The sequence below is a fragment of the Mesocricetus auratus genome, unplaced genomic scaffold, assembly GCF_017639785.1.
Source record: "Mesocricetus auratus isolate SY011 unplaced genomic scaffold, BCM_Maur_2.0 Super-Scaffold_6730, whole genome shotgun sequence".
Taxonomy (NCBI): Eukaryota; Metazoa; Chordata; class Mammalia; order Rodentia; family Cricetidae; genus Mesocricetus; species Mesocricetus auratus.
This window is the reverse complement of record NW_024429184.1, coordinates 74,960,875-75,032,963: the sequence shown is the minus strand read 5'-3', so window position 1 is coordinate 75,032,963 and position 72,089 is coordinate 74,960,875. Positions and strand designations below refer to the sequence as shown.

Genomic DNA, 72,089 nt, shown 5'->3' with positions numbered 1-72,089 from the left:
TATACATCCCAGGTCCTACTGTGGTAGGGTTGCTTTAGTGGAGTCATGTTGTCCTTTCTGTTACTGTGTTTTTTCCTGGTTTCTAGGCATCTAGGTTTGAGAAAAAGGTAATTCTAGGTGTTGATACCTGGTTTCACCTTTGTTAGATGGTGATCCATTTGTTGGTTTCTGTTGTCCTCTCTGGTTCTTAAGAGTATGTGGTGGCTGTGTGTTGTCCAGTAGGGAATGCTTTTGAGATTATGCCAGGTCAAGTGTGTCTTTAGGATTTTGACATTTAGGAATGTGGGTGGACCAGAAGCAGGGGAACCTACAGAGGGGAGGAAACCATGGTGTGCCATCAGGATCTGCCTAATTCCCTGGGAATGGGACAGAGAAGTGGTCTGCTACAGAGCTGGGAACAAGACTGTGGGACTGGATTTGGAGGAGAGGAGGGAGAGTGAATACAGTCTACCTGTTTCCCTGGCTGGCATGCTTGGCAGGTCTCTATGGAATGCCTGTAGGCAATGGCAGTTGAGGTAAAGGGAAGGCAGTGGAGGAGCTCTGTGATCTGCTGGAGATGTGGGCAGGGAGCCATGGGAGGCTGCAGCTGCTGGTCTGCTACAGAACTGGGGCTGAAACTGAGGGATTGGATTAGAAGAGAGGACAGAAACTGAGTATCACTTACCTGCTCCCTTGGCTGATGTCAGAGATCTAGTTTTTAAAGCAGAAATATCTGAAGAGGGCAAAAATAATAAATAATATTATATAGTAAAGCAATCATGATAAAACTAAAGCATATTGGACTAAATATTTTCTCAGATGAACTATTTGATATTAGTATTTCAATCCTTGTTTTCCAACTAAATTTTGAAATGTAAATTTAGTTCCAACTGTGTTTTTTAACACCAAGATACCAATTGCCAGGAACTTACAGCTCGTTCAGAGACCCACACATGTAAACAAGTTGCTTAGACACAGAGGTACAGTTATGACGTCAGAGAAATGAGGAGGCATCAGAAGCAAACTTACATACTGAAGCACTGTTCCCAGCAGCTTGTTCTTCTGATCCTTTATGTAGCTTCTAGCTCTCGGGAAATGCAGGAAATGCCTGGAGCTTAAGTCAGAAGGAGTAACAGCACCTTTCTAGCTTTGCCCATTCTTCGTTCCTTTCTTCCAAACTGTGGTTTAAATATCGCCTTTGCTATTTTGCATAGTTTTCTTCTCTGAAAAGCAGAATTAGCATAGTTATTTAAGTAGATCAAACAAAATATTCTGTGTATTTTTTCCTATATTTCGGCCTAGAATTGTAGAAGGATTATTTCGATTTTTACTTGGAATTACTTTAAAGCAAAAGAGACAGAAAGGAAAAAGAATGGAAGGTTGAAAAGAGTCTACTAATTTTTCTCAGTTAAGTCTTGAGTGGCTGCACTTTATGAGGCTCTTGAAACCCCTGGAGGATAATAGCCACAGAGAGGCTCTTGGCAGCATCTTCAGTCCCCCTCTTCAGAGCCCAGTCCTCTCCTACTGTGGTCTGTCTATTACTTGAGAGACTGACCTCCTCAGCGCACCCACAACCTCCTTTGGTCCTTGGCTTCCCCCTGGCTTTTCTGATGGACACCAGCAGGAGGTGAGAGGGCAGGTTGCAAGTTGGGGTGTTTTCTCATGGGTTCATTCCTGTGGATCAGATTCAATGCTCTGTCCTGTCATGAAGCTCTGACCATAAGATCTTGCTTATTTTCTTCAGACAAAGTGTACCCCCTCCTGCACTGAGGCTGGTTACATGTGGGGACACCAGACCTTGAGCAGAAACCCACTTCCCCTTCGGCCTGGGAGCAGGCATCTATGTAATGTTTACTGAAAACAATTCAGTGCTTTAAAGCTTGATAGGGCTCAGGTAAGGGCTGGCTCACTGAAATACCATGCCTTTCACACCCCCTACGGCTAGATGCCTCTTCCTGTCCCTGCCCCCTGTGGTGTCTCCCTGATTCTGGGGCCGGAGATTAAACCACCAGCCAGGAGGGTGAGAAGTGGAAAGAATGGTATGTAAATGGATGGCAAAAGTCCTTAAAAAGGGAAGCTCTTTTTTTCTTGGAGAGACTTCTCCAGAGATTTCGCCAGAGATTTCTTCTGAGAGCTCTCTCCTAAGCGGATTGGGGTCTCCTCCTAAGCTGACTTGGGAAACATAAAGTTTTCTTAAAGCAACCGACCGGTCTCTGTGTCATCTATCCCGACCACCTCGCTACATTCTTGGATGCAGGCCGCACAGCAGGTGCGACAATTGGAGGATCCCACCGAGATAGTGAAAGCGAGGTAAGTGAGCGGGTTCGTCTCTTTTTCTGGCCAGGGACAGATTGGAAAAAAAAAAAAAGAAAAGAAACCATGGGGAATAGTTCTGGGAAGCTTAAATTACAGTATCAAGTTAAAAAGTTACTTGAAGGACATGGGACTACAGTAAAGTCTAAAACCTTAGAAGGCTTTCTAAAGTCGATCGAACGAGCCAGTCTATGGTTCATTACCGGGGGGGAGCTTAAATATCCCAGATTGGGAGGAGGTTCGCTGTGATCTTCATCAACTTTTACGAAAAGAGGGACCTGAGTCCCTGCCCCCATCTACATTCTCCTTATGGAGATTAGTGAAAGGCGCACAAGTTTAGCATTCAAACCTTTGGAAAGAGTCCTGATAAAATTATCCTTCCTTATGGTAAGGAGGAGGTGGAACATCTACAGATCTTCCATGATGGGTGGACCCTGTTTATTACATCTACAGGCGCACAGTTTGATAACCAATATCCCAACAGCCCCTTGATGTCTTTTTTCAAACAACACCCTGTGATCTTTCCCAAGATTCTAAAGGAGAACCCTCTAGTTGGAGCTCGATCAGTCTTTACAGACGGCTCCTCCAAGGGTTTCGCGGTGGTGGTTTCTTCTCAGATGCAGAAGAGGGTACCCATAGGGCAGATGTCAGCACAAGCCGCCGAGTTGTTTGCATGCTTGATGGCTTTCCAAATGTTTGAGGGAGAGCCCTTTAATTTATATACTGATAGTGTTTATGTTGCCAACATTGTTAGACCTTTAGAAACTTCTCCATATGTTCTTCCAACCTCCCAGGTTCGTTCCTTATTAGTTCAGCTCCAACATCTTATTTGGCAGCGCATCCACCCTGCTTATGTGGGATTTATTCGTGCACATACTAACCTTCCAGGACCCCTTGCCCAGGGCAATGAAATTGCTGACTCCTTGACCCGCCCTAGGGTCTTATTTACTCAGGAGCAGCTGGCCCACCAGCTCCATGAGCGGTATCATCTAAATGCCCGCTCCATTAAATTTCACACTGGGTGCCCCTTATCCATAGCTACACAGATTACCTCTCGGTGCCCTGATTGTGCCCCTTATCATAATTCTCCCAATAAGGGGGTAAATCCCCGGGGCCTCAGGGCCAACCATCTCTGGCAAATGGATGTCACTCACCTGCCGCAGGCAGGGAAATTAAAATACATGCATGTCTCGGTGGATACGTATTCTAAACTGATTTTTGCCTCTCTCCACTCAGGAGAGACGATTAAAGATGTTATTTCTCATTGCCTGCAGGCCTTTGCCTACATGGGCGTTCCTGATGCCCTAAAAACGGACAATGGCCCTGCCTATGCCAGCAATCGCTTTGCTGCCTTTTGCAGGGAACATCACATTGTCCATTCTTTTGGTATTCCTCACAACCCCACGGGACAGGCTATTGTGGAGCGCACCCATGCCACTCTCAAACAGTATTTTAAGAAAATAAAAAAGGGGGAGTATGTTACCTCCCCCAATATTCAGTTATCCACCATACTTTATGTTTTAAATTTTTTGACCATAGACAGTAATAATTTGTCTGCTATGGAGAGACATTGGAACAAACCCTCCCAGTCTTTGGGATGGGTCAGATGGAAGGATTTGATTACAGGAAAATGGCAGCCACCCACTCCCCTACTAGCTAGGGTCCGAGGGGCTGTTTGTGTTTTCCCTCCAGGAAGTGAGAAGCCTATTTGGGTCCCCGAACGGTGCATCAGGCATGTTGACCCCGACTCTGCTGCCGACACTAGGAATGCTCGCCATGATAAAAATGATCCAAACATTGCCAAACCCAGGTAAGGGAAGTATGGACACTGGTGAAGAAAACACCTCCCACCGTTTTGACGCCAGTTAGTCACTGCAGCTCCCCATTCATCGCCTTTATAACACTAATAAATACATTGGGAGTGGCTGCTGCCAACAAGAGAGTCTGAGTTTCCCCCCTCCTAAAAGGGAAATCTCTGCTTTATTAAAAATATTTAATATCTCCATGATTAAACCCTTAGTTGAAAGTTGGATTGGATTAAATATCTAGGCCCTCACCTAACAAAGGTCAAGGGAACCTAAGATGAAAAGTTGCCCTCAGTTGGAGGGTGGATTGGAGGATCATCCTCAATGGGAGGATAGATTAAAGATGGGTAAAAAAAAATGGTAAAGTTAATAAATGAGGTATTAGTATTCAGTAAAGAAAAAGACAAAGGTATATAAAATAAAAATGTTTGGTTACATTTATATAGGGTAGGTTATTGAATTTTGTGAGTCATCTCTAAAAACTTTTGGCAAAAGCCTGGCCTTTCCACTTTGCATCTACAGAATTACAAGGAGTGGGTATGGCTGTAGCCCCTGAGTGTAGCTCAAAACTTCTCTAATGAAGAAATGATGAGGGACATACAGGACTTTTTCAACCTTTAGTTTTAATTAAAAGATTGACTGGAGTTGTCTGTTAAAGAAGTTTCAGTTCAACAAACTAATCATAACCTAGGCAAGGAGAGATATGTATGCATGGTCTGTGTGTATGGACGTGGCCACGTCAGTTTGTATGAAGTGTGAAATGTAAATGCGTGAATGTTGACAAAAGCAACTGTTCTAATTGCCTTGGATATGATTAAAGGGATACTTAAATCCCTTCAAACAGTTAAAAACTACCTAAATCGATTTAGATATAGCCAAAAGAAACATCCAGTCAGTCGGTTAATATTTTAACAAAAAAATTCAAGTTAAGCCCTCAGAGCCAGTCAGAGAGAGAGAGAGAGAGAAAGAGAGGTTTTTTCAAGGAACTGTCCTGCCGCTTTGGCAGGCCCCCACCCCCAAAGATGTCTGTGTAGATGCAAATTAGGCCTTGTCAGTTCAGATGCAAACGAGGCCTTGTCAGCTAGTGAGAGCTACAGGTTAGAGAGAAAAAAAAAAAAAGGACTATTTGGGACATAGTATAGTTTACAATCCTTAAATGATTCCCAAAGGTACTTAATGGTTATGTCCCTTTTAAAGGACATCTACTAATACTTTAAATAGTGATCCCAATTCACCTAGATAGTTGACTAAGGAGGGTAGACAAATCTTTCTACTGTTATGGTCCAACTTCAACAGTTCAAACAAAATTTAAAAATAAGAGGGAGTAATGTCCCCAGTCTCCACATGATTCATTAAAATATCCACTCCTCATTTAAATATTTATAAAATATAAATGCCAGTGAGGAATCTGCTTCAGACAGATTCTGACATAATGAAAGTTAAATAACTATTACTCAGGCCAAATGGAAACATCCATACACTAGACAGTAGAGAAGACCCTAATTTGGGGTCGAGGGCATGTTTGTGTTTTCTTACAGGAAAAGAATAAAGCTTCAGTAGCGGTCACAACATCTGGTGAGATGCATGGAGCAGAAAAAACTGGACCTGAGACCGTGGGAGCCTGCTCAAGCAAGTTCGAGATCTCCTAAATCAGTGTTCCTGACCCTTGATGTCATCAAATCTACAGCCCGAGAGAGAAATAAAACAGTCAGTTCGAGATTTCCAGTTTCTCATCAGGCTTGCTACATCAACCTCCTGGACCCGTGAGTTTTCATCCCAAAGCCAACAAAACTGGAAGATTAGCAGCTAGCCTTTGATACACCTTAAAACAACAGAATTCATTTTGCCAGCTTTTCCCTTTGGGGGAAAAAAGACCCATTTAAAACATTTGGACATTGGTATGGACTGTGATGAATGGCAAAAGCCTTTTTTCAGTATTTGAACAGGACATGGTCACTTGAAATATCAGACTCGGTAGTTCCTGTTTCTGGAATCACAGTGTGTTTTTCTGGAGAAATGTGGTTTGTCCTGGTGCGACAAAAAGACTTTGACTCGGGTTGCATGTTCGGCTAATACTACTGACATTAAATCGACAGACTACATCACCACAGGAACAAATTGGTACTCTGTAAATAGTGCAACAAGCCTCTTGTTCATATTTTTTATAATGCTACATGTGTAACATCAATGATTGTACCTAATGTATCTGTGCAAGTGCACTCTCTAATGCTTTCCTAAGTAGATCTTAAAATAATTGTAAACTTTATCACTGTTTTGACCTTCAAATTGTAACTATAAATCACCCTTGTAGCAAAGAAAGGCTGGTGGTAGAATGCTATGGCCCAGATCGGGGAGGGGGGGGAGGGGGATGGGTAGGTGACAGAGAGGCGCTATGTCAATGGGGGTCCTAGGAATGGTAACAGTGGCAGTAGGCGTTCTGGCTTCATGCTGAGTTCAAAGTGCCTTAGCCCATGGCAATCCCGATAGCCATAAAGCCTTATTACAAATGATTTTAAAGTTGGGGCGCTCTTATGACGGGCAACTTGTGGGGAAGACCCACTCCCACCTAACAGGGGTTCAAGGTCCCCCAAAGACGGGCCAGGGAGGGTGACCCTACTTGACCTAAGACAGGAGTGCCTCATTTAAAAATAAAAAGGGGTGAATTGTGGGGACACCAGACCTTGAGCAGAAACCCACTTCCCCTTCGGCCTGGGAGCAGGCATCTATGTAATGTTTACTGAAAGCAATTCAGTGCTTTAAAGCTTGATAGGGCTCAGATAAGGGCTGGCTCACTGAAATACCATGACTGTCACACCCCCTACGGCTAGATGCCTCTTCCTGTCCCTGCCCCCTGTGGTGTCTCCCCGATTCTGGGGCCGGAGATTAAACCACCAGCCAGGAGGGTGAGAAGTGGAAAGAATGGTATGTAAATGGATGGCAAAAGTCCTTAAAAAGGGAAGCTCCTTTTTCTTAGAGGGATTTCTCCTGAGATTTCTTCTGAGATTTCTCCTGGGATTTCTCCTGAGATTTCTCCTGAGATTTCTCCTGAGAGCTCTCCTAAGCGGACTGGGGTCTCCTCCTAAGCTGACTTGGGAAGCATAAAGTTTTCTTAAAGCAACCGACCGGTCTCTGTGTCATCTATCCCGACCACCTCGCTACATTCTCGGATGCAGGCCGCACAGCAGGTGCGACAGTTACATAGTGAGTTCCCTTCTTTTTCCGCTCCCTCCCTCCCTCCCTCCCTTCCTCCCTCCCTCTCTCTCTCCCTCCCTCTCTTCCTCTCTCCCTCTTGCCCTTCCTCCTTCCTCCTGCCCTTCTTCCCTTTCTTCCTTCTTTGTTTAAACTTGAGACAGAGTTCAACTATGTAGCTCAGGCTACTCTTGATCTCATTATGTAGACCAGATTGACCTCATAGACATCTACCTGCCTGAGTACTCAGATTAAAGGGATGGGCCACTTTTCCTGAATCACAGTGAATTCTTTTCTATCCCTTGTTATTTCTGTAGGTGTAACCTACCTTTCTAGTTCTTTTAAAGATCCTTGGAGTACCCAGTTAGGGATGCTACTGGAGTGTCATGGGAAGGGACACACTGTAAAGTGTGCTTTAGCAAAATGTCTGACAGATGATCAGTGTATAAGTTGATTAAATTGGAAATTTAAAGATCCATATATCTTCCTTAGTAAGAAAGGATAAAGAGCTTAACAATTACAAGGGGAAACTCTAGTTCCTCATAATTTTATATAATTATAAACTTATGCATTAGATTTTATATTTAAGTGAAATAAACCTTGCCTACTTAAAAAGTTTGCTAGGAAAATAATAATGTAGAAATGTAAAATGTGATCTCATTACAACTGACACATATAAGAATATTAGTGCATACTTATTAACAAATGAATATGACAAAAGCACATTATAACTAAAAATAAAGTGTATTCATAATAGGAAAAATCCTCCAAATTAAATTTCATTACAGAATTGAAAATGAGTGCAATTTTTAAAATTGGTCTGTTTTCTGCTTCAAGACTGTGTTATCCTTGGCCTGAAAATGGAAGGAAGAGGCTATTACAACATTACTCATAGTCCTCTGTAAAGACCCTTACTGACACTTATCAAAAAAAAACAGACATAAAGCAATCTGGATGCAAGAAGGTTAATAAGGTACCTACCATTTCAGCAGCACCAAGAACTGACATTTCCAACAACATTTTCCTAGTGAGCTAGAAGTGTTGTGTCTGGCAAATGGGGTGATTTTATTGAGTCTGACTTCAGTGCTTCAAACCGTAATTTTTAGTTATAAGAATTTCCTTTTGTGCAGATCTTGGGCATCATATGTCATTCCTTGTTGTTCTATGGAAATAACTCAAAGGAGAAGCCGCTCAGGGGAGTAAGCAGGGAGCAAGGGACATGGCCAGGCTCTATGATCTCTGCTAATCACTCTGTGACCTGGATCATGTGACCTACTTCAATGCCTTGCTCTCTGCACCATGGTTCTGAAGACTGGATGTGTTTGGGGTTGATAAACTACTTCAGATAACACCTGGCAGTTCACAAGCAACAATGCATGTAACTTATGTTTTCTTAACAGAGTTTTCTTGTGGACTATTTTCAAGCATACCCCATTTCCTCCTACCCATAACAAGAGGTAAAATGAAGTATTCACTGGAGTCGGTCGCCAAGGATGTAAGATTTTTGACTATTTCTTTACCATTATATGATCTTGAAATAATTCAGTTTTTAGAAAGAAGCCAAATGACACTGAGTCACTTTCCTAGGATGACTACAGAGAGGAAGGTTCTGTAGGTCTCAGATTGTAGGCTGTTTCCCTACTTAGTCCATGGAGATGGTCTTCAGCTTCCCAGAACATACTTTCCTGCAGCTAGCTTGGTTTCCTATAAGCACCCATACTTACTTAACCAGCCAGGGTTACCTGATTACAGTCACAGGGAATGTCATCTGTCAGGGATGGAGCAGAGGATTCACAGCAAGAATGAGACTGTGACAAATTTCTTGTAAGCAATCAGACATTTTTATACCCCTATCAGAAACGGAATATAATGATGGTTGCCAGGAAGAATACAGTTGTCGTTGCCAGGATACAATGATGTTTGCAAGCTATACAGGGTATAGAAGATTAATGTCTAAGATTAATTGTTCTGCCAGACTTCTGTGCTTTGCTAACTTCTAGGGAACACAGAGATACAAAGGAAGCCTGAACACTCCACTGCCCAAGGGAGTGTCTCAGTTTCTCAGGGACCAAAAGGTACACAGTGCTCCAGGACCCATAGACTCTAACCTGAGAAACCTATGACATGTGCCTGTCAAGGCAGTTAGATCAGGCCAACTCCATAGTTGCGGGCCGTGTCTGAAGACAGCCTGCTCTGGTGCCCAGCGCTCTACAGTTGGCAGTTAAGGTGTCCTCCGTCCCCTCTCCCTCTCCCTTCCTGCCTCTGTCTCTCCTTTCCTCTTTTCCTCCCACCCCAGCTTTGTGCACACTAAGCTGTGGCTCTGTCACTGAGCTGCACCTTGAGTCGGTCTGGTTTCCAGAATTGGTGCACTATTTTGAAGGTCAAAGTTTGTCTAAGGAGAACCCACTCTGTGAGCACAGCAGCAGAATTCTCAGATCGTAGCAGAAAGGGGAAATATTGCCTAGAAAAATAAACTCTCAGTAGAAAATTGCCATTCAGATGCAGTGGTCATTGTGCCATGCACACCGTCTCTTTTCTCGGTGCTGTATTCTAAGTACTAATCTCCAGGAATTAGTAATAGTACCGCTGTGCTGCCAGAACAGAGAGCAGATAAGTGACAATAGCCTTCAGTCTTTTATTGAAGTTCTGTGACCTTTAAGCTACAGAAATTTGGGCCATCCATAAATTGTTAGCCAGGTGAGCTGACTTGGCACCAGAGTTAAGCTGTAAAAATGGCTAATTTTAAGGCCAACCACAAAATTGACTCAGCTGGTTAAAAAGGCGATGGAGAAGCCACCAATAACAGTGTGCCACTAAATGCTTACACCTGTAAGTGTGCACCCCACAAGGGAGCTTATGAACTGTGATTTAGCCATGATCAAACGCAACATGGCCTGCAAATGCTTCTCCATTAGCAGCCCCAGACCTGCAAATGAACAATGTTCTTATGGTGGAAATACAATGCTGAAATACTTCAAATGACAAATGTTCCCTGAGATAGCTTGCTAGCAACCCAGTGGCATTCTTGGATGTGTTTTTTTGGGGGGGTTGCCCATTTATCGAATATGCCTTTCCATAAGAGTACAGAGATGACAACTACGCTCTTCTCTTGTACCACTCGGTCAGCTTAGAATCCAGCATCACCCGGGGCTAAGAAAGGATGTGCAGATGAGAGCAACCTTCGTGAATATGTATGAGGAGTTAAGTGTGGTTGATTGGCTTAAGTACTTGCATTCTTTTTTACAAGTTATGCAATTAAACTGATAGGTTTCAGTCAATGAGAAACGTGACTAGTTTTCACTTTGACAGATCTTACTCAGGCAGAAGGCTTGGAAAGTGACAGCAGAGAGATCAAGGCAGCTGTTGTCTAGGATAGGTATGGCAAGCATGACTGGCTTAGCAGGAAAGAAAGAGGAGGACTCAAGTGGGACTCAGAGACCAGGATGAGTAGTGCTGACTACACTACGAGTGTCACAGGGGTTTCTGATCAGTCATGTCATATATGAGCTGGTGTCATTTACAAAAACATATGGCAGTCTTGAGAGATGGGTAGAAGGCATTGACAGCTCAATGAAAGATGCTGTGTATGGAAAGAAAGGTATCAATGGCTGCCTAGGCATAAATGCATGGACTGAGAAGAGATCTGGGCTTAGCTGCAGACATGGAGGAGATATCACCTTTTGAAAGAGGCAGCTGGAGCCAGGTGTGTGCAACCCACTGTAGTTGGGACCAGACATGGGCCAGACAAACAGTAACAATATCAAACAAATAATAGTATAGTTTTTGAGGGTAAGGGGCAAGCATGTTTTCTAGTGTTCAGTGAGAGTATTTTTCAGGTGACTTTGTTGATGTCACCATAACTTTTAGAGTTCAGTGCTGTATTGTAAAGCTCAATGTTCTTTTCAGTGCTATTCTAAGTGATTCTTATTTATTTACCACATCAAAAAGGGATATCATATTCTCATCAGCCAAAAGGCACTGTACTTCACCTACCTATTACAATATCCAATAGGAATACCTCCTTCCTCTTCAAAACTCCCTATACAACTACATGATTTGTTCATTATGCCCCATCTTCATATCTGCATCCCCAGAGGTAAGTGCTCTCTTTAGTGACATGGAAAAAAGTTTTTAGGGTCTTTTTTTTTTTTTTTACAAATTTTAAATGGTACAGATTTTGATTTTCAGTTATTTGTGCATTTACCCAGTACAGTTCTCAAGCAAGATACACAATCAATTTGATTTGTCCTGAGAGTACAACTCATTTTCAATGATAAAGTTCAGATTTCAAAGTCTAATTGATTATAACAAGATGATGACTAACATTAAGGGGAGTTATATTTAAAGGTATACTCAAATGAGTAAAAATAAGCTTCTAAACCATTTTTGGACCAAAATCTTTATTTTGACATTTTAAGAGAGCATTCATTCCAAGCTAAAACCTGAGATGGTGCTCTTATTAGAGGCAGACATGAGGTCTCTTTTGACTTTACTACAGAGACGTTGAGTATTGTGCCACCCAGAATCATTGCATGAAGGTGCTCTGTGAATGCATCCTCAGTCTCTAATGGAGGTGAGACCTTGTCAGTTGCTGTTTGTTGGTCCTCCTACCCTCACCAGTTACCTTCTCAAGTAAAGACTGTGCTCATTGAGCAGGACAAGCAAAATTTTTATTGAAATATTACTGATAAATAAAGTCATGGACTAATATAAACAATACCAAATTTATCCTCTCCAAACACAGCACTCATTTTTGTAGTTGGTACTTTTAAAACACCAAGGTTAAGAAAGCTACTAGTCAGAGGCAGAAGTACTTGTTATTTACTTGTGTGCATGTTGTGTTAGTTGTTGTGTTAGTTGCTTTTCCCATTGCTTTGCATTGTAAAGGCAATATAAAATGGCAGGGGTTGTCGTGGCGTACAGTTGAAGGTAGCTGGGTGTTAAGTGGGGAAGGCATGGCAAGTGGACTGTGAGGCAGCTGCTTGCACTGTGTCTGAAGTCAGGAAGCAGAGAGGGGATGTCTGTGCCCTATTCATTTCTTCTTTTATTAGTACAGGACTCCACCCATCAAATGGTGCCACCTACAGTGAGTGTTGTTTTCCAACCTCATTATATTTAGTGTAGAAACTCCCTCAGAGGCACCTGGAGGTTCATCTCTTAGGTGAGTCCAGATACTGTTAAGCTGAAAATTAACATGAATAATGGATAAACATTGTTAACATGACTGGGTCAAAGGAGCCTAGAAGGGAGTGAAGCACACTTTCATGTATGTCTGTGAAGGTATGTCCAAGAAGACTGCTGTAGGGGCAACCGAGGGGTAGCAATCTGCCCTGAATGCAGACAGCACCATCCAGTGTATTGTGGGACCAGACAGAAAGGAGGAGAAGACAGGGAAAACAGCCAGCCCCATGCACTCACTTCTTGAGCAGGTGTGCTTTCTGGCTGTTGCCCCTGTGCTCATCAAACTGGTTCTTCAGCCCTGGGATACAGGCTTGAATGAGTGGCTCTTCTTGAGGGTACTCAGGATTTCAGTCTCATATCATTGCAACCTGCTCACTGCCCTTTCACTGCCTCCTTTAAAAATGTAATGCTTTAATTAATTCTCATATTTACATATAAATATGTACAACTTGGTGAGTCCATTTAGTTCTGCTTATTTGTATGGGGATACCCACAGCCAGGTAGCAGGTCCATAAAGTTATGCTTCTGGGTTCATAAAAATGTATGCCAGTGGCTATGTCAGAGGAGCAACAGGTAGTAACTGAAGTTCAGGTGTCAACCCACGAGGAGGCAACTCCCTGGTGGGTGAATCTCAGATGGGCAAGGCCCTGAGACCCCAGAATGTCTTTTGCTTCTGCTGTGCCTCCATCATTTTTCTCTGGTATCCGGCAAGGTGTGAATGGGTGTGGGGAGATCTCCACTGCCTGTATTGTGCTGAGATTCCTTCCTAAACTGATTGATAATAATGCTAGTTTATACGGTTTTTATAAATAAAATAAATACAAGGAAGTGTCACACAGCTAGAACTCATGAGTTTCTATTGAGGAGTCATATAGACTGTGCCTTAGTTTAAGGATTAGGAAAAACAGTAGCTTGTGTTCTCTTTCTAACTCTTCCTGCCTTCCGCTTGGTTGAGGAGAGAGCCACATGCCTGAAAAGAATGGTTAATCACGGGCCAGTTGCCAGCAAGGGACTGAAGTATTCAAATTTAGAAACTGAATCTTGCAACAACCAAATGAGTGAGCCTCAGAATTGATTCTTCCCTGGGAGATCAACTTAGAAATTACCCTTGCCCAGAGATCTTTCATCTGAAGCCCTGATTGACTCTTATGAGTTCCTATAACAGGAGGATCCAGCCAAACCAACAGTGGGTTACTGATTTACGCCACTCAATTCTTGGTGATAATGATTACCAGTTAGACAGAAGTAAGCTTCTCACGCAAAAATATCTTCTTTATGTATTTTCATTTTGGAAGATTTACACACTTCTTCTTCACCCAAGTTCTCATTCCCTCTCCCACCACTTGGTCAGCCACTACCCACAAAGGAATGCAAGTTCATCTCTCCTCGGAAACTTGATCTTTTTCCATTTAAAAAAATGTCACTTATAGGAGAAGATAAAGTCCTTGCTGTCTTTTTAGGGATCTCTTCAAATATACTGTGTTGTCTCCAATTTTGTCTTGAAAAAATTTACCAGGAATTTTTTTCATCAGCAATTTAACAAGCCCAAAATATTTATTTACTACTATGTTCTACATACTGTTACCTTCTGCTCTTGGCCTTTTAACTAAACCGTTCATTTAAAAATTTCCTGTTACTGAGAAACAGTACTATCACCCTCAGTCCCTAGAACAGAACTTCTAAGAGTAACCCTGCACAGAAAGCTGTGCTCTGCTCTCTCAAAGCAGGGCTGTGTTGTTTCTCATTTTCTCTGTGCCCCGGAGACTCATTTCAATGCCACACCCATAATGACACCTTTCATAATTTTCTCCAATTGCCGAGAACAATTCTTTCTCTGAGCTTCCAAAGCCTCTTCTGAGCATTAGTTTGCCTGTGTTACAATGAGTGATGTACTCTGTATTGCATTTTCTAAAGTGTGTTCTGAGGAATACCAGCTCCTCAGAAGCTCGATTAGTAATGGACTCAGAGTTCTGCCCATTCATTGTCTTTGGTCTTGGATTGCCCTGGTTTATGTGAACTTATGGAAGACTCCAAAAGAATCTTTAATAGGGAAACCTATGCATCCTTAACTTACCCTGTTTTACCATTTTCATGTATTATCTGCTGTTGTGTTGCAGAACTCTTTCACTCTTTATAATACCTACTGTGCCTTGTATGTATCTTGGGTATGGTGGGTTCTTAGTGATTATTGGATGTGCTAAATGTTCAGGTACACATCAGATAACATCTCATTGAGGTTATTTTTAGGAAGCTCTGCCAAACTTCATCTAGACCACCACAAATTAAAGAAAATAAACTATTGAGCTACCCCCTGAAAGGGTTGATCAAGAAACTGGAATTGCTGGAGGCCATGATCAGAGGGAGTAGTGAAGACAATGAATAAACTACATCACAGGATTTGAAGTGCAACAGTTACAAGCATTGGAAGATATTATCTCTGCCTCATGGAATGCCAAAATAAGAACAGTCAGAAATTCAACATTCAAACTAAATACGGCAGCATTAATTATCCCAAATAAATCTCCCACGAAAAGGGCCATTCAGAGACACACTCTATGTCTTATGGCAACTTCAGTGATGCAACTGTTTCTTGCTTTGGCTATTGCATTGCATGTAAGCACTATACGCTAAGAGTTTAAGTCCACAGCTGCATCAGTCGTCATGCTGGTCATCTGCTTTCTTGCACAGTAAAGAGAGCTGTTCTCCACTGGGGTCTGATTAATAGATGAGTGGCCACTTTGCTCTGTTCATTGTTTTCTGTGGCGCACCTTTTCAGGAGTTCAGTGTGCAGGAAGTGGAAGTACAGTCATCTGCTTCGTATCACAAAAGCATTTCATTCTGAAACAGTAATCACCAAGCAGCTCTAAGTGGCTTGCTTCCAAACACTCCACACAGATGAATAGTGCAACTGACTTCATTATGCGGCATGTCATACAAGAACGCCTGAGAAAACAAAGCCACATTGTCCATGCACTTTTGTTCTATGACCATAGGATGGACAGACTGTTTTCCACACGAAAGCTATGTGTGGCATTTTGATCATTCTTTCATTATATTATCTTTAAAAACTATGTGTAAACAACAAACAAAACAGCCGCCACCAGAATGACTTTTTATATCTTTTGTCCTCTAACTTAAATTCCTTAATACAAAAATGATTAATTAGTAAAAACCATAGTTGATCACCTGGGACCAATTACACAGGGGAAAAAACAACAACAAAAACAGAAAGCGATTTGTAAAAGCTCATTACCTTACACTGGAACAAACCTTTTATCCAGAAGCTATTGCTATGAGGTTTAAGCCTTCAAACCAACAAAAGAGATGGTGTGTTGTGCCCAAGGCTTAGTCATGAGTTGGACTCTTTGGGAGGGGATAGAACCTCTAAGAGCAAAGACTTAGAGGTAGGAAGTTAGGTCATTGAAGGATGACCTGGTAGGGATACAGGGACCCCCAGCCTCTTTTCTCTCTCAGTCTCTAAGGAAAAATATTCATCCTAAGTATGGCTGGTTCCTTATCAAATATTTCTTTCCCTTTAGCTCACATGAAAGGAATGGATTACATTCAAATTCAAGGTGTAAAAACTACCAAGATTTATTTCATATCTGATTCTGACTTAGCACTAAAATAGATATAGCAAAGCAGCAGTTAGAAGGACTTTTTGTTGTTGTTGTTGTTTTTCAAGACAGGGTTTCTCTGTGGCTTTGGAGCCTGTCCTGGAACTAGCTCTTGTAGACCAGGCTGGTCTTGAACTCACAGAGTTCTGCCTGCCTCTGCCTCCCAAGTGCTGGGACTAAAGGCATGCACCACCAATGCCAGGCCTGAAAATTCTTAATTCATAAACAAATGTAAAATTTCATCCATGAAATTTGTGCCTTGGCTAGCAAATTCTAGTGTAGTAAATCCAGAGAGATCTGACAACATAGTTGATCCAGGATGTCTTCTTGTGTGTCTAAATAAAATTTCACAGTGGTATATCAGCTTACAAACTTAATTACACTCATGGGTTTTTGAAAAGATCTCCAAAGCTTTAGAAAATTTTATTAAGACTTTTAATTTGTAGATAACTCTTAGGTATTCTGAAGATGGAGGTTTCTGTCCCTCCAGGTCCTGTAGCCCTTTAGCCCCAAATAAGCACACAGAAACATAGTAATTATTAAATTTTTGGCTCATGGCTAGGGCTTCTTATTGGCTACCTCTGTCTTAATTATTAACCCATAACTACTAATTTATTTATTTCTACATGGCTTTATTTACCAGAGAGCACCTGGCACATCCTGTCTTCTGGGTTTCTACATCGTCTCTTTGTGGCCTCTCTGCCTCTCTCTCCAGCATTCTCCTTGTCTTACTGTGTCTACTGGCCAATCAGTGTTTTATTCATTAACCAATAAAGGAAACACATATACAGAAGGACATCCCCTATCAGTATACAAAATAATTAAAGTGGGATCAGTGGGTGAAGGCATTTGCTGTCAAGCCTGATCTCTGGGACCCATATGTGTTGTGGACCAGGCCACTGAATCTGCTTCTTGCCTCAGGGCACATCCCAAAACTCAGGCACCTTCCCACAAATGGCCCAGTGCCATAGAATGCCTCACTAACACCTACACTCCCTGGTGAGATCTCCTGCTCTCTTGAATATCAAACGCTCCCTGCTCTTAACAGCCCCCCCCCCCACTTCTCAGCATCTCAGGTCTTACAACATCTGCCCCATGGCCAATGCCATATTACTCTATATAAGCTTGTATGCGTCCCTCAATAAAGGCAGCTTGATCGGAAGGTCTGTCTTGCTGTCAGTTCTTTGTACCTCTTGTTCCACCATTCCAGGTTCCCTTGGACTTGACCCCCATTGTGCCCTGCTGGACAGGGCACATATGGTAGAAGGAGAGAATAGACTCTTAACAGTTTGTCTCTTGGACTTCATACACTCCGTGGTATGTGTGTGCGTGCACACACATACCCTCCCCTGCATAGATATAAAGCAGAAGAGCACAAAATATGGAGGATCATTTTATGTTTTATCCCAGAAAATATAGACAATTCTATCCCCCACCCCCATGTCTTCATTGCTTGTGAGGTAAAATCTTGAGTTAATGGTACACATATGACAATTGGTAAACCAGTGCTGATACATACCATTAACTAAAGCCCTTAGTTTATATTACAGTTGGCTCTTTTCACTGTGTGGTTCTTCAGAACAATACAAACTGCAAATCCCCAGTTACAGAGTCATACAAAATAGTTTCACTCCCCTTAAAAAATCTCCTAAACAAAACTAATACAGTCTTCCTGGCCATCAATGATCCCAACTGCCCATTACTTTATCTTTCCTAGAACACGATACAGCTGGAACTAGACTGAATGGTGCCTTCTTCACAAGGCTCTTTTGCTAAACTCTAGTCCCGCCATGACTTTTCATTTGGATCTGCAGGATCAGAAGATCATAGATGCGGTTTTGCCAACTCATAGTCCTGCTTGTGGGGCTGGGTAGTTTCATTGTTGGCCAGCTTCCCAGCTGGCCCTGGTGGTGTAGGTGTGATTGAACTGTACCTGGGGGCATGAAAGCAGAGACCTGATCCCACCACTAGCTCATCACTACATAGGGTGAACTAGCCAGGGCAATGCTGGAGAGCTCGCCCTGGTGGTAAGGGAAATGAAAGCTGGGATGTTTTGGAGGCTGTCAGTCCAGCCTGGCCTTGAACTCACAGAGATCCACCTGCCTCTGCCTCCCGAGTGCTGGGATTAAAGGCAAATTTTAGGTATTTGTTACAGCAGCAGCTCATATCTTGGTACCAATGTTCTGTTTTAGTTTGTTTGGACTGCTATAAGTACATACCATAAACTAAGTGGCTCATAAGTAAGAGAAACTGATTTCTCATAATCCTAGAGGTTTTGAAGTTCAAGATAAAGGGATCAGCAATACTGTCCTACTTCCTAGACAAACATCTTTCCACTACACATTACAAAAAGAAAGGGAAACAAGACTTCTCAGGGGCTCTTTAGATGATTTTAAGGGCACAAGTCTTATGAGAGCTATACTCTCATAACACCTAACCTCTGAAGGTCACATACCATCATATTAGGGTTTAGATATTAATGAAGTTTCTCTTCTGCTTACATTCAGATTATATCCTCATAAAGATACCAAATTGAAAAATACCATAAGTCAAAGTGCATTTAGTACATCTAATCTACAGACCATAATAGCTTGGCAACCCAGTATACCACAGAAGATGGATTGTTGAGATCAATGGAATACTTCTGTTGCCCACCAAAATTGTAAAATGAAAAATCCAAATCCAAAAATCAAAGTACAGTTTTTATTATATAAAATATATATTTAAATTTGAAAATTAAACCAAAGGCTATAAATCATCACTATCCATATTTGATGATTGAAGGGTTTCTTAGTTACTTTTCTATTGCTGTGGTGAAGTACCATGATGAAGGCAACTTATATAAGACATAGTTCATTTGGACCTATTGTTCCAGAGGGTGAGAGTTCCTGATTGTTGCAGTAGTTTTCTTGTCCCTTCAGGTCCCACCAGCCTTCTCAGGTCCAAATAAGCACATAAAGACTTATATTAATTATGAAACTATTGGCCAATAGCTAGGGCTTCTTATGTGCTTAATTATTAACACATAACTACTAATCTATGTAATTCTATATGTCCTTATCTTTCCAGTGAATGACTGGTGCATCCTATCCTCCCATGGGGACCTCCCTCTGCCTACCTTTCCCAGAATTCTCCTTGTCTCCCAGTCCCACTTACCTTTTGCCTCCATTGGCCAAACAGTGTTTTATTCATTAACCAGAAAGAGAAACATATATACAGAAGGACATCCCCCATCACATGATGGTAGAGTGAAGTCATAGTATCAGGAACAGAAAGTTGGGGCTCACATACTGAGCTGTAAGTACCAAGTAGAGAGAGAAAACTAGAAATTTGTGAGCTTTTAACTGTCAAGGGCCACCACTAGTAACATACATACTTTAATAAGGCCATATCTTCTAAGTCTCCCCAAACAGTGTCACTGGCTAGGGACCAAACATTCAAATGCTAGAGACTATGGGGGAACATTTATCATTCAAATCACTGCAAGAGGGGCACACATATTCAGGCCATAGCTGCCCTAATATCATCTATAATTGTACTAGATACATTATGATCTACATTTTCCACTTTAATGGCAAATATTGAACTTGTCTTGGTGTCACATGCATGTACCTCCAGAAACTCTGAAAACTGTGATGGAAGGGTTGATCACTTGAGCACAAGAATTTGTGATAGTCTAGGCAACATAGTGATTATCTTAAAAACAGGCAAATATAATGTTGGCACACTAGATGAAATTACTGTATAATATGTTCATGGAGGACATTTTAAATTTATTTTTTATTTATTGCAAAGCAGGATGGAAACTTCATTCGAAAACAGCAATACTGAGCTGGGTAGTGGTGGCACACACCTTTAATCCCAGCGCTCGGGAGGCAGAGGCAGGAGGATCTCTGTAAGTTCGAGACCAGCCTGGTCTACAAGAGGCCACTCCTGCCAGGGAATCAGGTAAGCTAGCTTCAGATCTTCACCTCTCCCAACCCTCCAGTCTTATTCCCAGCTCTGCAACAGACCACATACTGCAGGGTTTCTTCCCTTTCCTGCTCCCGTCTCCAGTGGATCCTACAGATCTTCTCTCCTACTCTCTTCCACAACTCATTGCTTTTTTTATCCAAGGTTCCAACTCTAGCAGGCATTCCCTGGAAGTCCACAGGCTACTCTGAGCAGGAAATTCCATAAGCTACATGCAGATCTTCACCACTCCCTCTGTTCTTCCAAGTCCAATCCCCCATTCCCATCCCCAGTTCAGTAGCATCCCACAACTCTACTGTGGCCTTTTCTCCATCTCAATACTCAGAAGATTACTAAATAGATTTTCATGGATCACCCTGCTTTTATTACTCTTGTGAATCCCTTCCATCCCAAAACCCAGCCCATCCCAATTCCTAGGTCTCAAGGCCAGTTCCCAGAAACACCTTTTACATAGAACCCCCAATGTCCACAGGTATCAGAACTCTGGAAGATTTTCCTACTAAGCAACACACAACCACCACACACTTCTAAGAGGCAGAAAGGAAACAAAAACCAAGGAACAAAACACTCACCCAACAAAGATAAGACCAGATATCAGCACACAGAATTACAATATTTCCAAACCAAGAAATATAGACACCACTGTAAAAACACAATCAATAGCAGCCATGATATTGTCTAACCCTCTAGAGCCCAACAACCCTGCCACAGCAGGCTGAGTATCAGCACAGCTGAAGAATAAGACCTTAAAGCCATCTATATGAAGATGATAGCGCCCTTTAAAGAGGAAACAGATAAATCTCTTAAAGAAATCAATGAAAGCAGAAACAAGCAGTGGAAGGAAATGAATAAAACTATTCAACGGAAATGCAATCAATGAAGAAAACCCAAACTGAGAGAAATCTGGAAATAAAAAAATTAGAAATTCAATCAGGAACAACAGAAGTAAGCCTCACCACCAGAATACAAAGGATGGAAGAGAGAACCTCAGGCATTGAAGACACAATAGATGAAATGGGTACATCAATCAAACAGAATGTTAAACCTAAGAAACTCCTGACTCAAAACATCCAGGAAATCTGGAACACCATGAGAAGACCAAATTGCCGGGCCGTGGTGGCACACGCCTTTAATCCCAGCACTCGGTAGGCAGAGGCAGGTGGATCTCTGTGAGTTCGAGGCCAGGCTGGACCGACAGCCTCCAAAACAATACAGAGAAACCTTGTCTCGTAAAACCAAAAAAAGAAAAAAGAAAAAAGAAAAGACCAAATCAATGAATAATAGGAATAGAAGAAGGTTATATAAACTACTGTAAATGAAAAAATAGGACATTCAATGATAAAATCAAATTTGAATGATATCTATCTACAAAGGTAGCCCTACAGAAGGTGCTAGAAAGAAAACTCTAACATAAAGAGATTAGCTATATCCAAGAAAACACAGTAAACACATGATCCCACACAAAGAAATCAAAAGAAGGGACACATACAACAACAACAACAAAATAAGAGGAATCAACAATCATTGGCTATTGCTATCTCATGGTCTCAATTCCCCAATAAAAAGAAGCAGACTAAGAGAATACATGTTAAAGCAGGATTCATCATTCTGCTGCATCCAAGAAACACACCTAACATCAAGTGTAGACTGATATTTTACCTCAGGCTAAAAGGATGAAAAATATTCCAAGAAAATAGACATAAGAGAAAATGTGATATAGTCACTTTAATATGACAAAATGGACTTCAAACCAAAACTAGTCAATGGAGATAAGGAAGAACATTACATACTCACCAAAGAAAATATCCACCAGGAGGACAGTTCAACTTTTAACATTAATGACCTAAATACAAGGCACATAAGTTTATAAAAGAAACACTACCACAGCTTAAATCCCATGTTGTTCTTCACAAACTGATGGTGGAAGTCCTCAGAACTTCATCCAGACAAAAACTAAACAGAGAAATGATTGAACTAACTGAAGATATAAAGCAAATGCACCTAACAAACATTTACAGAACATTTCATTCAAATGAAGACGAATATACCTTCTTCTCAGAACCTTATGGAGCTTTATCCAAAATAGACCACATAATTGTACACAAAGTCAGTCTCAACAATACAAGAAAATAAAGATAACCCTATGCATTCTAAATGACCACCACAGATTAAAGCTAGATATCAACAACAGAAAAAACAGAAAGTTTATAAAATCATGGAAATGGAACAACTCTCTACTGAAGGAAAAATTGGTCAAGATAGAAATTAAGGACTTTCAAGAATTGAATGGAAATGAATACATAGGACACAATGAAAGAAATTCTAAGAGGCAAGTTCATAGCACTAAGTGACTATGTAAAAAATTGGAGAGACCTCATACTAGCAGTTTGGCAGCATACCAGAAATCTCTAGAACAAAAAGAAGAAAGCACACCCAAAAGGAGTAGACAGCAAGAAATAATCAATTACAGGACTGAAATCAATTAAATACAAACAAAATAACAATACAAAGAACCAATAAAACAAAGAGTTGGCTCTTTGGAAAATCAGTAAGATTGACAAGCCCTTATTGAAATTAACTAAAAGAAATGAAGAGGGGCACATAGTCACAGACACTGAGAAAATCTAGAGAACCAGAAGGACATATTTTAAAAACATGTACTCTACCAAACTGGAAAATTTAAAAAGAAATGGATAATTTTCTCGATACACTCCACCTAACAAATTTAAATCAAATTAGCAATTTAAATAGATCTGTAACCTCGAGTGAAATAGAAGCTAATATAGAAGTTTTCCAAGCAAAGAAAACCCAGAGTCTGATGGTTATAGCACAGAATTCTACCAGACTTTCAAAGAAGAATCAATGTCAACACTTTAGAAATTATTCCACAAAATAGAAACAGAAGGAAGATTGCCCAATTAATTTTATGAGACCACAGTTACTCTGATACCTAAATCACACAAAGAAAGGGAGTTGCAGACCAATTTCCCCTATGAACATTGATGCAAAATTACTCAATAAAATAATCGCAAACTGTGTTAAGAACCCACCAAAAAGATCATCCATCATGATCAAGTAGGCTTTATTGAAGAGATGCTGGGATGGTTCACCATAAATCCATAAATGTAATCCACCATGTAAGCAAACTGAAAAACATAGCCACATGATGATCATTTTGTGTGATGTAGAAAAGACCTTTGACAAAATCCAGCAGCCCTTCTTGACAAAAATCCTCAAGAGATTAGGGATACAAGGGACCTCCTTTATATACACACATAAACATAAGAAAGATCGGTATGATTAAGGTCGTAAAAATGTTCACCATTTCAAAAGCAATCTGTGGATACAATGAAATCTCCATCAACATGCAAACATAATTCTTCACAAATCTTCTGTGAGCAATTCTCATATCCATAAGGAAGCACATGAAAACTCAGGGAAGCTAAAGCAATCAGGAATAATAAAAGAATTCCTGGTGGTATCACCCACCATCCCTGATCTCAAAATTGTAATATAAAGCCACAGTAATAAAAACAGCATGGTATTGTGACAAAATAGGCACATTGATCAATGGAATTGAGTTGAAGACACAGACCTAGATCTACACACCTATGAACAACTGGTTTCTTTTTATTAAGAAGCCAGAAACACACACTAGGAAAAACAAATGATGGTGGTCAAACTGGATAACGGCATGTAGAAGCTTGCAAATAGATAGATACTTTTCATTTCTGCGCAAAGCTCAACTCCAAGTGGATCACAGACAGACTTCAACAGAAAATCAGATATGCCAAAACTGATAGAAGAGAAAGAGGGAATGTTGGAAGTAGTCTTGAACTCACTGACACAGGAAATGAAGTTCTGAACAGAATAGCAATAGCACAGGCACTAAGATCAACAATTAATAAATCTAATGAAACTGAGAGGTTTCTGCTTAGCAAAGGACACTGTTATTTGGAAAAAGTAACAGACTACAGAATAGGAAAAGCTTTTTACCATTCACATATCATATATATATATATGTACATACACACACACATATACATGTATATATATATATCAAGAAACTAGATATTAAGAGAAAACCCCAATTTTAAAAATGGAATAGAGGTCTAAACAGAGAATTCTTTTTCTTTTTTTTTTAATCTGTTGGGATCTAACCCCAAATGAATAGCATTAATTTACTATAATTAACAGTGCTTAATTTTCTCAAAGATTTTAAAATAGGTTTGATCTGTTGAGGGGGGCAGCTGGCAATGGGACCAGGACTTATCCCAGGTGCATAAACTGACTTTTTGGAGTTCATTCCCTATGGTAAAATGCCTTGCTCAGCCTTGGTACAGGGGGGAGGGGCTTGGTCCTGCCTCAACTTGGTATGCCAGACTTCCTTGACTCCCCAAGGAAGGTCTTACCCCTTCTGAGGAGTGGATGGGGGTGGGGAGTGGGAAGAAGTGGAAGGCCAGGGAGGGAGGGAGAACTGGGCTTGGCATGTGTCTTTATATATGTTTTGTCTTAATTTTAATAATATGAGGCATAAAAGGATCATGTAGACTTCACATTTCTAGCTTCCTCAATTCCAAGACAAAGTCATTGCTGAATTCTAGAAAAAGATTGTTGCTAAGCAGAGAATTCTTAATAGAGGAAACTCACATGGCCAAGAAGCACTTAAGCAAGAGTTTAATATCCTTAGTCATCAGGGTAATTCAAATCAAAACTACTTTGAGATTGTATCTTACACAGGTCAGAATGACTAATGTCAGCAAAACAAGTGACAGCTCATGCTGGCGAGAATGTGGGGTAGGAAGAAGGGACAGTCATCTATCCACTGGTGGTGGAAATAAAATTTTTTCCAGCCACTATGGAAATCAGTGTGTCAGTTACTCAGGAAGATGAGGATTGCTCTACCTCAAGATGTAGCTGCACCACTCTTGGGCATATACCAAAAGGATGGATGGATAATAAAAATGTGGTGCATTTGTACAATGAAATACCACTCAGCTATGAAATCATGAAAATCTCAGATATATGGGCAAAATTAGAAAAAAAAATCATCCTGAGTGAGGAAACTTAAAGCCAGAAAGTTAAAGATGGTATGTATTCACTTACAATATTAGTTGTTAAGTCAATGATAACCAAGCTACAATCTGCAGAACCACAGAGGATAGGTTAGAGGGAGAGATGAGAGGGAACAGACGTATCTTGCTAGGAAGGGGAAATAGAATAGATAATTATGGATAGACAGGGGTGATGGAACAGGAAGAACAAGTGGAGGCTGGGGGAGAGGGAGCTGTGGGAAGTAGAACAGTGAACAGCAGATAAAGTTAAGGGGCACTTGAAAGGTTGTAGAGAAGCCTAATATAACAAAAACTTTAAAAAATGTATGTGAAATGATGTGACAGACTTTGATGACCCCTCACGGAAGGCCTCACCCTTCCTGGGGAGTGGATGGGGGTGGGATGGAGGGTTCGGTGGGGGGGTATGGGAGGATGGGAGGGAAAGGGAACTGGGATTGAATGTAAAATAAGATTGTTTCTTAAAAAATATGTGAAACATATATGAGGACAATCTAAATGAAATCACTAAGTAATGGGGAGAAACAAAGTTCGAACTGGCCGTCTTTTGTCATAAAATGAAGCTTCCAGTACTGAGACTGGATTTCATTCAGTTGAGTTTTTAGCCAATGGGGTCCCATGGGGATCCCCAAACAACCCAGGCTTTAGTGGCCAAGACTATAGGCTGCTCTCCACAAACTGACAGCAAGGCCCCCCCTGCTGAAGCCAACACCTACACAACTCACTGAACATAGAGATGTCAAGTAGATGCCTACATAAAGCCTCCACTTACACATTCTAATGTCTTTGGCACAGGAAGGTGCTCTATGTACTGACAAAAGAGAAATGTAAACACCAATTCAAACACAAACCCTTTGATCTACATGCTGTAATGTTTACAAGATATGTGACGGCAATGGTGACATAAAGCTTGTGGGAGTAACCAGCCAACAACTGATTGCAGTTAAAGCCCACTTCATGAGATGGAACCCATACTGCTTGGTTGACCAACAGCCAGAGACTAGATACCCCCGGGCCCTAAGGTAAAACCAAATGCTTCTCTTGAAAAGATGTAGAATTAAATTACTCCTAATGTCTGCTATACTCACAGATCAGTGCTGCGTTTAGCCATCAGCAAAAAAGCTTCCTCCTGTAACAGATGGGAAAAAGTATAGAGAACCACAGTAGACATTCTACAGAGAGTGAGAGAGACCTTGGAACACTCAGGTCTAAACTTGATGTCTCCTCCACCAGAAGAGATGGAAGAGTTCAAGAGCCAGAGGGGCTAGAGAACAAACGAGGCCCTTTCTATCAGCATGAGCAAGCTCACATGAGCTCACACAGACAGAAGCAGCATGCACAGGGCCTGCACTGAGTCCTCAGCACATATGTTTTGGACTCCAGTTTAGTGTTTTTATGGTATTCCTAAATGCGTGGATGAGTAGGTCTTTGATTCTTGTTCCTTCTCTTGGGTTCTTTTCCTTCTGTTGGCATGTCCTGTCCAACTTTAATGTGATAGTTTTGTTTTACCTTATTACATTTTATTTTGTTACATATGTTTAAAAAGTGAATGAAAACCTAGACACTAAAGTGTGAATTTATACTTTCTGGAAGAGTGAAAATAAGTTTTCTCCAAAGGAGTGACATTGGTTATATCAATCACTCCAGGGCAGGCCACATGTTCAGGAGTAGCTGGCGAACATATAGTGGGCTCCAGAATTATTTTGTGTGCTTGCATTTGGTTACATTTTTTCTGTTTGTGTGTTGTTTTATTTTGTTTTCCTGGGTTTGGGGGTTTGTTGTATTGGGTTTTTGCTTTGAGAAAGAACTTAGATGGGTGAGTAGAGAAAGGGAAAGGATCTGGAAGATTTGGGGAAGGGGAAGAATAGGATTAAAACATACTTAAATTTTAACACTTTTAAATAATAAACTATAAAAAAGAAAAGCAAATAAAACCTGGCATGGGAACCTCTTCTTTAATCGTTCTTTAAAAACACAATATTAACATTTGTTGTTCTTAGGTTCAGTTCCTGACAGGACTGCTTTTCAAGATTCCAAATGAACTGAGTTAAAACTCCAAGAAGGCAGCAAAGAAACCTTTGGGGGCTGCTGTTTTCTGATACATCAGAGGATTTTACTAGGAGTGGAGTGGGCAGGGGTGACAGGTTGGCAGAGACCAGTCCTCGTGGCTATGTGCTTCAGGCTTTCTGGAGACAGTGCCTCTGGGCAGACTCCGGGAGGCAGGGCAGGCAGCAGTCAGGCAGCACTGCTGCAGCATCCTCTAGCAGAAGGTGGCTTCCAGCCCTGACCTCCCCAGGAAACGCAGATCTCTTCTGGGACCAGCCAGGTAAGATAAAGATTGCTGCGAATAGTTGTGTTATCTAGCATGCGTGCCTCTGTAGAATTCGGTAGGGTGACCTGGTGTGTCAGGGTGCTCTCAAAAAGGGCATGAGGTGGATTTGCATGTTCCTAGGAGTTCGGAGGCTTCTGCGTAGCACTTTGTTGTATTTGATCGGCTGGAATCAGATTTCCACAGGTGGAGGGAGAGGTTGGGACTCCGAAGCCACCCCCAACTCTGGACCTCGCTTCCCCCTTAAAGGTACACCTCGAGTAATCTAACCTGTGTTTTCAATTCTGCTTCCAGCCAGGGAGTCCCGGCGACAGTGGGCTGAGTAGCTTGCGGGAAAGCCCCTCCGGTGCACAGGCAGAGAAAGGCTCCAAGACTCAGGCAGTGCCCCTTGCAGATCCCTGTCAACGCGGACTTCCAGAGTCCCGCGGGGTTGCTGAGTGAAATCCGGGTGGTCGCCGGCTCTCCCGCTGTCGCCAAGATGCACAACTTGTCGCTGTCCGAGCCTGGCGGAGACAATGTGTCCTGCGGCGGCTCGGCTCTGGGCTGTCCCAACGGGTCGAGCCCCGCGCCTCTGCCGCTGCCGCAGCCGCTGGCGGTAGCCGTGCCTGTGGTCTACGCGGTGATCTGCGCGGTGGGACTGGCAGGCAACTCGGCGGTGCTCTACGTGCTGCTGCGCGCACCGCGCATGAAGACAGTCACCAACGTGTTCGTCCTCAACCTGGCTATCGCCGACGAGCTCTTTACCCTCGTGCTGCCCATCAACATCGCCGACTTCCTGCTGAGGCGCTGGCCCTTCGGGGAGGTCATGTGCAAGCTCATCGTGGCCGTCGACCAGTACAACACGTTCTCTAGCCTCTACTTCCTCACTGTGATGAGCGCCGACCGCTACCTGGTGGTGCTGGCCACGGCCGAGTCGCGCCGGGTGTCGGGGCGCACTTACCGTGCTGCGCGCGCCGTCAGTCTGGCGGTGTGGGCATTGGTGACTCTGGTCGTGCTGCCCTTCGCCGTGTTCGCCCAGCTGGACGAGGAGCAGGGCCGACGCCAGTGCGTGCTGGTCTTCCCGCAGCCAGAGGCCTTCTGGTGGCGTGCCAGCCGCCTGTACACACTGGTGCTGGGCTTCGCCATCCCGGTCTCCACCATCTGCGCCCTCTACACCACCCTGCTGTGCCGGCTGCGTGCCATCCAGCTAGACAGCCACGCCAAGGCCCTGGATCGAGCAAAGAAGCGTGTGACCTTGTTGGTGGTGGCGATCCTGGCCGTGTGCCTCATCTGCTGGACGCCTTACCACCTGAGCACCATAGTGGCGCTCACCACCGACCTGCCGCAAACGCCACTGGTCATTGGCATCTCTTACTTCATCACCAGCCTGAGCTATGCCAACAGCTGCCTCAACCCCTTTCTCTACGCCTTCCTGGATGACAGCTTCCGCAGGAGCCTTCGGCAGCTGGTGTCCTGCCGTGCCGCCTGATGCTCTCTGGACCCCAGGCAGCACTGCCAGCGGGGTTGAGGGGAATACGGGGAGTGAGGTTCCCAAGCAGCAGCCCAGACATCCTGAGGCCCCCTTCCCGACATGCCTTCCCGCAGGTCCTTCTCAGGACTGAGTGATTCCGGATTTGCCCAGCCCAGAGGTGAGGCCTAGGGCAGCTCCGGTAAGAACACAGCACTGGTTTCTCCCTACAGCTAAGGGCAGGGCTTGACCCCTGAGTTTAGGGTGAGTGTGGTGGCAGTGTTGAAACATGAGTTTAACTCTCCCTTGATCTCTTGAGTAGACCCTTAGGATGTCGCAGGCTCCCCCTTCCGGTGTCTCAGCGCTCCACTGTGTATTTTGCTTCTTTACCTTCCACAGAAGATGCCAGTGCTTTTAATCAAGCAGGTAAACAACCTGTCTTGATCCTTCTTGGGTATATTCTAACTGACTTGGAACAGGGTTAAGGTCACGCCTCACTAGAGGTGTCGGGGGTGGGGTGTTGAAGGAGGCTGGAGCCTGGGTATGGCTGATAAAGAATAGAGATAATCACCCACCCAGTTTCCCCAACAACCTTTCTTCTTTCCAATGACTGGTCTCACCCCAAAGACTACCACAGAGGCTGCAAGAACCAAGAGTCTGGAGAAATGTCCAGAGCCAGGTTCCAGCAACCTGTTGAGGAGCCAGCTGTCTAGCGAGTTTCTGAGGGCAGCTTGTGCACTACTGTGCACCAGCCAACAACTCTTTACATCCCTGTCCTTTGTGGTTTCTGTAAAGTTCTCCAGGGCATCCCTCCTGCCTCGTGGACTTCACTGGTCTCTCATAAAACTAGGGTCACTGTAATTGTTTGCGGATACGGTTTCTCAGGACTAAGAAGTCCATAAATGCACATATGTTTTAATCTCACAGACTACTTTAGAGGACTGTAAAAAATAAAAATTCAACTTGTTCCATCCTTGGCTCCACTCCTGAATATTATTCCAGAACCTCCCTTCAGTGACAGCCCCTAATGGGACCCGACTTGTACCCCAGCTATTTCTTGGCTAGATCTTTGCTTATATTCTAACCACAGGGAACTCCTAAGCATTGTTCAATTCTAAGGAGTTGTCTCTTGAACCCCGGGGGGACATCTGTTTCTGATTCCCCATGGAGATCATCTGGTACCTGCCTTTATATGTTTTATCTCTAGCTATGGAAGACAAGCTTGCAGGAGGAGTCTAACCAACCCTCTGCAGGTCACGCCTCAGACAAGAGGTCTGGGATAACCATGGCCAGCCTCTGCAGGTCCACACTTCAGACACAAGGTCTGGATAACCAGACTCACCCAGGACACCTGTCTTACATGATATGTTTAGGATGAGTCACAGGAAGGAATGATTTTAATGTTTGTTTCCTCTGGGAACAACACAAGAGTGTTGCCAGCAGGTTTTGTTTACCGGGTTCGGCACTCAAGCCACTTCTCGGTTATTTACATTCAAAATACCCTTCAAAAATATGTAGAAGGGAGATGCTCTCTCTTACAAGAGGGAGGCCAAACTCCTCTCTGACTTTAATGAATGAGAATTAGTTCCTTAGTTCTTGGTGTGCTGGGAAAATTGAGATCATTTTCAGGTATTACTTGGGAAAGCTAATACAGAGGCTGTGTGTCTTGGGTACAAATAACAGTAAACTGTTCAAAACACAGCTTTCTGTCAGGTGTGCATTTGAATCATGCCCCTCAAACCCTCAGAATCAGCTTTGGCTGAGCCTTCAGAGGTGTCTGCAATGTGATTGCACCTTTTTATCCCTACGGAGCATTCTGTAGATGTGTCTTTAGAACTTAATTATTGTATGAGTGCTCTGTAATCTTTCAAAACTAGGGTTTTACAGTTCAGTGACTGTTAGATTGTCCAGGGTGCTGGGTAAAGGATATAGTGGAAATATGACAACAGATGGACAGCACTGTCACCATAACTGGAAATACAGTCTTCATAAATGCAGCAACAACACAGATAAGAGGAGGTCCTGGTAGTTTTCTGTCCATCACATCACCCCCACCTGAAATGGGCCTGTGACTGTCCTGCAGTCTCTGGATGCTGCTGAAAAAAAACACTGGTATGGATATTATTTTGTCTCTCACAGACAGGTACAGACTGGTTTGTACAAAGAGAAATCAGTATCAGTGTCACTCTGGTTCTCTAAGTCCCTGGTTATCACTGTATCACCCCTAGACTACCACCATTTTTGTGATATTTGGAAGTTCATACAGCGTGTCTTATACTTGCCTTTTATTTCTTAGATAATACATAGAATAAATAAGCAAACAAGCCACACAGGAATAAAATTTATAGCTCTATGTTAATTCTTATAGACTTTGTATAAACAATGCTGTTTGGCTTTACCACTTCTAATACTTAAAAGTGTGGATTTGGTTTTATTTAGTTTAATGTAATTGTAAAATGTGTGTTTTATGCTTTCTCAAGAATTGCAGGATTTTGCTAATCGACTACAAATAAAAGCTGAAACACTCTGTGTGACAAATGTATATTGTGTTTCCAAAAAAAAAAAAAAACACCAAAAAACCCCCCACCAAAACAAATAGAAAACCAACTAAGCAATAACAAAAAATAAAACCAGGACTCTTAACCCACAAAATTGGCTGGCATTCCATGAATAAGAAGCCAAAATAAGCATGGCCCAGACCAGAGATAAAAGAGTGGAGAAAGATTACTATAAGCAGGAGAGAAAAGCGTGAGAAATAATGTAAGACAGGGGAGTGTAGGGAATTTATCTGGAAAGCATGTACATATTCCTATGGGAAATCACTTCAGGGACAAGCACATCCAAGCATGCTCAGTAAATGGATGCTACTGAGCATGGTCAGTCGAAAGTCACAATTCAAGAGGGAAAATGGTGGGAGGAATACATCTGGGCACATTCAGCTTGCAGAGCAAATTCGTGATGGACAATATTCCTGGGTGTGCTCAGTTTGTCTCATGGGTGGTGAGTGGTCAACCTCACAGCTATACTGCAGTACTTGACCATAATTAAAGCACAAGAGATGTTCCCAGAAATCTTCTTCCAAGTAAGTTGCAGTATGGTCAAAGACTTGGACACATTGAAGGTGAGTCAGTACAGGAACCACAACCTCTCTTAATTGCTAACCACTTAACATGTTTTGAAAATACTGCCTTTATGGGAAAGTCATACAAACAAGCAAAGAAAAATCTGATAAGAAATAAATATTTAAATTCTCATACACAAATTTTAATTTTATTCTCATAAAAATGATATGAAGCTTGGCCCAGGATTCTAGAACTTACAAGGGACACATAAAGGATAACAAGCTTTTATCATACAGCCATAAACCTCCTTTCTTGGAAATTTGAACAACCATGGGGAAAGTGAGAAGGAAAGGAATGCTAGGTTCCTAACATGCACATGCCATTCCATTAGCAGTATAGTATACACAGACATGGCACACATATGTGCATGGAAAAGAACCTCACTGAAACCCCCTTTTCTCCAGCAACATGCCGTAAGAAGGAGCCTTAATCTATGATGGACAGTGTTATAGGTTGAAGGTCAAGTGTTCCCCATAGGCTCCTGGGTTTGATAGCTTGGTCATTAATTGGTGGTAATGTTTTGGAAGGTGATGAAATCTTTTGTGATAAGGATTCTGGATGGCAGAAATAGGTCCCTGAGTGGCACCATGTTATTAGTCTGCTTCTGGTACTAATCTCTGCTTCCTGCCTGCTGTGATATAAGAAGCCACCTTATACTTCCACCAGCAGGGACTGACTGAACCATTCCTACCACCTGACCATGATGGACAAAAATTCTTTGAAACCACGATTCAAAATAAAACCTCTGTTCAAATGGCATTGATTAGGTATTCCACATAGTGACAAGAAATTCCTAGTCTTATTCTATTTTTACAGAGATAGAGTAGGTTGCAATGGTAATTTGCTGTAGTAAATATCAAACTATGGAAAGCATTGATGTGTATGTATTATTTAGAAATGTACACCTGTCATTTCATCATGGAGAATGTTAGCTGTAAGAGGCTACTGAACTATAGCTATGCTATCTCATGAAAGTATTCCTAAGAATACTCTAAGTGCTAAAGCTATCTTATATAAAACTGGTCTCTGGAACAGTCCTAAATTCCTAAACAATATGGCCTTGAGCTAAAGGTTAACTGTCTGACCACTTAGCTGTTATCTCTTCCCTTCTGTAAAAAACAATGCTTTCCATAAATGTCAAAAAAGCATGTTTTGCTCTTAAAACTCAAGTCCTCACATTGAGGGGGGTTCCAGATCAGTCTCATGCTGGCCTCCCTGCTGTTGGTCTGGGGTCCAAGAGCTCTCCCCTGTTCAGATCAGCTGTCTCTGCTGGTTTTGCCAGCCCATTATTTGCCAATTTGCTCATCACTCCTCTCTCTCTGTCACTGGGTTCCTTGGGTTCAGTTCAGTGCTTAATTGTGGGTGCTTGCCTCTGCTTCCATCAGTCACTAGATGAAGGCTCCCGGATGGTTATAGACATCAAGTTCATTATCAGGAATGGGCATTCGAGGTGGTCTCTCCACTATTGCTTAGCTTGCCAATTGGTGTCATCCCTTTAGATCACTAGAGGTCACTCTGGTGCCCCCCCCCACGAATGTGAGTGTCAGTGAGAAGGCCTGGGCAACCTATGTGGCCCTGAGCAGTGGATCAGTGTCTATCCCTGGTATACAAACAGTCATCGTGTGCCCATAGCACAAAGAGGGATGCTCTCTCAGCCTGGACTCTTAGGGGAGTGCCTGGACCCTACCTTGAGTGAAATGACAGACTCTAGATATCCCCTATGTGGAAGGAATTGGCAATAGGGTGGGAGGCTGGGGGGGATGGGGGAGTGTGGGAGGAGGGGAGGGAGAGGGAACTGGGATTGACATGTAAAACAAGCTATTTAAAATTAAAATAAAAAAATAAAAAAAACTCAAGTCCTTAATAACTCAAATAATCTGGAGCTTGGGCCTTCTTCCTGCTAATCTGCCTGGGACAGCCCCACTGGCAGTGAATAAAGACTCCATTCCACTTGTTCAGGCCTCTCAGGAGTTCATCTCTTCTGGTACCTAATAACAATAACAACAACAATAATAATAAAGTTCGATGATCAGTCCTCAATATTGAGGTATTGTCCTGTGATAGAGTCATTACCTAGGATGCCGGAGTCCCTGATTTTGATCCCAAATACAGGAGGGAGGGAGAGAGACTATAAATAAAATGACAGTCATAACTTAGCCTTGCAAAGAAAATGGAATTGTTTATGTACAAAAATAAAAGTACACTACTCAGAACACAACTCTTGAGCAATTGTGAAGGTGCCTCACACTGCAGCCTCCAGGCTCCACGTCTGTGAAGGTATGCTCTAGTAATGTTCTCTAAACAGAATGCTGGGCTGCCCTGTTTCATGTGGAATACAGTTAGCAACACACTATGCTCTCTTTGGATGTCTGCTTATACCATATCTCCTGAGGTTACCTGGCAACATCACATCAATTAGAAGGACAACATCAAAAGACGGACAAAGGGAAAACAAAGACAAAGTGATGTATTCTAGAAACTTTCAGAATAGATACAGTGTGTGCATACAGAACAGCCTTCCTCTGAGAGAGACACTGCCCTGCAGCAAGAGCACTTCACACTTCTCAGAGTGTTCCTGGATTCGTGTCTGCACCCGACCAGTGTTCAGCCAAGGGAGCATTTTGTGAAATCCAGATCCAACAGAGAGAGCATCTAGGTCATCCTGCCTCTTTTCAAGGAGTCTTGAAGAACAGACTCAGTGAACACAGTGACCAGCCAGGGGCACATGTCAGAGACACAGGTGCCACTTTGTATTCAGTTGTGTATGTTCAATAAGATGGAACAGATTGTCAGTGCTCCCCCCCCTGCCAAAAAAGCAAAAAAACGAGGGGCTTATCATTTATATATGTCTAGTAATTATAACAAAATTCCTCATGCTTCATCTATTCGACCAAGCAGCTTATTTCAGGCAACAAGATCTTTGCCTGCCAGTAGAGGAAAGCCCAGCCATTTTGAGGCTAGGTGGTGAGGGTGAAGCAACCAAACTGGAAAGAATGTGACTATGTGAACTTCAGAAGTGCCCAGTGAGTGATCTACATGCTTACTCATTAGGTGGTTTGGTTGCAGTACCTCTGCAATATCATCAAAAATTCCACCCATACCCATTTCTCAACCTGTTCTCTTTGCAAAGACATACTGGTCAAAATTACTGGTCAGAATGGAATTTTCCACATAATTTCCTTTTCTTAAAAAAAGCATAACTTATGTTTATTATTACAATTAGTTGCTATGGTTAGGATATTCAATCCACATCACCAGAAAAGGAAGTAAATGAAAAAAAACATTTTAAATGTGCAAAAGTGAGGTTCCTTGATTTTTTTTGTTTGTAGTTGGAAGGAAGATTACATCTAGGTGATTTTAAATCTTTCAGAAATAGCACTGAAACAATAGTGATGGCTCAGTGGATAAAGGAAGTTGTCACTCAAGCCTAGCAACTATGAGTTTGATTCCAGAAGCCCATGTAAAAATGGGAAAGGAGAAGAAAGGAAGGAAGGTAGGAAGAAAGAAACCAATAACCCATGCAGTCTTTCATGTAAAAATTTTTTAAGTTTTATACCTTAAATAGTTTTATTCTTATACAAATAATACACATACATGAGTCCAGCCATTAGGAATGTCCTGGACAGCTTCATGCAAATGGGTGCTCCTGTCTAGTCTTTCTAGACCTGATTCCCTTTAAGAGCTATTTCAGTTGTTTATTCTGGGATTAAGCTTATACTTCCCTGCTTAATTCATTTACACACATGATTAGGAAATAAGTCCAAAGCCCTGCAATTCTCCTCAGGTAGGTGTTAGTCACCCACAAGCCAGCTAGGGCCCTCAAGGCCCAGACTGGCAGAAAGACACCCATGGGCTAGCCAGAAGGCTTGCAGCAATGGACAGGTGGGCCCTTCTGATGCATAAATGTGTGGTAGAGACATGGGATAAAGAGAAGGACAGGTCCATGTGCAAAGAGGCAGAACAGACCAGAAGGCAGTGAGTAGTGGGCTGATGTGGGAGGCTTGCTTGCCACTCAGGGCCATGATGACATCTGGGCCCAGGCTGCTGCCAAAGGCCATGTCTAGATCCATGGTCCTACCACAGCAAGGGTCTGTGTTAATATCTGTGGCTTATGCTGCCACCAATAGCCTCATGGAAGCCTGGGGTCTGGGTCCCAACGTGTGGCCTTGTGGGAGTCTGAGGGCCATGCCACCACTGGAACCACACTGGTCTGAGTGGTCTGTGCTGCCACCTGGGGCCCTGGTGTTGTCCAGGCCTGAGCCTCTGCTGAGGACTATGTCTGGGTCTATGACCCTATAGCAGCCTGGGTCTGAGTCAATGTCTGTGGCTCCTGTTGCAACTCAAGGGCATGTGGTTGCCTGGGGTCTGATCAGTCACTGCGACCATGTTATTGCCCAGGAATCATGCTATTGTCAGGGTTATACAGACCTGAGTGACGTGTTCTACTACTACCTGATGCCATGGTGATGTCCAGGCTAGGGCTGCAGCTGAGGGCCATATCTGGTTCCATGACCCTACTGCAGCCAGGGTCTGTAGCTGCTGTTACCATGGAGGGCCATGTTGATTCCTGGGGTCTGGGCCACCAGCTGGGGCTCTGTTGGTGTCTTGGGGCTGCACTTTCAATGGAGCCATGCCTACCTGAATAGCTTGTGTTGCCACCTGGGACCATGTGATATTCGGACTCAGGCTGATGTCAGGGATCATGCCTGGATCCATGGTCCTGGTACAGCCAGGGTCTGTGATGAGGTACATGAACATAGACTTAGAGATGTGGGGTTCGGGTCACAACCTGTGGCCTTGTTGGAATCTGGGGGCTGTGTTGTAACAGGAGTCATACAGATCTGGGTGACCTGTCCTGCAACCCAATGCCATGGTGATGTCTAGGCCAGAACTGGAGCTGAGGTCCATGTCTGGGTCCGTGGTCCTGCTGATGGGTCTGAGATAATGTCTGAGGTTCCTGTAACCATCGAAGACCATGCAGATGCCCGAGGTCTGGGACTATGTTGGTGACCAAGAGCCACACTGCTGCTGGTGCTGTGCTGATCTGAGTGGCCTGGACTATCATCTATGGCAATAGTGACCTCCAGACTGAGCTGCTACCAAGGACCATGTCTGGGTCTGTGGTCCTGCTGAAGTTGGGGTTTTGGTGAAATCTGAGCCCCATGTTGTCACCAAAGGCCATACAGAAGTCTGGGGATGGGGTCACAACCTGTGGCCTTTTTGGTGTTCAGGGGCCATGTTGTCATCCTGTATTGTATTATGAGGACTAGCCTCCAATAGCATAGGGCTTGACTTTTGATTTATCTTAGGGAGTAAAACTAAACTCTCAGGGGCTGGTGAGGGGGACTAAACTAAATTCTCTGGGGCCCTCAAAAATGGAATACCCTCCAACATGTCAGGATCTCACCTAGGTTACTGATGAATAGCAAGCCTTCAGCAGATCAGAGAAACTGAAGAGGAGATGCAAAGCTGGTTAAATACTGGACAGACAAACACACACAAGGACTTTTTTGAGGGCAAAACTTCTTTCTTCATTTTAGTATTCTTACTGTTGCTTGTTCTACTCTGTTATTCTGAAGTTTCCCTTCTTTCTCTTGATGTTTTCCTTCTAACTTTTCTTCTACATCTTTCCTGGTTTTTTCCTTTTCTTATGTCTTTAATTTTTCCCTTACAGCTTATATACCCCAGTAGAATCTTATAACCAATATAAAAATTATAATGTGGTTATATTCTATTAAATGAATGATTACAATAAATACAAGTAAAAGATAAGATGTTTCTCATATTCCTTACATGATTAAACATTTTGTGTATTACATTTGAAAAACAAATTATTCACAAGAAACCACATATATTCATACACAAGAAATTTGTGATGAACTAACAGAGTGTAAGCAAGAAAGGTATATTTTGGCCTGTTTACAGCCTGCCTTCTGGTGATCTGCGCACAACTAGCTGAGACCAGGGAACTGCAGACCACAGCTCCATCACAGCAGGAGCCAGCTTTCAAATCCCATTCTCCACCCACGGGACAGGCTGGGGTCCAGCCTACACAGAGATTGCCAAGGCACTGATATTTTGATGGCCTCCATCCACACAAGAGGAAAGCAACCAGAGTACTGGAACTGCTCCCACCCACTGGAAAGGAACCGTGGTCACATACCCACCAGGAGAGGGAGAAACTCCTTCTGCACCCACAGGAAGAAATTATGGGAAGGAGATGATATAAAAACACACCCAATAACAGAAAAACCAATATGACACTGCCAGAGACTGGAGACAATACACCTGCAAGAACTGAACAGCCCATTACTGATGAAGCAGATGAGAGAGACCTTAAAATCAACTTCATGGAAATTATAGAGGCCCTCAAGAGGATATGAGAAAATCCCTTAAAGAAATGGAAGAAAAAAAACAAAAAATGCAAGAAACAATTTGAATGGTACAAAGGTTGAAAGCTGAAATAGAGACAATAAAAAAACACAGTCTAAAGGAATGCTGGAAATAGAAAAGCTGGGCAAACTGGCAGGTACTACAGATACAAGCATAACCAACAGAATATAAGAGATGGAAGAGGGAATTTCAGGTATTGAAGATACACTAGGGGAAATAGATTCATCAACCAAAGAAAATTGTAAGTCCAACAAATCTGTAACACAAAATATCCAGGAAATATGAGACACCATGAAAAGACCAAGCCTAAGAATAATAGGTATAGAAGAAGGTGAAGAAAACCACCTCAAATGGGCAGAAAACATATTCAACAAAATCACAGAAGAAAACTTTCCCAACCTAAAGAAAGACATGCCAAGGAAAGTACAAGAAGCCTACAGAACACCAAATAGAGTGGACCACAAAAGGAAGTCCCCTCATCACATAATAGTAAAAACCCAGAACATACAGAATAAAGAAAGAAAATTAAGAGCAGCAAAGGAAACAGGTCAAGTAACATACAAAGGCAAACCTATCAGAATCATACCTGACTTCTCTATGGAAACTCTGAAAGCCAGAAAGTTCTAAATAGATATTCTACCAACACTAAGAGACTAAGGATGCCAGCCCAGACTACTATTCCCAGCAAAGCTTTCAATCACTGTTGATGGAGAAAACAAGATATTCCATGACAAAACTAGATTCAAGCAATATGTATCCACTAACCCAGCCCTGCAGAAAGTTCTGGAAGGAAAACCCCAACCCAGGGATGTTAACTACAACCAGAAAAACATAGGCAATAGATAATCCCACATTACCAACAGCTAAAAGAAAAAAGAGGTGGAAATCCACATATAATTCCCCCACCATCAACCATTCCAAAATAAACAAGAATGAACAATCAATGTTCATTAATATTCCTCAGTATCAATGGTCTTAACATGCCCATAAAAAGACACAGGCTAAAAGAATGGTATGAAGACAGAACCCATCCTTCCGTTGCATACAAGAACTCACCTCAGCCTCAAAGACAGACACTACCTCAGAGTTAAGTCATGGGAAATGATTTTCCAATCAAATGGACACAAGAAACAAGCTGGTGTAGCTATGCTAATATCTAACGAATTAGATTTCAAACTAAAATCAATCAAAAGAGATAAAGAAGGTCATTCCATATTCGTCACAGTAAAAAGCCATCAGGATGAAGTCTCAGTTCTGAACATTTATGCCCCAAATACAAAAGCACCCACATTTCTAAAAGAAACATTACTAAAACTCAAACCACACATAAAACCTCACATATTTATAGTGTGAGACTTCAACACCCCACTCTTACCACTAAACAGGAGTACCAGACAAAAACTTAACAAAGAAGCAAAGGAACTAATAGAAGTTATGACCCAGTTGGGATCAACAGACATCTATAGAACATTCCATTAGAATACAACAGAATACACCTTCTTCTCAGTGCCACATGGAACCTTCTCAAAAATCCACCACATACTTTGCAACATATCAAACCTCAACAGATAAAAAAAATTGGAATAACTCCATGCACCTTATCAGACCACCATGCATTAAAATTAGAATTTAACAACACAAATTTCAGAAACTCGACAAACTCATGAAAATTGAGTAATGTACAAAAACACCATTCCTGTGTCAAAGAAGAAATAAAAAAAATTAAAGACTTCCTAGAATTTAGTGAGAATGAAAACCCAATATACCCAAACTTATGGGAAACTTTGAAAGCAATGCTATGAGGGAAGTTAATAGCATGGGAACAACAGACCTTGGCCGGAGGCCCACTTCCCCATCAGCCTGGGAGCAGGCAGCTGTGAGACAATGTTTACTGAAAACATGTTTACTAAAAACAATCCAGTGTCCTAAGAAATGTTTACCAGAGCTATAAGTTCCCGATAAGGGCTCGATAAGGGTTTGCTCACTGAAACACCCTGACTTTGATCTTTCCAATGGCTAGCAACCTCTTCCTGCCCCCTACTGCTACTGATGATTCTGGTGTCAGGGATTTAACTACCAGCCAGGAGGAGGAAGGGGGTATGTGTATGTGTATATGTGTGTGTGGCAGAAGCTTTTCTGGAGGAAAGCGTTCTTGGGAAGTTCTCCTGATCCTTCTTGGTGAGCATAAAGTTTTCTTAATGCAACGGACTGATCTCTGTGTCATCAATCCTGATGCCCTTGCCACATTCTCGGATACAGGCTGCGCAGCGGGTGCGACAATTGGAGGTTCCACCGAGATCATGAAAGTAAGTGGGTGGGTTTGTCCCTTTTGCCGGCTAGGGACGGATTGTGGAAAATAAGAAAAGAAAAGATGGGAAATAGTCCCTGGAAGTTTAAATTACAGTATCGTGTAAAAACGTTACTTGAAGGACAGGGGACCGCAGTCAAGCCTAAAACCATGGGAGGCTTTCTTAAATGGATTGAAAGAGCGAGTCCATGGTTCATTACTGGGGAAGGCTTAAATGTCTCAGATTGGGAGGAGGTTTGCTATGATCTTCAGAGAGTTGGGTGAGGAAATCCAGAGAATCATCAGGTCATACTTTGAAAACCTGTACTCCACAAAAATTGAAAATCTAAAGGAAATGGGCAATTTTCTAGAAAGATATTATTTGAAAAAAATTAAATCAAGAACAGATAACCAATTTAAATAGACCTATAACCTCTAAGGAAATAGAAGCAGTCATCAAAAGTCCCCCAAACAAAAAAAGCCCAGGGTCAGAAGGCCTCAGTGCAGAATTCTACCAGAAATTCAAAGAACAGCTTATACCAATTCTTCTGAAAGTATTCCACACAATAGAAGCAGAAGGGTCTTTGCCAAACTCTTTCTATGAAGCTTCAATAACTTTGATACCCAAGTCACACAAAGACTCAACTAAGAAAGAGAACTTTAGACAAATTTCCCTCATGAAAATGGAAATATCTCCCATGCTGTTGGATAGGAAGGATCAACGTAATAAAAATGGCAATCTTATAGAATTTAATGCAATCCCCATTAAATCCCAACACAATTCTGCACAGACCTTGAAAGAACAATTCTCAACTTTATATGGAAAAACAAGAGACCCAGAATAGCCAAAACAACCCCGTTCAACAAGGCAACATCCGGAGGCATCACCATCCCTGACTTCAAGCTCTATTACTGAGCTATACTCCAGAAAACAGCTTGGTATTGGCACAAAAATAGACAGGTAGACCAATGGAATAAAATTGAACACCTCAACATTAACCCATACACATATGAACACCTGATCTTTGTCAAAGAAGCTAAAAGTATACAATGGAAAAAAGAAAGCATCTTCAACAAATGGTGCTGGCATAACTGGAGGCTGACATGTAGACGACTTTTGATAGATCCATGTCTATTGCCATGCAAAAACTTAATGTATCAAAAACCTCAACATAAACCCAGCCACACTGAACCTGTTAGAAGAGAAAGTGGGAGGTATCCTTGAACGAATTGGTACAGGAGACTGTTTCCTGAACATAACTCCAGTAGCACAGACACCAACAATTAATAAATGGGACCTACCAAAACTGAGAAGCTTCTGTAAGGCAAAGGGCACAGTCAGCAAGACAAAATGGCAACCCACAGATTAGGAAAAGATATTCATTAACCCATATCTGACAGAGAACTGATCTTCAGAATTTACAAAGAACTCAAGAAGCAAGTGTCTAAAACACCAAAGAATCCAATCAAAAAGTAGGGTACAAAACTAAATAGAGAATTCTCAATAGAGGAGTCTAAATTGGCTGAGAGACACATAAGAAAGTGCTCAACAAACCTAGCCATCCGGGAAATGCAAATCAAATCAACTCTGATATGCCATCATACTCCTGTCAGAGTGGCTAAAATCAAAAACTCCAATGACAGTTTATGCTGGAGAGTATGTGGAGAAAGGGGAACACTCCTTCACAGCTGGTGGAAGTGCTGACTCTTACAGTGACTTTGGAAATCAGTGTGGCGATTCCTCAGGAAACTGGGAATCAGTCTACCACAAGACCCAGCAATTCCACTCTTAGGCCTATACCCAATAGATGCACATTCATACAACAAGGACATCTGTTCCACTATACTCATAGCAGCATTATCTGTAATTTCCAGAACCTGGAAGCAACCTAGATGCCCCTTAACTGAAGCATGGATAGAGAAAATGTGGTACGTTTATACAATGTGGTACTATTCAGTGGAAAAAAACAATTAATCTTGAAATTACAGGCAGATGGATGGCACTAGAAAAAAACATCTGAGTGAGGTTACCCAGTCACAAAAAGAGAAACATGGTATGTACTCATTCATATATGGATTTTAAACATCAATCAGGGGAGTGCCAGCATACAATCCCAGTGCCAGAGAGTCTGGGAAATAGAAACTTTATCCAGAGACTGATGGAAGCAGAGGCAGATACCCACAAACACTGATCTGAACTCCTGGAATCCAGTGACAGAAAGGGAGAAATGATGAGCAAAGGAATTAAGACTGGGCTGGTTTAACCCACAGAAAGTGTTGACCTGAACAAGGGGAAGCTCTTGGAGCCCAGATTGATGGCTATGTGGAAAACATGGGACTGACCCAGACCCCCTGAATGTGGGTGTCAGTTAGGAGGCCTAGGTAATCTATGGGGCCTTGGGTAGTATTTATCCCTGGTGTACAAATACAGACTTTGAGTTCCCATCCCACAATGGGGGATGCTCTTTCAGCCTGGACTCTTTGGGGAGGGCCTAGGCCCTGCCCTGGATGAAATGACATGTAGAGAGCTGCGAAGTGCCGTACCCTTAAGATGGCGCTGGCTTCCTCCTTCTGCTAGCCAGACAGCAAGTGCTCTCTGTGATAAACAACTCCTTAAGAGCCTCACCTGTATTTGGTTAAGGCTGGATATCAGGCTTGCTTCCTTGTACGTGGACCTATCTGCATGTTCCACATGGCATACTGGGGTTGGCCGCCCAAGGGCTTTTAAAGTGTGGGTTGCCACTCCCCGGGGTCAGAAGATTGTTCAAGGTTCCTGAATAAAGTGCTTAAAGAAGAGTCTGAGCTTTGCAGTCTTCCTTGCTGGTCCAGGCGGTCGCGACAATGACAGACTCTGGAGATCCACCATGGAGGGCCTTTCCCTCCTTGGGGATCAGATTGGAGACTAAGTGGGGGACTATTGTGCCTGGTGGGGAGGGAGAGGGAGAAGGAGAGGGAAAGGGAGCTGGGACTGACATGTGAAGCAACTTAAATTAAAAAAAAAAGAAAGGTATATATTTCAGCCAGTTCTTTTGCTGGCAGGATGCATTTTGCAGTTACAAAGAATGAACCAATCATTTTATTACTTATTTCAAAAGGTAATCTTATAAGAAATCTTAAAAGAACCACAAATCTAAGCTTTAATGTATAAAAAATAATCAGTCAAGTCTATTTTAAATCTTCATGGTACATACCCAGTCATCAATAGTTCTTTATATCAGGAAGCTGAGGGCAGAAATGTGTATAAGGAATTAATTATCATTTTTGGTTGCCAACCAATCCTGCCATAAAGGCACACCAGTTAATAATAATTGGACTGTCATTGTTCTTGTTTCCTGGCCTTAACATGTGCCTCACTCAGCCTTTCCAAACTTTAAATTGTTTTCCAAAATTTTCTATTTCAGAGCCATTAACAAAAACATCTTAACCTGGCCTTAAGTCTTGTTCAAAGCTTTGTTTTAACTATGATGCAAACTGAAATCCATGAACATGTCTCTCAACATTAAGAATAAAAGAATTTAAGCTAACCACGCTTCTGGGACTCAAATGATTTTCTTAATAATTAACCTAAGCCACAGTCTATATGGCTCCTCAAAAGAAACTCATGTGTATGACACTTACATGTTTTATTTTTTAATCCTGTGTAGCTTCTGCTTTATCAGAGCAGGAGCAACATTTTATCCTACCTTTACATATATTAATTTTCACACTAAACTAACCTCTATCATAACCCCTTACTTGTTTTATTAAAAATCCTCCTTCATCAAAATTCAATTTAAACTGATATTGTCATTGTATAAAATCATTGCTTCAGTTAAACAGTGAAGTTTAGGAGAGAATCATCTTCACAGTAATCCACAGGTAAAAATGCTGAGCAAAACAGCATATATCCATGAGAAAAATCACACTCCATTAAAAGTGTGGGAATATTCCCATGCCCATTCACATCATGTCAGATGTCATGGAAAAATGGCAACAGCAAATATGTAAAGACACAGCAATAGCAGGAGATATTCTGAGGCTGAGGTTCTTGGGGCCTTGCCTATGTGAGATTCACCCATCAGAGATTTGATTTCTGGCCAGTTCCCATAAGTCAATTGCTATCTGCTGCTCCTCTGACATAGCCACTGTCAATCCTGATCTGAGTGGCCAATGCTCCCACCCAGAGCCAGGATCTCATATGGGCCTCATGCTGCCGAGGGCCATGACTGGGTCCATGGTTCAGCCGCAGCTGGGGTCTATATGGATATCTGTGACTGTGTCACCTCATGGGACCATAAGAACCATGCTTGATAAAATCAGAGGGCTATGCTGAGCCCGCTCCACTATCCGCTGACCCTGGGCACTGCAGCAAGAAAGCTGGCCCCTGTACTTGAGAGAGACGGCCCACCCCTCACCACAGGCAAGGAAGAATTGACCCTGATGCCATGGGCAATGTGGAGCTGGCTCTGTCCCCTCACCTGAGGCTGGCGGCTCCAGTGGCTCTAACTCAACAGCTCAGCTACCACCCGTTGCCTAATGAAAGAAACCCAGACCAGGTGTCTCACCCTCAAAACAGGATGTCTGTGATCACTATAGCAGTCATGGGACCCGGATAATAATTGCTGAAGCATGCTGGGAACTTTCATATGACAATACCAGGACACCTAGTCCTTGGCAACTACCCTTGCCCCCAGTTGTGTCTATGATCACCATAGTAGTCATGGGACCCAGATAATAATTGCTGAAGCGTGCCGGGGTCTTTCATAAAGTAATACCAGGAAACTTAGTCCGTGGGAACTACCCCTGCCCCCAAGATGAGCCAATGAAATGCCTGTTACTTATGTAACCATTAAAACTCTATAAATTTTGTACTCCCTACAAGCCCGGTATGCTCTGCACCCGAGTTGCAGTAGCATCTGCAGGTGCCTGTGTACTCAATAAATCACCTCTTGCATTTGCAGCCAGTGGTCTGGCCCCGGTTCTTGGGCAGAGGGTTCGGTTCAGTGCCTGGTGCTTTGATGCCGAGGTCTTTCATTGGAGGTTCCCCGAGATTTCTGCCCCAGAACCACCAGTGCCACCGGGAGGTAAGCTAGCTGGCACCCTGTCTGCTTTGTTCTTTGTTATATGTATGTATGTTGATCTGTCTCCTTGCAGGTTGGCTACGTAGTCATTCAGTAACTAGGGAGGCTTGAGAAGGGACTGACGAGCCCAGACTTCTCCCCCGCCACCCTGGCAGACGTGCCAGGGATCTGGAGAGCTCAATTGTTTGGAGCTCATGGGCCTGAAAAGGGAAAAAACGGGACCACTACTCCTGTTGACCTGTCTGAGTATTTACTTTCGGTTCTCTGCCGAAAGCGCGCAGCATGGCAGCATGTCTGGTTGTGAGTTGCTTAATTGTGTTATTTGTCTTGTTCGTCTACTTGTCTTTGTATTTTGAGTTTTCTGATTCAAGCATGGGACAAACCATAACCACCCCTTTGAGCCTTACTTTAGGTCACTGAAATGAAGTGCAAATTCGTGCCTCTAACCAGTATAAACTGCACATCTGAGTGTCCAACCTTCGATGTGGGCTGGCCAAGGGATGGGACCTTTAACCTAGAAATTATCCTACAGGTTTAGGATCGGGTCTTTGACAAGGGACCCCATGGACACCTGGACCAGATAGCATACATTGTTATTTGGGAAAATTTGGCTACAGACCCCCAACACGGGCAGCCCCGTTTGTGACTCTCCTACCTCCTCCGAAGGCAGGGAGAAACCCATCAGCTCCTCCCTTTCCCCCTTCTTCACCCTTGGTCCCTGTCCCAGCTCCAGATCATCATCTACTCCTAGATGATGCAGTTCTCATAGAAATCTTACAAGGGGAAAATTACAAGTAACAAGTTTTGTAAAGTTAGTTTAAATTTGCTAATAGGTTTTCATGTTCAGGATAAATAATTTTTCAACCCTGTTGATACGGTGACTTTCACATTAAGACAGCTGTTGCATGCCAATTTTTTATGTATGTGTACAATTGGTTGAGTATCTAATATGCCCCAGGTTCAGTAACTAAACAATTCTTTTTTTAAGTTGGTCCTATGGCTGAGGACTTTGGCCAAGCCTAGCTAGTCACTGGCCCATCTTATCCCTCTGTCTCTGTTCTTGCCCGCCTATACACATGGTGCAGGTCAGGGGTCTTCTCTTGCTGCCCTAAACACATGGAATGCTGGGCAAAAGTCTCTCCCGCCATGTGCCATGGTATAGAGCATGCTGCAGCACGGTCTCCTATCCCTGAGCATGCAGTGAGGCAGCTGCTCTGTTCTCCAACTGCTGCTGCAGCCCTCACAGCTGAGCCTGCTCCGTCCTCACCTGCCTGCCTTTGAGGTGTGCAGGATGTGAGGATGGGGGTCTCTCTCTCTCTCTCTCCCTCCCTCCCTCCCTCTCTCTCTTCCCCTCTCTCTCTCTCTCTCTCTGTCTCTCTCTCTCTCTCTCTCTCTCTCTCTCTCTCTCTCTCTCTCTCTCTGTCTCTCTGCCCCACGCACATGGCGTGCTGGCAAAGGAGCCATCTGCCAGCTTTTCCCTCCACCAGAGATCCCTGCTCAAGCACACAGGGCTGGAGCAGGTAAGCCATTTGGCCAGATCTGGTCTTTCCACAGAAACAGAATGGCCTTAAAGTTATAACTACAAGAAAAAAGAAAAATGCAAACTGTTTACTATGATGTTTCATTTCTACAAATGCTAAATTTTAAAAATTGATCTCTCAAAAATTATGTATGCTTGCTTTGTTAAAAAGTTCTATCTGTATTTTCTGCCATAATCTAAATTTTATTACAAGCATAGAGCTAAGACAAAAGTGGGGCAGGTCGCCACCGTTTTACAGTCAGTCACATGCCAAGTTGGCCACATGGCTGGCTGGTAGCCATTTTACTAAAGTTAAAAGAGATACCTGATCCACCATCTTAACTAAAGGTGACCACATGGAAGTTATGAGGTACCATCGTATCAACAAGTTTTTATTCAGATTTAAAATGTTAATGCTTTTATACACAGGAATGCTAAGTTTTATAATTTAACAGTTACCCAGATAATAACGGGTTTAAAGGCCTAAAATGTATTTTAATTTTCAATAAAAAACATTAAGGGATTTCAGAACAGTTTTTAAAATGTTTTCAATTTATAAGATTATAAGATATTTATACTGTTAAAATGTTTAAAGCTAAACCTGACAGTTCTAGTTTTATAAAGGTTAATAAAGTTTATACTTTCAACAGTTAAGCTTAAGGCAGACAAACCTCTAATACTTCAGAGACCTGCAGAACATGGCATTTAAAATGTTAATTTAAAAGTTTATAATATCAGACAGACTTCCAGATCCTAACAGTGACCCAAAGTCTCCAAAGAAGATTACAAGGCACCCCAGTCCCTACACCTGGATTGTGTTGACTCTGACAAGTGAGCAAGATGCTCAAAGGTGACACCTGCTGCTGCCAGGACCTGGCCCAGAATGTGGACAAAGCTGCTGGACACTGGAAAATTGATTGCACCCCTTTTGCCGAGACAAAACAAGGTCAGTCTTTTCCATGTCCCTCTTCCACAGAGAGAAAGAAAACTCACCTTACAGGCCTGGTAAAGATTGATGCTGTTCCTGATACTTGTGCCTCCAGTGCTAATAGAGGAGACTTGGGTATGGCTGTATATGGACTGGTACCTGGCACTTTTTAATAGATTCAGAGACTGTATAAAATTTATCCTTCTCAGATCTTTAAAAGTATTAATGGTTGTCAGCTTGACATCAGGCAGCCAAATCCACACGACTATAGTCAGCTTGGTAGATCATTTTATTTATGTAAAAATCAAGCCTTAATATGTCTCAATAAGGATCAAAGGATGTAAATCCTTGTTCAATCACAAGCTCAAGGTTTTTAGGTTTATTTTGGTTATCATCTAAGTATAAACTTAAAGGGCTTTTCATCAGGCCAAAGATACCTCTGTCCAATTCATACCTGGACAGAAGACAAATGTACACTACTAGCCCAAATCTGTAGTTTCTGCTAGGTCACAAAATACAGATACCCAGATATCTGCTTTTTCTACAATGTAGATTTCAGTACCAATTGATAATGCTACTGTACCTATAATCTTTATGTCCTTTTGTATAACAAAATTTATATAGGCTTCAGAGGATCAAAAGTCATACAGCTTGTATCCACTTCTCACAGGTCAAAGAGGATTCCAGATAGGTACAGCCAGTTATCCCACCTGTCTGTTCCTGAGAATGAGATTTTCTCTTGGTCATGGGATTCCTGACCTTCCTGATCACTAATACTATGGGTCTAAAGAGTTCCAATTAAATACATAAGTTTTAACTTCTCTTCCCAGTTTTAAACATGTCTTAAACAGGTTTCCACTTCTGGCAAACACATCTGAACATCAGTTGCTGACCACAGCCTGCTCCTAAAGACTGCGAGCCCTAGACTTGCTGTGAATGTGAACCAGTTCAGCTGATGTGGACACCCCCTGTCTCTTCAACACAGTCTGCCAATCAGCTGCTCCTGGATAGATACCCTATTGCCTAAATTCCCTTTTTGCTTTTGACTTGCATTTCAGCCTTCTTGGGTCCCCTAACTTTGTCCCAAAGTCAGCAAGAAGTAGCATGGAAAGGAATACATCGTCCTCTTTTCCCTGGTTGAGATGCTAAGTCAAAAGAAAAAAAATTCCCTTACATAGGGAACAGTATAATAAGAGAGGGAGACATATGTGCCACTCTCAAAGAGAAATGTTGTTTTTATACAGACAAGACTGGGGTAGTAACAAAACTCTGGATAAACTCAAGGAGAGGCTCACTGTTCATCAGAAAAAAATTAAATCCCAACAATACTGGTATGAGGGTTGGTTTAACAAATCCCCCTGGTTCACTACACTAGTCTTTACTCTTATGGGCCTTCCAACCTTTGGGCCCTACATTCACAAACAATAATTCAAGCCTTAGTCCTAACTCAACAATACCATGCCCTCAAACAGATGGAACCATAAGTAAACCTTAAGTAGAGAGGACTGGACAATAGGTAAAAGATTCTACCTATGCACAAGAAGAAGGGGGGGAATGAAAGACCCCTACCCAGGACCCCCTAGGAAAAGAAAAGCAAGGCCAGGCCATTGCCTAATGAAAGAAACCCAGACCAGGTGTCTCACCCTCAAAACAGGATGTCTGTGATCACTATAGCAGTCATGGGACCCGGATAATAATTGCTGAAGCGCGCTGGGAACTTTCATATGACAATACTAGAAAACCTAGTCCTTGGTAACTACCCTGGCCCCCAATTGTGTCTGATGACTATAGCAATCATGGGGCCCGGATAATAATTGCTGAAGCATGCTGGGAACTTTCATATGACAATACCAGGACACCAAGTCCTTGGCAACTACCCTTGCCCCCAGTTGTGTCTATGATCACCATAGTAGTCATGGGACCCAGATAATAATTGCTGAAGCGTGCCGGGGTCTTTCATAAAATAATACCAGGAAACTTAGTCCGTGGGAACTACCCCTGCCCCCAAGATGAGCCAATGAAATGCCTGTTACTTATGTAACCATTAAAACTCTATAAATTTTGTACTCCCTACAAGCCTGGTATGCCCTGCACCCGAGTTGCAGTAGCATCTGCAGGTGCCTGTGTACTCAATAAATCACCTCTTGCATTTGCAGCCAGTGGTCTGGCCCCGGTTCTTGGGCAGAGGGTTCGGTTCAGTGCCTGGTGCTTTGATGCCGAGGTCTTTCAGGTCAAAATACCCATGACATTAGAGTTTAACCTCTTCAGCACTTTTTTCCTCATGTGTAAATCTATGTTTTGTTTTGTTTTTTCAAAAAAATCACACAGACAAGATTATAATGTTTACAGTTCAAACAAGTGGCCTAAGGATCCTTGTGAGCCTCCTTGGTCCATTTCTGATACATCAATAGTCCCTTTCTTATGTGTGACCTTGTATAATGCCTCTCAGAAGACACATTAGGCCATTTACAAAATAAAGGTTTTTAGACTAAAAACAACTACATCCAAACATTTTTTTTTTGTTTTTTACAAGACAGGGTTTCTCTGTATTGTTTTGGCGGCTATCGGTCCAGCCCGGCCTCGAACTCACAGAGATCCGCCTGCCTCTGCCTCCCGAGTGCTGGGATTAAAGGCGTGCACCACCACCACCCGGCATACATCCAAACATTTTCAATCTTGAAATTTAGGTATAGATTATATACTTTGAGTAATGTAACTTTTTAAGACATAACACACACACACACACACACACACACACACACCCTGCTGTTAAGGCATGTGCCTTATTTTTGAGAGTCCTGCACTCACTCCTTCCTTCTTTCCTTCCTTCCTTCCTTCGTTCCTTCCTTCCTTCCTTCCTCCCTCCCTCCCTTCCTCCCTTCTTCCTTTTTTTTACATTCTTTTCTCATATATAATATCCTGACTGTTTTCCCCATCCTCCTCTCCTCCCAATCCCTTCCCCTATCTCCCCTTTCCCTCAGATCCACTCTTCCTCCTTTTTCCCTTCAGAAAAGGGCAGGCCTCACAAGGGTATCAACCAAACATGGAGTATTAGTTTCTAATAAGACTAGGCACTTTCCTTCATATTAAGGCTGGTCAAAAGCAACCCAGTAGAAAGAAAAGGGCTCCTACAATCAGCAAAAGAGTCAGAGACAGCTGCTGTTGTGATCTAAAAAGTGGCACTTAAGAGAAATGACACCATGTGACAGAACTCATGTGGAGGGCTTTTTTATTAGGGGAAAGGGAATGGGAAAAGGAGGAGGGGAGGAGGGAGACTGGTTTCTGGTGACAGGAGCAGCAGAAGAGAAAAGAGAAGCATGGGGGGGGGAGACAGAGAGACTGGAAGAGAAAGAGAGAGAGAGAGAGAGAGAGAGAGAGAGGTGGGGGGAGGTAGGCAGGGCCCTTTAAAAGGGAACAAGCTGCACAATCATAATGATGTCAGTTCAGTCTCTGTGAGCCACTATGAGCCCTGCTTAGCTGACTCGGTAGGTTTTCTTGTGGAATGCTTGAACCCTGTGGCTCCTATAATCCTTCCTCCCCCTCTTTTGAAGGATTTCCCCCTTCCACAGGATTCTCTGCACTCTGATTAAAGCTTGGCTATGGGTCTTTGCATGTGCTCCTGTTAGTTGCTGGCTGAAGCCTCCCTGTTGACAATTATGCTAGTCTTCGGTCTACTGGCATAGCAGAGTATCCTTATCAATCATTTAATTGACTTTTTTCTTCTTTGCTAGTCATGTTTGGTTCTACCTTAGGTCTCTGGGCTGCCGAGCCTCTAGTCCCTGGCCCTCCAGGCAATGCCAGGTGTGGACTCCCCAATGTGGCATGCTACTCAGGATGGACAAGTATTTGTTGGCCACTCCCAAAAGTTCTGTGCCACTTTTACCACAGCACATCCTGAAGGCAGAATGGACTACAGGTCAAAGGTCTTGTGGCTGGGTTAGAGTCCCAGTCCCACATCTGGAAGCCTTTCCTGGTTATAGAAGATGACCCTTTCAGGTTTCTATATATCCATTTCCAGAAGTTGTCGATAGGGTCACCCTTGAAGATACCTGAGAGTTTCCATTGTACCAGGCTTCTACCTCACCAACAAAATGCCCCCCAATTCCAGTTGTCTCTCCCACTATTCTCTCCCTACACCCTACCTGTTCTCTCCTGTTTCCATCCCCACCTCCCCCCAAGCTACCTCGAAATCTATTTTATTTCCCCTTTCCAGGGCAAATCCCAACTTTGCTTGATACTGACATGAAACACAGCTTAAGTAGAGACCATGGCTGCTCCTGAGAAGAGGAATCTGTGAAGGATTCCTCAGACAGCACAGGTAGATAATGACTAGTTGTTTCTCTCACTGCTGGTGACACATATCCATATTGAAACATAGTGGCCATGTGAAAGCATTGGCAGCTGGAAGGAGGACAGGAGTCCTTACACCTCTTGCCCTTTTGAGGCAGGTCTATGTTCAGGCTGGCCTTTGACCTCATTCCCTATGTAGCTTGGACTACCCTTAGACTCATAGTCCCCCTGTGTCAGTTTCCTGAGTGCTAGTGTTAGAGATGTCTGCCACCAAACCCAGTACTCTTTATACTAGTCTTTCAACTTTTGTATGTTTTAAACACTTTCATAAAATCTTAGAAGATAAAAAGTTTGCACTTTTTTAACTTTATTTTTTTAATTTAAATTAGAAACAATCTTGCTTTACTTGTCAATCCCAGTTCCCTCTCCCTCTCCTACTCCACTGCCCCACACTGACCCCTATCCCATCCCCTTTCTGCTCCCCAGGGAGGGTGAGGCCTTCCATGGGGGATCTTCAAACTCTGCATATCATTTGGAGCAGGGCCTATGGCCTCCCCTGTGTCTCTAGGCTGAAAGAGTATCCTTGTATGTGGAATGGACTCCCAAAGTCCATTCGTGTACTAGGGATTAATACTGATCCACTACCAGAGGCCCCATAGATTGCCCAGGTCTCCTAACTGATACCCAGATTCAGGGTGTCTGGATCAGTCCTATCCTGGTTTCCCAGCTATTAGTCTGGGGTCCATGAGCTTTCCCTTGTTCAGGTCAACTGTTTCTGTGGGTTTCTCCAGCCTGGTCTTGATCCCTTTGCTCATCACTCCTCCCTCTCTGCAACTGTGTTCTAGAAATTCAGTTTAGCTGTGGGTGTCTTCTTCTGTGTCCAGTAGATACTGGATGAAGGCTCTTTAAGACTGTACTTAAATTTATTTTTGTACTACCCCAAACCTTGGATTTCTCAAAAACACAATTAAACAGTTATATGAACGCCTCCATCAGCAAACATCTTGCTCTATATCTTCCCCCTTTTGGTGATATGAGATTATTTGATGCCTCTGAGATGAGATGGAATGAGATCATTCACTTGTAGGTGCTGTGATGTGGCATTAGACTATTGTATAGCAGTATCATAAGCACAAACATTGAAATTGTGTGGTGGTGGATGTATAACACATACTGCTTTAGGGCAGGTAATACAAACAGGAGAAATACTTGGAGAAAGAGATGATTTACATCCAGGGAGGGATGGCATGCAGTGAAAAATCATGCTGCATAATTGTACAATTGAAATTCTTTTCAAAATTTGCATTTTCCTGTAATTTGCATATTATTATTATGTGTATATGAACATGTATGTGTGTGCAGATGTGGCATGCCGCAGCACATGTGTGGAGGTCAGAGGACAACTTTCAGGAACTGGTTTTGTTCTTCCTCTGTGTGTTCTGGGGTTCTGTCTCAGATTGTAACCTACTGAGCTATCACATCGGCTTCCATTTACCTTTTTAAACTGCAGCTGACTCAGGTAATTCAAACTGCAGAAAACGCTGCAGATAAAAGGAGACTCCTGTGTTTGTAGAGCAACAGTGAGTGGTGAAAGCACTCAGGATCAACTCCAAAGCATTGGTTAGATTTTGGAACTCCCTTTAGCAAGGATGCATAATTGTTCCTCATGTTTTGCCGGTTAAGTGCTAGTTGACCTATACCTAAATACCCTCTAAGAGTCTTGTAAAGTTTATTTTAGTGTGGAACCAGGCAATGCAGGAGTTAGAATTACTGAAATGTGTTTGTATTAAGGGATCTGTGTATGATGTCATAAAGACATAAAGCTAAAGTTTCCTTGCTTTCAATAGTTGTAGCTGCAGTCTGTGATGTTTAGTGTCTCTTTCTGCATTGCATCATTGGCAAGCATCTTCAGATGCCCACCAGTTACTTTGCTGCTTCCAAGCTTTGCAGCAACCGCAGTAATCTCTGTACAAACAGAAAATTGTTCCTACAGCTCCGATTCACAATAACGGCCTGACAATGCTTTCATGCCCCATAGAAGGGGAGGTAAGTTGAACATAGCCTGAGCCAGAGTGGAGCTCAACAGAGGTGAGAAAGAACCTTGCTGCAGACACTGATGTGTCTACAAGAGGCAACCACAAGCTGAAGCACTAAACCAAGGGGTGGGTCCAAGGAAAGTGGCCTTCAGTCTTTTGTTTCTTTAAAGCCATCCTTGCTGAGTTACTCACCTTTTCTTTTGCCGCATAGTTCAAAAGCTATGACTAGTGTGTGTGGGTGCATAATCAACATCTCAACCAAGATGCAAGAAATATGTGTTAGCCTTAAAACATATCTTTTACACCTTTCATACCAGTCTTGCTTGTTAAGCTGCATTTTGCTTTGTACACATTGAGATAATTCAGTGAAGAGCAACAAGGACTCAGTAGCCAGGAATTCCTTTGTTTTTGGGTTCCATCCTTGTAAGTAGAGGGCAAGAATCTTTTGGTCCCTGGTCTGATGCCAGTTTGTATTCTTATATGAGGTTGTGTGTGCTTCTTTTGGTTATGTTTATTTTATGCAATAAAGTTATATATTTACATGCTTATTTGTATGTCTAAAGACTATATATTATTTATATTTATTTATTCACAACATGTACTTGTGTGCATTTTGGGAATGAATTCTTCCTGGTAGATGACAGGAGTTGCACTGGACCCTAGTATGTATGCAGGTTCATGTATGCATATGGGACTCTCTCTTTTCTTCAGTTATGCATACTTTATACTTTTGTATCCATATAGTTATTCAATGGTGCTCCTGACTCATTCCCATCTGTTTTTATTTGTTGTTTGAATTTTTGTTTAGTTATGTAAAGATTAGATCTCACTATATATCACAGATTGAACTTGAAACTGGTGCTCCTCCTGTCTTATCCACTAGAGTGCTGAGGTTACAGGTGTGTATCACCATACCCAGATTCTATATATAAATATATATATTTGTAAATGTATATTGTATATGGAAAAATATTCATTTTTCTCCTATATTCCTGGGTGAAGCAGATATTCTTATATTTTATATTAATAAATTCATATATGATATATACATATTCATGTGCTATATAATTTAAAATTGTTTACATATTTTCTGTACTTATAAATACATGTAAATAAATATTAACAAGTGGGCTATAGCTCAGCATTGAAGATACATGTGTTATAGAGCCTTCAGGACAAGGTCCTCAGATCAGCTCGGCTTTCGAGCCTCACCTATGAGCCCCTGTCCTGCATGTGCGCATTTCACACACTTCAAACTCCTGCTGGACCAACAGGCTCAACATTGGTTTCTTCCATACCTCTTGGAAACAGGACCAAAGACTGTTACTTTGGACTTTGTTTTTTTTCCTTAGTCACTTGATTTGGTGGCCAGAATGTATGTGTTGCAGGCTCTTCATCCTTTAGTCCTAATCAGACACAGGTCACTAGCTTACAGTTCAGAGGTTTAGTTCATCGTCATATTGAAAGAAAGGATGGTGGCATGCAGGCAGACATGGCGCTGGAGAAGGCACTGAGAGTTCTACATCTGGATCCACAGGCACCAGGAAAAGAGAATGACCCTAGGCCTATCTTGAACTTCTAGAACCTGCAAGCTTGCCCCCAGTGACACACTTCCTTTAACAAGACCACATCTACTCCAACAAGGCCACATCTCCTATCACTCCTTATTAGTCTATGTGGGCCATTTCCATTCAAACCACCACACTGGGTAAAGGGACTCCCATAAAAACCTTTTTAAAGAGCGAATTCTACAGAGGTAATAAAAAAAAGTTTAAACATAAGAATTACAAGTTAAAATACTTTTCTAATGCTGTGAAAATTATCTCCAATTTTGGGAGATATAGATGTCATTAAATTATCATTAGTACTTATTCAATAAATAATAAGAATAAATTATTTTTAAGAAAATTATATTACTAAGATATAATTAAGTTACCACATTACTCCTTCACCTTATTCTCCTCTTTGTAAGTATTCACTGGCTCACTAGGTGGCGCCAAGAGCTCATCTTTGTAGCATTCAGCGTTTCAACTGGCTTTCTTTTTTTTGTTTAACATTTTTTAAAATTTTAAATAGCTTGTTTTACATGTCAATCCCAGTTCTCACTCCCTCCCCTCCTCCCGCACCCCCCCACCATCCCCCCCATCCTCCCACCCTATTGCCAATTCCTTCCACATAGGGAATATCTAGAGTCTATCATTTCACTCAGGGTAGGGTCCAGGCACTTCCCTAAGCATCCAGGCAGGGAGAGAAACCCTCTTTGTGTTATGGACACACGATGTCTGTTAGTATTCGAGGGATAAACACTGGTCCACTGCTCAGGACCCCATAGGTAGCCCAGGCTTCCTCATTGACTTTCTGGATCAGTCTCATGCTGGCCTCCCAGCTGTTGGTCTGGGGTCCAAGAGCTCTCCCCTGTTCAGATCAGCTGTCTTTGCTGGTTTTGCTAGCCCATTCTTTGCCAATTTGCTCATTGCTCCTCTCTCTCTGTCGCTGGGTTCCTTGGGTTCTGTTCAGTATTTAACTGTGGGTGTTTGCCTCTGCTTCCATCAGTCTCTGGATGAAGGCTCTAGGATGGTGATAGACATCAAGTTCACTATCAGGAATAGGCATTCGAGGTGGTCTGTACACTATTGCTTAGCTTGCCAATTGGTGTCATCCATTTAGATCACTAGAGGTCACAATGGTGCCTGATCTGTCTTCTAACCTATGATTCCCTCTTCCCCCTATCCTACCCCCCTAGTCGACCTTCCTGTTCCTCCAAGTCCTACTCTCTCTTCCACTTCTCCCCCTCTCTATTTCCCAGGTCCCCCTCCCCCCACCCCTCGCCATGTTCCCCATCTGTTCAGAGGATCTTGCCTCATTTCTCTTCTCTTGGGTACCATGAATATCTTTTAGGTTCTTTCCTGTTTCCCAGACTCTCTGTCAGTGGAAGTTCAGACTGGCACTCTCCTGATCCATGTTTAAAATCCATATATGAGTGAGTACATACCATGTTTGTCTTTTTGTGACTGGGTTACCTCACTCAGGATGGTTTCTTTCAGTGCTATCCATTTACCTGTGAATTTCAAGATTCCATTGTTTTTTTCTGCTGAGTAATAATCCATTGTGTAAATGTACCACATTTTCTCTATCCACTGTTCAGTTGAGGGGCATCTAGGTTGCTTCCAGGTTCTGGCTATTACAAATAATGCTGCTATGAACATAGTGGAGCAGATGCCCTTGTTGTATGAATTTGCCTCCTTTGGATATATGCCTAAGAGTGGAATTGCTGGGTCTTGTGGTAGATTGATTCCCATTTTCCTGAGGAATCTCCATACTGCTTTCCAAAGTGGCTTTACGAGTTGGCACTCCCACCAGCAGTGGAGGAGTGTTCCCCTCTCTCCACATCCTCTCCAGCATAAATTGTCTTCACTGTTTTTGATTTTAGCCATTCTGACAGGAGTAAGATGGTATCTCAGAGTTGTTTTGATTTTCATTTCCCTGATGGCTAAGGCTGTTGAGCACTTTCTTAAGTGTCTCTTTGCCATTTTAGCCTCCTCTATTGAGAATTCTCTGTTTAGTTCTGTACCCCACCTTTTGATTGGATCCTTTAGTGTTTTGGAGACTTGCTTCTTGAGTTCTTTGTAAATTTTGGAGATTAGCCCTCTGTCAGATGTGGGGTCAGTGAATATCTTTTCCCATTCTGTCGACTGCCTTTCTGTCTTGTTGACTGTGTCCTTGGCCTTACAGAAGCTTTTTAGTTTCATGAGGTCCCATTTGTTAATTGTCGATCTCAGGAAGTGGTCTCCTGTACCAACTCGTTGAAGAGTATCTCAGTCACTGAGAGAGGTCTCAAGGAAACTTTGTTGAATGTGTTAAGGGCTACAAAGATTGGAAGATGCTCATTTAATACACATTTAGACTTCAGCGCTGAGTGTGCTTTGTCAATTTGAGTATCATTATATATAAAACATATTTATCCAAATTATGAATTTAAGATGCTTTCAACAGGGCTAGGAAGATGGGTCAGCTAGGAAAGGTACTTGCCAACCTAACTGGGACTCATTGGATCCATTGGTGGAAGAAAAGAACCAAACTCTCCTCTGACTTCTACACAGTGCTGATGTGTGCATGAAGAGCAGCACACAGAATAAGTGAATAAATGAATGAAAAAAATCTTTGAGAAGACAATACCAATCTATAAAGGAACATTTAACAATCAGTGAAAAATGAAGACATTCAATTTCCAAGTATTGGGGATGGAGAGAGCTCAGTGGCTAAGAGCATATATTGATTTTGCAGAGGGTCAGCTTTCTGTTCTGCACCCACATGGGGAAACACACAACTGGCAGTACAGTAACTCCAGAAGATATGTGGTTCAAAAATAATAAAAATAATGAAAATATTTTCTTCTCATTTAGTTCTTTGGTGCTTTAAAATGTGTTTTGGTCCTACCTTTCCCCTCCACCAATGGCTCTCAGATCCAGTCCTGCTTCACCCACCCAACTTTGTGTTAAAAAAAAGTCATCTCCATCAAGTCCAGTTTGTGATGTAAAGATATTCCTGGATGTGTGGGCTTCTACTGAAGCATGGGTGACTAAGCAGAGGCCACACTCTGGAGAACACTGTTTTCCACGCTCTGCAGTTGTGGATACCTTCAGCATCTAGGGGTGGGACTTTACCCCCATCTCCTTTTTACAGATTATGGTTTTGTTTGACTTGAACTTGCAAGTTTTGTGCATATTGTCACATGTTTCCTTATACTTATCCACAATCCCCAGATTTTTAGCATCTTCCTGCCTCCTCTTCTGTAATGATCCCTGAGGTCTGAAAGGGAGTGTGATAGACACATCCCATTTAGTGCTGATCATTAGTGATCTAGAGTTCTCTGCACCTTGACCAGTTGTGGAGTCCCTATGATGTATGCTGAGAGATGTATTAACCTGTGATTATAATGAAAGCTTATTAAGATTCAGTTCAATACTACATCCATTAGTGTGATGTTCTCCCCAGGGGCTATGACCCATAGAGTCACAGATTCTGGGCCCGTAATGGTGCTATATGTGTGTTTCGTTTTGTAGAGTTCAGCTGAAATCTGATTGTAAGTAGTTGATTGCTTCCATGATCTTCATACCACTACTACGCTAGTGGGCATGTCTTGCCAGGAAGTTATGATTCCAAGTATTACAATAATCAACATTTACTTTAAAAGTAAGAAGTGTTTTTATTACATTTTGATAATAATTAATTCAACGATCTAGTCACACATTCATCTTTCAAAATTCTTTTACGTTTCTCTCTTTCTTTCTCTCTCTCTCTCTCTCTCTCTCTCTCTCTCTCTCTCTGTGTGTGTGTGTGTGTGTGTGTGTGTGTGTGTGTGTGTGTGTGCCATTACACCTTCATGGAAGTCAGAGGAATACTTGGAGGAGTTGTTTTTCTCCTTCCACATGTGTTCTGGAGACTGAATTCAGGTTGTCACGCTTGGCAGCAAGCACCTTTATTTGTTGAGCCATCTCACCAGCCCATGTTCATGCTAAAAAATGTTCATTGTTCGAAATTTTTGTACATGTATGTAAATGGAATATGTTTTGATCAAATCCACCATTTAATTTCTTTCCTCCTATTTACCTCGTATTCCCCCACTTTCCCCTATTAACTTCATGTGCTTTGTTTCTGAACCCACTGAGTTCATTTAGTGCTACCTGTTTGGGCATGGGTATAGGATATCTGCTGTAGCACTGGTGATCTCTCCATGATCCCATTCATGAAGAAAGATGCCTCTCATTCTATCAACAACCATCGCTTGCTAATATCACCCCAGCTGGGGACAACAGCCTCATGAGCCCTTCTTTCTTCTATCCTGGGGTCTTGATTAACTTGATCTTTTCAGGTCTTGAGCATGTAGTCATAGCCAGTGTGAACACACATGAGAACAACAGTACTGTAATGTTCAGAAAATACAGTTTTGGTAGACATGTCCATTACTTCAGGCTCTTTCAACCTTTTTGGCTTCTCTTCTGCAATGAGGATGGTATATAGCTGTGTTATTTAGAGTTGATCATGCTGTAGTCTCTTAGTTTCTGTACATTGACCAGTTGTTGCAAGTATCTGAATTAATCATCATCTACTGCCAAAAGAAGTTTCTCCGATGAGGGCTGAGAGAGATACACTAATCTATATGTATAAGGGTAAAAAATTATGGTTCATTTTTATATCTATATCTGTTTAGGAGAATAATAGTATTAGGCTCTCCCCTATGACTTAGGCAGGCATGGATATTTGGCCCAGTAATGGGATAGGCATGAATTCCATTTTAGGCAGAGGGTCTTAAATCCAAATAGGAAGTTTTTAGTTACTCCTGTAACATCCATGCCGCTATTGTTCTAGTGGACACATCTTACCAGGTCAGTTGTTATTGCAGTTCAATCAGCTTTTGACTGGGTAAGACTACTGATTACTTTTCTTTCCTATCAGAACACATAGCATCTTTCACCAATATGAAGACTAGCCAGTAGAAGTGGCAACAGTTTAGTTTATTTTTCTATGTGGTGTTTTCAAAAGTAGGGTCATACAATCAGGTTTTGTGATGAAAACAAGAAAAATGGCAATATCTATAAAGACTGAGGGAAATCTATGGGATCCAACTGACCAACAACTTGAAAAGAGGTACTTTATACCTAACACTGGGCTTTTCATTTGATAGACTATGGTATCTGGAAGAGAAATTTTCTCCCAGCACAAAGTAACTCCACTTGGATGTTTTTCATACAGAAAAAGAACTAGATACAATTCAGGAAGGCTATGAGAATGTTTCTCAGAGATCTTCATATATATGATACATACATTGATGGTACAGTTTGCTTTCTACATTTAGCAAGTTCATCCCAAGTAACCTAAAATCACAACCTACTATCTGTCTGTCTCTCATATATATCCTTTAACTGAAAAAGAAATAGGAAATCCCAATTCTAAAATGTGAACACAGTCATTGCTACTCTGTTCATAATAACTCCTCTGAACTCGAGGCCAGGGTTCTATTGAAACATAAAAGCCACCATTGTGCTGCACTTCCTTGACCAGGAGAGCTTATTGGGCTTTCTTACAGAGCGGGGAAGATGGTTCACCAGCTAAGACACATTCAGATTATCCAGAGAACCTAAGTTCAATTACCAGCACTCGTAACAGTGGGCAGCTCACAGTTGCCTGTAACTCCAACAACCAGGGATCTGACACTTGCTTTCAGCCTCCAAGAGTACTTCACTCACATATATAAATCCAAACACAAGCACACAAATATCCACATAATTAAAAATTGAAAATGTAAATCTTTATAATATTCTATTATGTTCAAGAGACTATGTTACATTTATTAAATAATTTAAAGCCTACCAAAATTTTGTAGAACATCTACTATAATTATTATTATTAACCTCTGATTACAGAACTCACATGTTGGGATTTAAAAACAATCCAGTCTGTTGTAGGCCCTTCTTACTGCTAACTCAAAAAATACCAGTTTGTGGTAGTTACACTGCTTTATGTTGAGAACACAGTAGTTGATAACACCCAGTAAATGTCTTCAAAGAACTAAAAATCAGGTGTAGATCAATTTGGGGACAGATACTACAAAAATTTTCCGAAAAGAAACTAGCATAATCATTTCCTAGTTATGAATAGAGTAGCAATGACTGTGTTCACATTTTTTTTTTTTTTTTGGTTTTTACGAGACAGGGTTTCTCTGTATTGTTTTCAAGGCTGTGGGTCCAGCCCAGCCTCGAAGTCACAGCGATCGGCCTGCCTCTGCCTCCCGAGTGCTGGGATTAAAGGTGTGCGCCACCACTGCCCGGCGACTGTGTTCACATTTTAGCACTGGGATTTCCTATTTCTTTTTCAGTGCACAGCTGGCCTTTCCCCTGCCTCCCACTGAGGGGACTGATTAAGATGAAGATACCCCATCTTACACACCATACTGTTTGGGACTGATATACTGCTTAGATGGAAGGTTCACTCCAGAAGTCACAAGTGGCGAGTTCTGGATTTGTAGCCTTTGCACAAGGACTTCTGGAATGTATGGGCTGGAGATAAGGCAGGTGCTCGCTCTCTAGAGGGGAAACATAAGAGAAGAACACAGGCAAGAGGTCCAAGGATGGAGGCTGAGAAGCCCTTGACTGTGTTGATAGACCTGTGCCTCAAGTCAAGTGCCATGGGTGTATGCCTGTCCTACCTCTTCCTGTGGGTGCAAGGGAGGAAAGGTATGGTGCAGCTGGGCTGTAAGAAGCTGAAGATCTCCACAGTAGCTACCCAGAGCATCATGATTGTGGAGCACTCCCTGACCAGCAGGAAAGGCTACCACCAGACAAGGATTCTTCCCAAATCACGCTTTATTGGAGCCTCTTGGTTGAAGGGAGAGCAGGAAGCGAGGGACCCCGAACAAAGACTGCAGCTGCTTATATAGGAGCTGAGGCAGCGTGCAACTGTCCTATTGGTCGAGCACCCCTGGCAGCCACCTCAGGCTCCCTGATTGGCCCAGCTGAAGACACTGAGCATGCTCGAGCTGGTGATTCTGGTTATGACCCTATATGGAGTTGTTTACTCCAGCCCTGCAGGGGCCCAGTGCCATCTTGGAAGGGCGGCCACAACTCATGGCTCCCTGCACATGATGTTTCTGAAGATGCTGGACCTGGACTGCATGGAGGAAGTGGAAGTGTGCTGCACCTGGAATCTGTCCACCCTGGCCGACTTTGCTCCTTACCTGAGCCAAATGAGAAATCTTCGCAAGTTCCTTCTCTCTCATGTCTGTGTGCCTGCCTCCATTTCCCCGAGGAGCAGGGACAACTGGTCAGCCAGTTTACCTCTCAGTTTCTCAACCTGGAGTGCCTCTAGGAGCTCTTCCTGGACTCCATCTCCTTCCTGGAAGGCCAAATGAATCAGATGTTCAGGTACCTGGAGGCCCCCTTGGAGACGCTATCTATCACTGACTGCCATCTTTTAGAATCAGACCTGCAGTCCCTGGCCCAGTGTCCAGGCATCCATCAGCTCAAACACCTGAATCTAAGTGATGTCTTATTTACCAACATAAGTCCCAAGCCCCTCTGAGTCCTGCTAGAGAGAGTCTCAGCCACCCTGAAGACCCTGCACTTAGAGAACTGTAGGATTGTGGGCTCTCAGTCCAGTGTCTTCCTGCCTGCTCTGAGCCGCTGCACCCAGCTCACCACATTCAATTACTTAAAGAATCCCATTTCTGTGGCTGGTCTGGAGTGCCTGCTCTGCCACCAGGCTGAGCTGCTTAAGACTGGAGATGTATTCTACCCCCTGGGTGATTTATGGTGCCCAGGGTGCATCTCACCACAAGTGGCTAGAACAGCTTTGTGAGGAGCTGAACAGAACCATTAAGCCACTGGAACACACCAAGATAGTGTAATTCAGCATCATTCCCTGTCTGCCTTGTGACAACCAGGCCATGTGAGTCAGAGTCCAAGCTGCACCAGGACTATGGTTCTATCTAGCTGGGTACTTGTGTGCTAAATGATTCCTTCTATCTCTTGAAGCAGATTTCTTCTGGGATGGGTGACTCCTGAAAAGGACACAGAACCCATGGTCTCTGGGGTGGGGGATGGGGGATGGGATGGATATGGGTCAGGCAGCAAAGGCAACCTCAGAGAGAAATGTTGACCTATGGAATTGATGGGACCTTCAGGACAGGTGTATTCAGAAATAAAAGGTGAAGTTTCCAGAATCTAGATGAAGAAACACTTGAGGGTGTTGACTGTGTTGTGGACCCAGTTAAAGCAATGGCCAGTGTGCCCCCCACCATGCTATACAGTGAGGAGAATACATCATGATGGTTGTTTCAGCTTTGCAGACCTAAGTATCCACCAGCATCTACTACCTTCATCTCCAGCTCTGAGCCCTAGAGAGTTTGTCCACCATCAGTCCCATCCATCCTAGAAAGCCATAGTTCTGCCCAGAGGGCATTACAGATTTTGGACAACTTCACCAAGACAATGAAAAAGAGCTGTCAGATGATGCTGCCACATGCTGAGAACCATCACAAAGTGGGGAGGGATAGGCTTAAACTTTAAGTGGGCAACAACCATGTAGCATAGTTGAAAATCAGTAAAGTAAGGCTAGGAGGTGTTGGCCTTTTAATCCCAGCACTTGGGATGCAGGAAGATTTCTGCCTTTGAGGCTAGCCTGGTCTACAGAGCTAGTTCAAGGACAGCAAGGGCTACAGAAAGAAACCCTGTCTTGAAAAACAAATCAGTAAAACGGATGCACAGTACAGTTAGGAAGCATCTTTGTTGGTCTTCAGGGACCTAGGTCACAGCTGACTATCATAAAGCAGAACCATACATCATCTGACCTGTGTTGGGTCTACGGCCATTACAGACCTTTTGATTTGAGTGGCTGGTCTGTTGCACTGTGGGTGGGTAGATATTAGTAACACTACTAGGGATTAAACATAGGACTTCGTGCATGCTAGACAAATGCTCTAACGCTACGAACCTTTAAGAATTGCATTGCACTGCTCTGTCATTAATAAATGTGTAACAAAGCAAAAAAAGAAAACCCAATAAATAAAATGGTTCCCCAGAGTGAACTTCCCTGGAATCATGCCTTGGTTTATCACTGGGACCCTACTAGGAGGAGTAGGTAATGATTATGTCCCCATCGGAAGAATTTCAGCAAAAGTAGGGTTTTTTTTTCAGTTTACATTGCCAATGCGCTAGCCTGATGGAATGCTTGTGCCCCACTCCTCAGTAAATATGTTGAAAACTGTTCTTGAAGTGATGATAGTAAGATGTGAGGCTCATGTTCTCCATGTTTGGTCCCCAGCTGGTGGTGATAGCATGGGAGGTTCTGGAAACTTTAGGATGTGGGGTCTGGCTGAAGGAAGTAGGTCACTGGAGACAGATGCTTGGGAATATCTTGTCATTGGGTCCCTCCTTTCTCTCACTCTGCTTCCTGCCTATTCCGAAGTGGATAGCAGATTCTGCCACAATGCTCTTTTCACCATGGTGATCTCCCAAAAACGTGTGAAGTCCAGCAGCCACTATCTGTGGATAAAGCAAATTCTTCCAACACTTAGATGTTCATCTCACAGCCATGCTTAGGTAGACGCTTTGTAAAGGCTCTGCTTTCGTGAGCAGTATTTTAATCTCTTTCATAATGGTTTGTGGGAGCTTGTTTTCTACCACATCCATGTGAGAACACATGGGAAATACTATTTATGTGAGAACAACTTCCCACGACCTATGAGATCATCTGATATCATGATCTTGGGTTTCCCAGACTTCAGAGTAATAAACAAGTTTCTGCTGTGTATGAAGGAGAGATTCCGAGGGCTTTCTTTTTTTCTTCACTGTCTCTAATGACTAAGATACTTAAGTCTGCTGTGGTGTAGGCCCTTCTCTTAATTTGATGTACAGAATTAGAGGTAATGGTTAACTGATACTATTCAATTTGTAGCAAACACTGCTTCACTGTTTCTGTAAGAACTTGATGGAAATTTGTCTGAATTTGGAAACAGGTGATCTTTCCGTGCAGTGTTGGCCTTCGTGCTGTAGTCTGGGCAATCAACCCCTAGAAGAACATGCCGATGTTCTAAATGATTTATTTATTTTTGTTTTTTGTGTGTATATGTGTGTAATGTGTGTACATGGTTATAGAGACTGGAAGAGAGTGTTGGGTTACCAAGATCTGGAATTATAGGCAATTTTGAGTGGTTTGATGAGAGGGCTAGAACTTAACTTGGATCTTCTTATTTCTTCAGTCCCAACTTGCAGATTGTTTTTGAGTGTACATAACCGTTATATCTGTCACTAATCATGGAACCAAAGATAGTGATAGATTTCCCTTTTTAATGGAAATTATTTTTGTACCTTGTCACATGAAGGGCAAGGTCGGGCAAGGTCGGAAGTTCAGCTCATAGAAATATTTTATCTGTTAGTTGCCCCAAAATATCCTAGACAACCAAAGAGAAACTACTTTGTAGTATAACTGAGTGTGTGGATATAAACACATGTACATATGTGTGTGAAGGGACCAGACCCTCACCCAGTCCCCTGCTTTGGCAGCCTTGAGAGGTTTCAGGAAAGACCCAGTAGGATACAGACACCTGACTCAGCAACATGTGCTGAGCTCCCGACCTTGCCCAGCCTTGCCCTCCATGTGGCAACCAACCAATCAGAAGTTAATTGGCGGGCTCTGGATGTGCTTTATGGTAACAGTGGAATGCAGAACATAGCAACTGCCCTGGGAGGGTCCTCAAGTACAGCAACCATTCCTGCAGGTGCAGTTAACCAATCAACACAGGACAGGTCACTCAAGCCCAGATGTGCACCAATCCTACCACTATCCCAATAAATTACCTGCCCCTCAGTCCATCTGGGTCCTTTTTGTTTCACCCGCTGTCTTGGACAGATGTAGGAACCAAGTTAATACAGTTACCTTGTTAATTAATTAAAGACTTTTGCATCAGATTGCGACTCTTGGTGATTTTGGGGTTCAGAATTTGGGCAGACCAGAAATGACGGTGAGTGTCCCACCTGCTGTGCGGCCTGCATCCAAGAATGCAGCGAGGTGGTCGGGATAGATGACACAGAGACCGGTCGGTTGCTTTAAGAAAACTTTATGCTTCCCAAGTCAGCTTAGGAGGAGACCCCAGTTCACTTAGGAGAGCTCTCAGGAGAAGTCTCAGGAGAAGTCTCTCTAAGAAAAAGGAGCTTCCCTTTTTAAGGACTTTTGCCATCCATTTACATACCATTCTTTCCACTTCTCACCCTCCTGGCTGGTGGTTTAATCTCCGGCCCCAGAATCGGGGAGACACCACAGAGGGCAGGAAGAGGCATCTAGCCATAGGAGGTGTGGAAGGCATGGTATTTCAGTGAGCCAGCCCTATCTGAGCCCTATCAAGCTTTAAAGCACTGAATTGTTTTCAGTAAACAATACATAGATGCCTGCTCCCAGGCCAAAGGGGAAGTGGGTTTCTGCTCAAGGTCTGGTGTCCCCACATGTGAGTGGCTTCCTTAACCACTCTCTACTTACTTCCTGAAGCATGAGCTCCTGCTGAAGCCAGCACTCCCTGATTTAGTGAGTGTAGCTAACCATCTTGCCCCATCCTTTGGAGTCCTGGGATAACAGGTGGGCCAGTGTGCCTGCACTTAAACAGAAAGCATTTGCCCACTGAGCCATCTTTCCAGACCTGGCTGTGGGATTTTCACCAATCATTTGTTGATAGATCATATGAACCATGACATTTGGAGAAAAGAGTTTGTCACAGGGGTCTTAGGAGACTCTGCGTTAATTAGATAGCCATGGAAAATAGGGGGAAAGGTAAATTATGGAGACATACATACATGATGAGGTGTTGTGTTCTTTGATGCAGATTTGCACTTACAAACAAGAATCTGAGATACAAACAATGATTGTGTTTTGAAGCCACCCCTGTGAACATTAAGACTGGCTTTCCACACAGTTTCACCAGTCATCAGAGGGACTTCAACATTTGGACACCACCCCCTTTTCTTCAATAGCAATCCTTTTGAAGGAAATAATGTGGGGCATAGACTGTCAATAAAGTAAACCAAGAATTATTTACCTTTGTGTAACTATCCAGAAATCGGTTCTCACCTCCAGGTTCACGTAAGCAATGCCAAAGACTGCTCAGTTTCAGGGAAACAGGATCCTTAACTACCATGTCTATGTTTCTTGTGAAAACTCCAGTTCAGACTTATTTAGGTCAGGCAAGTAGCTGTTCTCATTACCTGTCCTGAGTGCCAGGAACTTAAGCTCTTTGTCTCAGTTTTACTCAATGTTCTTTTCTCACAGTTCTCTGTCAACCATGGATTGGGTCTCCACACTTTATTTCTTATGTATAATTCTTAATGCTGTCTCAGGTCAGCATAAATTAGCATTTCAAGGTCTTGTTAGCACAAATGCTGATAAAGCAGCTTTTGTGTTTTGAAATGGAAAAGAACCTGTGTCATATACAGTGGGCTGGTGAACTACTCTCTGTGGTTGCCAGTTTCATTAAATGAGGGGAAAAATAAAATGGTTTTAGCAACTTGGACATTTTGTCTCAGATAAATGCATTGAACCTAGTTATAAAAAATTAGGTCTGTTTTAAAGAAGCTGTTTTAAGCCCACATTATCTAAAACATCCATTCTATTTAATAAAGAAAAACTCTGATATATGCTACATTTAATTACAAGGGCTGGAGAATGGGGAGAAGAAGAGATGGGTAAGGTTAATTGGTCAACAGCTCCTGGCATCATGACTGTGCCATTAGACCATGGCTCCAATCCCATCAGCCATGATTCCATGGTACCTCTGCATCCTGATTAAAGCTTCAACCAATGCAGGGCAGCGAGTAGCTACCTTGAATGGCCCAATCCAACAGCTCTCTGCTTTGCTTTTTTGTGCCAACCTTGCCTATAGACAATGAAGTTTCCATGTGAAGAATGCTTTTTCCCCATTTTTATTATCAAGAGGGACAATGGGCATTTCCCCAGCTACTTTCTAGTCCTGCTACTGGAAGCTGAGTGGATGTGCTCCTGGATTTGGTTCCTTTCTGGCTTTTAATTGCTTGTGATGGATGGCTGGATAGAACTTCTATTGCAGCAATAATCAAGTTATAGAACTTTGTTCAAATTGCCTTTCAAAGTCCTTGAAAACTGAGCCATAGTTGATTTAATAAGAAATGAAATTCCCATAGTAAATATTAAGCCATATTTAAAAATAAGTACCTTAGCCACCTTTATTACATTTACAAAATGGAGCAACCACCACCTCTAAGTCTCAGACAACCTATCCTCACAAGCAATTGCCCTCTAACTTGCTCTTCTGGCAACCATCAATCTACCTTCTGCTTCTACATTTGGCTTAATTTAGAATTTCACACAAAGGGAAACATGGATAATGAGTTGTATCTGTCTTTCTTAGCATAGTTTTGAAGCTCATTCACATTGCAGCGTCAGGAAGAAAACCTTTTCCTCTACCAATTCAGGTCAGTGAAAATGGCCTAAATTTAGTGGGTAACAGGGAAGTGCTGCCAAGTTTTATGTCAACTTTACACAAGCCAGAGTCATGAGAGGGAAGGGAGCTTCAATAGAGACAATGTCTGCATAAGATTCATCTGTAGGTAAGCCTGTAGGGCATTTTCTTAATTAGTGACTTATAGGTGAGGACCCAGCCCATTATGGATGTGACCAGCCCTGGGCTGGTAGTCCTGGTTTCTAAAATAAGCAGGCTGTGCAAGCTATGTGGAGCAAGCCAGTAAGCAGTACCCTTCCATGTCCTCTGAATTGCATCCTGGCCCCAGGTTCCTGCTCTGCCTGAGTTCCTGTCCTGACCCGCTTTGAAGACAAATGATGATATGGAAGGATAAACTGAAAAATCCCTTTCCTCCTCAAGTTGCTTCTGTTATGATGTTTTATCACAGAAATAGAAACACTAACTAGGACAAGGGGAAAGGAACACATTTATCCAGTTGTGTGTGTGAATGTACAAAACATGCCTCTCTGAACAGTTAAAGCTCATATACTACCTTTAATGAGATAGGAAGATGAGAAAGGGTTTCTATGGTTACATCAAATGATTTATTACAGATTTTTTGTGGTAACAAATTATAAAAGCGTTTGATAATGTTTGTTCAAGTCATCTTCATTTTTTCTCTTGAATATAAAACTTCTCCAGAGAATATAGTTTATAGTATTGTTAGCTGTCCTTGTTTGTTTTCTGTTGTCATAAAACACTGTGACCTCTAGGTTTGGTGGTACACACCTTTAATCCCAGCACTTGGGAGGCAGAGGCAGGCAGATCTCTGTGAGTTTGAGGTCAGCCTGGTCTACAGAGCAAGTTCCAGGACAACCTCCAAAACAATACAGAGAAACCCTGTCTCGAAAACCAAAACAAAAGCAAAAAAAAAAAAAAAACCAACAACAAACAAACAAACCAACCCCCCAAAACAAAACAACAATGTGACCAAGAACAACTTAAGGAGGAAAGGGTTTCTTTGGCTTACTTGTCCTGATCTTAGTTTGTTAGTGAGGAAATTTAAACAGAATTCAAGGTAGGAGCCTGGGGCAGAGGAGTACTGCTTAGGGCCTTGCTTCTTATGGCTGGCTTGGTTTTTGTCGCACCTGCTGTGCGGCCTGCATCCAAGAATGTAGCGAGGTGGTCGGGATAGATGACACAGAGACCCGTCGGTTGCTCTAAGAAAACTTTATGCTTCCCAAGTCAGCTTAGGAGGAGACCCCAGTCTGCTTAGGAGAGCTCTCAGGAGAAGACTCTCTAAGAAAAAGGGGCTTCCCTTTTTAAGGACTTCTGCCATTCATCTACATACCATTCTTTCCTCCTGGCTGGTGGTCTAATCTCCGGCCCCAGAATCGGGGAGACACCACAGGAAGAGGCATCTAGCCGTAGGGGGTGTGAAAGGCATGGTATTTCAGTGAGCAAGCCCTATCTGAGCCCTAAAGCACTGAATTGTTTTCAGTAAACATTACATAGATGCCTGCTCCCAGGCCGAAGGGGAAGTGGGTTTCTGCTCAAGGTCTGGTGTCCCCACAGGTTTTCTTGTGTCCTTCCTTTCTCCTCCTTCCTTCCTTCCTTCTTTCCTAGCTTCTTTAATCTTTTCTTCCTTCTTCCCTTCCTTTCTTTCATTCATTCCTGGTTTTGACTGGGACATGGTCTCTACATAACCCTGGCTGGCCTCAAACTCACTCTGTAGACTAGGCTGGCTTCAAATTCACAGAGATCTGCCTGCCTCTGCCTCCAGAAAGCTGGGATTAAAGGGGCACCACCATGCCAAGCTCCTTAGTTTGCCTTCTTGTCCAACCTTAACCCACCTTCCCATAGTGATCTGGGTCCTTCTACACCTATCATTAATTTAAAAATTTGCCCAAAGATGTGCATGCCTACACGCAGATCTGGTTTCTATTGCTGTGGTAAAACATGGCCACAATCCACTTGGGGAGAAGAGGTTTGTTTCATCTTCCAAATTGTAGTCTGACATCCAGGGAGTCAGGGCAGAAACTCAAGCCGGGAACCTTGAGACAGAGGCAGTGGAGAAATACTGCTTATGGTCTTGTTCCACATGACTTTCTCCACCTGCTTTCCTTTAAACCATCCAGGAACCACGTATAAAAAGCAAGAAGGAAAGAAGGAAGGAAAAGAAGGAAGGAATAAAGAAAGCAAGAAAACTGAGCAAGCCATAAAAAGGAAGCCAGTAAGCAACACTCCTCTGTGGTTTCTGTTTCAGCTCTTGCCCCAGGCTCCTACCCTGAGTCACCTATAGTGGACTGGACCTTCCCACATCAACTATTAATCGAGAAATTGTCCCACAGGCTTGACTATAGGCTGATTGTACAGGGACATTTTTTCAATTAAGATTCTTTCTTCTCTTAATCCCAGCACTCGGGAGGCAGAGGCAGACGGATCTCTGTGAGTTCGAGGCTGGGCTGGACCGATAGCCTCCAAAACAATACAGAGAAACCCTGTCTCGTAAAAACCAAAAAAAAAAAAAAAAAAAGATTCTTTCTTCTCTGATGACCCTATCTTGTGTCCAG

The 72,089-nt window shown here is 42.6% G+C and overlaps 1 protein-coding gene and 1 pseudogene across 1 annotated transcript; both read left to right on the top strand.

Moving 5' to 3' along the window:
* Positions 1 to 27,778: 27,778 nt before the first annotated feature.
* On the top strand, positions 27,779 to 31,442 carry Npbwr1 (neuropeptides B and W receptor 1). Its single transcript, XM_040741521.1, has one exon. It carries the CDS (start codon positions 27,936 to 27,938, stop codon positions 28,923 to 28,925), a length of 990 nt encoding a protein of 329 aa, XP_040597455.1. The 5' UTR covers positions 27,779 to 27,935; the 3' UTR covers positions 28,926 to 31,442.
* On the top strand, positions 29,028 to 63,987 carry LOC101823074 (annotated as a pseudogene).
* Positions 63,988 to 72,089: the final 8,102 nt, after the last annotated feature.

What these genes read in the sequence shown, in the direction of transcription:
- Npbwr1 (XM_040741521.1), top strand. Translation starts at nt 27,936, where the DNA reads ATGCACAACTTGTCGCTGTCCGAGCCTGGCGGAGACAATGTGTCCTGC.